Here is a 67,263-nt window from a genome sequence, read left to right as displayed (position 1 = left end):
AAAAATGCTCAATATCACTAATTATTAGAGAAATGAAAATCAAAACTACAATGAGGTGCCACCTCACAGCAGTCAGAATGGCCACCATTAATTAATAAGTCTACAAATAGCAAATGCTGGAGAGGGTGTGGAGAAAAGGGAACCCTCCTGCACTGTTGGTGGGAATGTAAATTGGTACAACCACTATGGAAAACAGTATGGAGATTCCTCAGGAAACTAAATATTGAACTACCACGCGATACAGCAATCCCACGCCTAGGCATATCTAGACAAAACTTTCATTCGAGAAGATACATGCACCCCAATGTTCATAGTAGCACAATTCACAATAATCAAGGCATGGATATAAACTAAATGTCCATTGACAGATGAACGGATCAAGAAGATGTGGTACATCTACACAATGGAATACTACTCAGCCATAAAAAGAACAAAATAATGCCAATTGCAGCAACCTGGATGCAACTAGAGATTCTCAACTAAGTGAAGGAACTCAGAAAGAAAAAGACATATACCATAGGTACCACTCATATGTGGAATCTAAAATATGCCACAAATAAACCTATCTACAGAACAAAAACAGACTCACAGACATGGAGAACAGACTTGTGGCTGCTGGGGTGGGGAGAGTTGGATGGACTGGAAGTTTGGGGTTAGTAGATTCAAACTATGACATTTAGAATGGGTAAGCCGTGAGGTTCTGCTGTACAGCACAGGGAACTATATCCAATTACTTGTGACAGAACATGATGGAAGATAATATGAGAAAAAGAATGTATAACTCTGTATGACTGGGTCACTTTGCTGTAGAGCAGGAATTGACAGAGCATTGTTAATCAACTATGCTTTAATAAAAAAAAATTTTTTTAAAGCACCCATTCTCAGCCCTGATTGTCCCTGAGAATCACCTGGGGAGTTTTAAAATCCCTGAATTCCAGAAACTATTCCTCAAACCCATTTAATCCGGACTTCTGGAGATGAGAGCCAGAGATGAGTAGTTTCCTATACTCAGAACCTGGTCATAACTTACAATGGAAAAGAATCTGCAGAAGTTATATGTACAAATACGTGTGTATACGTGTGTGTGTATCAATCATGTTGCTGTACACCTGAAACTAACACATTGGACATTGACTATACTTTAATTAAAAAATAAAGTCAAAATTAAAAAATAAAAACTAAAAAAATAAAATAAATGCTCCCCAGGTGATTCCGACGCAGCCAAGGCTGAGAATCGGAGAGCGGAGGTATCATTACACGTTCACAGGGTATGTGACAGAACCAAAGGGCCCCACAGCAGCATTGACCTGTGCACTGTATCTAGTCTTAACACGGGCCTATTAGGTTTTCTGAGTCCCATTTTACAGCTAAGGAAACTGAGTCTTGGAGAGGCCGACCCGGGTTCGAATGCTGTCCATCAAGTACATGCCCCACCCCCACCTTTGCTCTGTGCTGTCAGCCAGTGAGGGTTTGGTATGAGGGGCACAGGAGGGAGAGGGAAGAAGCCAGAGGCCAGGACGCTCATTAGGAAGTAAGTGTAGGCACCTAGATGAGAGGCAAGAACGTTGGGGTTAAACAAGTGCCGGGATCACCTGTGAGCCAGACCCAGCAGCTGAGCAATGGCATCCTCCTGTGGTCTGAGTCCCAGAACCAAGGCGAGGTCTGTCCGGCTGCGCTGAAGATCCTGCTCCCCCAGCAGTTTTAGAAATTACAGCACAGGAGTTCCTGCTGTGACTCAGCAGGTTAAGGACTGGATGTTGTCTCTCTGAGGATGTGGGTTTGATTCCTGGCCTCTCTCAGTGGGTTAAGGATGGGGCGATGCCACAAGCTGCAGCACAGTTCACAGATGCGGCTCAGATATGGCGTTGCTGTGGCTGTGGTGCAGGCTGGCAGCTGCAGTTCCAGTTCAACCCCTAGCCTATGGGAACTTCCATATGCCCAGGTGTGGCCTTTAGAAAGAAAAAAAGAAAGAAAGAAAAGAAAGAAAGAAAAAAGAAAGAAAGAAAAAAAAGAAAGAAATTACGGCACTGCAGCAGTGGCAGACTCAGCCTCAGCCACAGCCTCCTTTCACCAGATCGGCCCCTCTCTCTCCTAAGCACGGCGGGCTCTCACCAGGCAAAAGGCATCAAACTCATCAAATGCATTCTCCCTCAGGTCCTTTCAGGAGATCTATAATCTACGGTTTTATAGGTAGTGGATGTAAAAACACGGTTTAAAGATATAATCTTCAGCTTGACAAGGTGTCTTTTGAAAAGTAAATTAATGACAGAATGAGAAGCAATAAGGGGAGGCTTTTCTCTTTTTTTCTGCTTTGACACAGAGGAAGATCTAAAGAGTTCAGCACTCAATGAATCTCTTCTGAACTACATGCCTTCAGGGTGAAGAAAATGGAAGGAGAGAGAGAAAGGGTAGGCTTAAAAAACCACAGTGCAGAAGAGAGAGAGATGGCAGAGGGGAGCCGTCAGGTGCCACCAGAGGAAGGGTATGTGACACAGATTAGCAGAGGGATGCTTCTCCCATGAAATCGGTGAGCGCTCTGGGCTAGGTGCTGGGGAGCCAGAAATGGGTCAGACACAAGTCTGCTCTGATGGAGGAGGCCTGTGAAGGAGGCCCTAGGTCCCAAATTAGCAGGAAGGCCAACCTGGGGAGCAGGAGGCATCCCGGATAGGATAGGAGGCAATGGCCTCTAGGAAATGAGCAGAGGTGGGGTACGGGCTGGACATGGCACAGGAAACTGCCTGTGCAGAGTTGCAGAGCTGGAAAACCACGACAGAAGGGGGAGGAGGGCAGTTAAGCGCTCGGCTCCCGGCGGGGATGGGGGGCGATGCTGGTCCCCCTCAGGCTGGGGACAGCTGGGTTTGGACCTTTGGTTTGACCATCGCCTTTCCTGAGAGCAGAAGTCCCTTCCCAGCCACATCCCTGCTCTCCCAGGGAGCTCCCAGTGGTTCGGCATTCCACAGCCCTTGCTATAAAGCTCAACTTTTAACTTGGATTCACGAAGTTCACTCTGGTCTGATGTCAAGGTACGCCTCCATTTTTATTTCCCTTTGCAGACTTTATGAACCAACATACTAAAAATCTGTTGTCCCTAACAGGACAACAAAGCCTTATATGCCTAGCCCTCAGCTCTCTCTGATGTCATTTCCTTCCATCTGCTCCCCCATAGCCATGCTGCTCCAGCCATGGAAGTCTTTTTGCTGTTTCTCACACATGCCAGGCTCCCCCATGCCTCAGGACCTTTGCACCTGCTTTCTTCTCCACCTGAAATTCTCATCCTCTAAATGAGCTCAGCCAAGACTTACACCCTTGCTTTACTCACATCTCTGCTCAAACCATACCCCTCCAACAACCTTACCCTCATTTATTTTTCTCATAGGCATTTATTTTTCTCATATAATCACTATCTGAGGTTATAGAATTTTTTTCTTGGTGTACCTCCCCCCATTTATATGCATGTTTTTTCATGGCTGGAGCTCCAGTACCCAGAACAGTATTTGACCTTAGTAGAAGATTCAATAAATATTTGTTGTATGAATGAGCTATTTCCAACTTCATTCCTCAAATGGGTGAGGCAATGTGTCCCCTCCAGGCTTTTGTACCTAGTCTCCTAAGAAGCATCCCCACCTGGCAGCCCCCATCCCACCCAGATTTTCACCAGGACCATACAGGGTATAGATTAGGTGTCCATTCACCCAGAAAGCCAACTCTGACCCCTTGTGCTACCCCATACCTTCTCAGATGCCACTCCCTCCTGTGGCTCCATATTCCAGCAATTTCCATATCCTCTCACTGTAGCCAACTCACTCTGTCACTGCAGTCTGCCCCAGCCAGTGACACCTTGCAAGGGCAAATGGGGACTTTTGAAACCTCAGTACCCAGCATTGTGCTCAGGCACCTAGGAGCTTCCCAGCAAAAGACTGGAGGCTATTCTCTCTCCTGGTCTGTGCTAGAGGCAAAGGCTCTGACACAGCCTGGGCAGGTAGCAGGTAGGAGTGGGTGAGAGAAATCCACGTGGAAGACATTTGCACAGCACTCCCAGGTCCTGCAACCTTCCTGGTACACCAGAGGGGAGTCCACGCCCCTTTAGAGGCTGCCTACATTTAAAGAGAGCCACCTTTTCCACCTTAGCGAAGGAAAGCCCATCAAATCGAGTTAAAAAATCCTGCATTCCCCACCTCCCCTCAGGAGAGATAAAGGAAAATGTGTTTCCCTTCTATATTAACAGCTTAAAATGTGAGATAAATCCTCCCATCCTAACCTGTTTTTAACAAATGGACTTTGCTGTCCAGTGGCAGGATACATGTCTGATGGATCTATTTATCCATTCTATTTCTTTAGAGATAGCTGCTAAGAAGTTTTATCTATTATTTGTCTCCCTCCCCCATGCCCATTTTCCTAACCAGGCAGGTGGAGCAAGCAGTTGATGGATGGATGGTGTTTGGGATAAAAGGGGCCAGAATCAGATAGTTTTCAGGATCAGAACAAACTGGCTTATTAACAAGGAAGCCCCTCGGGCAGGAGGGGATGGGGAAAGGAGGAGTGGGTACCAGACAATGGCCAGTGATGGATGAAGGAGCACCTGGGGTTGCAAGGTGTAGACGCAAGATAACTGGTGGCCGCGGCCTCTGATAACAGCAGTGCTGGGGCTCCGGAGCAGCCTCCTGAACAGAGGTGAATGTCAGACCAGCCACTTGACTTCTTTTGACAATCCTCCAAGAATCCCCCGCTGCAAAGGCAAGTCCTGTTTCCTCTCCTCTTCCTTTCTGTAAAATGCAATCTCCATGCTCAACAAGAGACAGCTGCCAGGCAGGGCTGGTCCAGCATCCAAGAATAGGAAGGCACCTGAGTGTTGCCAAGTGCCAGGCACGCTGGGGTGAGAGCAGTCCCTCTGCATATACCACATCATTCCAGCTTCACACTTGTGCTATTGGGACTAATCTATATTCTGATGAGAACACTGAGGCACAGAGAGGATGAGGGACATGATCAAGGCTGCTGAACTAGGAAGTGGGACATGGGGTCTGACCCCTTGTCTGTCTGCCTTAAAGCCTTCTAAACGGCTTTGCTTCTCCGCTTCTGAGATGCCAGACCAGGGACCTTTCTGTGCTTTCTATGCAAGCGGGCACGTGGGCAGGCACCTGCCAGATGGTGAAAGTGCATTCTCTTTGGTTGTGATGGGAAGTTGGGGGGCCCAGTGGCTGCATACCCGGACTGAGACAGTTCTGCCACTTTCGAGCTGTGTGGTCTTAGGCAAATCGCTCAGTCTCTCCGAGGCTCCGTCTCATCACCTGTCAATGGCAGATAATAAATCCTTCCTCTTGTAGGCATTGAGAGGATTAAGCTGGATTAGGTATGTGAAAGTTCTTTGTAACTGGTAATGCCCTCTGCAAATATTAGTTATTATGCTAGTACATTTTCTCCTAATAACCCAGAGCTTGGGATATAAAAGCCTTCCATGTCCTTTATTAAGACATCTCCTAGGAGCTAAGCTATTTTATGTCTTTCTTGTTCTCCTGCGTTATAATGGGGTTTAGTACCAAAATATATTCAACCAGTTTAAAGCGGTTTTAAACAACTTAAAAAATAAACAAATAACACACAAACCATCATTCTTTTCGATGTTTTGAGAATCCCCAGAAGCAACGATGCCAAGGATACCATGAAGTGCAGACTGTCCCGGGCACTCCTCTGAGCACGGTCAATTCGCATCCTCCCACACCCCAAGAGGACGCTGCTGTCACCATCCCCATCTGGAAGATGAGGAAACAGGCACGGAGGGTATAAGGCATGTGGAAGGCAGGCAAAGCCACAGGGCCAGGCAGGGCCACAGCTGCAGCAGCATGGCACCAGGGCACACACTCCCAAGCATGGTGCCACTTCACTGCTTGTCACCTGTGTTTCCCACTCTGCCGGAGAGCCTGAGCTCCTCCCCTCACCCCAAGGAACTATAGCAAGCCCACCTGAGTTTCTGAATCCCTCACCCCGCAATACTGGAATGAACAGTCCAGAAAGACAACTCAAAGAGGAAGACACCATACAGAAAAATCTGATTTCCTGACAGTAGTCAATAAACAAAGCCGTTCAAAGATGTAAAGTGTGCTATTCCAGTGTGTGCTGCTGTCAGGGGTTCCTTGGGCATACTAGGTTTAAAGGGAACCTACAAATGAGAAAATGAGATGAAGGCAGAACGTTAGAAGACATTTTTTTCCTAAGTTTTTTCCTTTATTTGTATCCTATTTCTGCCATACACTGGGCAGGCTTTTTGTCTCTTTTTTTTTTTTTTTTTTGGTCTTTTTAGTGCCGCATCCGTGGCATGTGGAGGTTCCCAGGCTAGGGGTCTAATCAGAGCTGTAGCCACCAGTCTATGCCAGAGCCACAGCAATGCAGAATCTGAGCTGCATCTTCGAGCTACACCACAGCTCACGGCAACGCTGGATCCTTAACTCACTGAGCGAGGCCAGGGATCAAACCCACAACTTCATGGTTCCTAGTCGGATTCGTTTCTGCTGAGCCACAACGGGAACTCCTGGGCAGGCTTTTTTTTTGGCCTCCCCAAGGCATATGGAGTTCCCGGACCAGGGATCAGATCTGAGCCACATCTGTAAGCTACACCACGGCTGCACCAATGCTTTCACTCACTGTGCCAGACCAGGGATCGAACCAGCATCCTGGAGCTGCAGAGACGCCCATGATTACCAACCCTCTGCGCCACAGCAGGAACTCCTGGGCAGGCTGTTTAATCCTCTTGAGTCTTGGCTTCTTCCTCAACCTGGAAATGTACTCCTCGGGTTTACCTCATTGACAATGACAGTTTTCTCTTCCGATCCTCTGAGAGTTTCCTTGGAGATTTCCGGTGGTCCCTAGGGGGTGTCGGCAACTTCCCTAACAAGTACTTTCAGCCCCTACCTGCCATCAGTTATTTCTCTGCCTCTTTTGCTTCACTCTTCTTTTGCACACTGCCCACCCAGCTGGCTCAAGGCATCACCCCCGGTCAGTGCTGTGTGTTTGTCCCATCTCAGGGTTACCCCAAATTTCATGATGCTCCCATCCTGTATTCCCAATTCTCTGAAGTTTCTCTCCGGCCTGGGATGGGTCTGCCTTCGGCCCCCTTCACATTCCTTGTCATTAGCTCATTAATTCAGGCAACAATGATTTACTGTTGCCTCTTTGTACTGGGTACCTGGGATATGTGAGGGCAGTAGACAGACACTATATTTGCCTTCAGGGATACGATATTTGAGAAGGAATAGGAGACGATAAACAAGTAAATAGTAATTCAGTAGACCCTGGAAACATTGGCAAATAGACATACCGTCCTGAAGGACATCCTCAAAAAGTATCTGTAAAACAAAATATTTGCCCATCAAGATGCTAATCACAAAGGTCCCCAAGGAGACCTGGCCAGTGTCCCAAGGGCTTTCTGCTCCAGCCCCATTCTCTCCAGAGGGCTTTTTATCCAAGCGCCTGGGAAGAGGCCAGAGGTCTCGCCTTTAAAACAAAGATGGCATTTCTCTCTGGATTCTCTGCCAGCCGATACTCCTCCTCCCGGGCCCAGCATCCCCTCTTGATTTTCACGGCCATCACATCCTTAGTAAAAATCACGTTTCCCTTTGAAGCTTTCCTTACACGTCACCTGATAATTGTATTAATATCTCCCTCATCAAATTCAAATCAGATTAAGTGAGATAATGCAGGTTGAACGACTTCATAAACTGAGAAGCAGTCTATAATTGGCAGCTATTATTATTGTTACTATTGTTAAAACAGTTATAATGCTGATCATTCCCACAGAAGTCAAGTTATTACCCCAAGGTCACTCAGGGAGGAAGTACAGACACAGAGCTCCTGGCCCAGACATCAAGTGCATGGCGGAGCTCCCAGCTCTTGGATGCAAAACCCGCCGCCATCCAGGTATCCTGTCCTATGTTCAAGCTTCCAGGATCACCGCCAAACTGCACTGCCTGTCCCGTGCCCCATGGATAGTGCAGCTCCTTCACCAGTACGCCAGTGCAAGTTACACTTGCCAAGGTTTTCCAAAAGCACAGTTTGCATTTATTTCGTCTAATTCTTACATTATGTCTCAGCCTCCTCCTAAATGCATTTGTTTGCAAAAAGAGCCACGAGGGGAAGTTCAGCCCACAAATAAGAATATAATTATTACACAGTTTAGCAGTGCCTGGGCGTCACCCGGGTATTCACCGGTGCTCTGCAATTCAATTGTCTCTCCTTTAAGACCGTATTTAATAGGATAAACAATTTCTGCTAAATGCAATAAACGTGAACCTGGACTGTCATCTCCATAATCAACTCAAATTTCCCATTAGAAGTAGTGGCTGTGATTGAGAATCAGAATTTAATTTGGCGGCGCTGGCTTTGACGTGCCTGTGTCGGCTGCACAGGAGCCTCCCATCAACCAAAGATAGAGCTGCTCTTCCCCTTCTCTGGGGAAACTTAAAAGAAGACAGATTATAACGCAAGAAAATTATACGGCCTCGGTATAATGAAAGAGATAAAACATGATTGGATTAGCCTGTTGAAATAACAGCAGACAGCAAAGCAATAATATTAAGCCAAACAAGGGCCTGGACCCATCAGCTCAACTGCAGGGGACCTGGGGGTGCAGGAAGACGGTCAGAGTCGCCACGTTTGCCACAGCAACCCCTGAGCAAGAAGCATCAGCTCCTTCTGTGGTTGCTCTAGTGGCTCAATTCCAAAGACCTGGGTGGCCAGACTGGTGGGTATTGGTGACCCATGCTTCTGTGTCATGGATGGTTCCGGGTCTGGGGTCCTAGCACCTAGCCCAGCAGCAAACTTAAAGCAGATGATGTGGCTGAAAACAAATTGGTTGAACATGCATAGGATGGGGTTCCTGTCATGGCTCAGTGGAAACGAATCTGACTAGTACCCATGAGGATGCAGGTTCGATCCCTGGCCTCACTTAGTGGGTTAAGGATCTGGTGTTGCTGTGAGCTGTGATGTAAGCAGGCAGCTACAGCTCCGATTGTACCCCTAGACGGAGAATCTCCATATGCTGCGGATGCGGCCCTAAAAAGACAAATGACAAAAAGAAAAAGAAAAAGAATAGAATGAACCAATATGCCTTCAACTGTTTTTCTCCCCCACCAATGTGATTTCAACATATCCATGTGAAGTTATGCAACCAGACAAAGACAAAGAAAATATTGAGGGATGTTTTGAGGAGATGGAAGGAATGAAAATAAAGCTTAAACCATCACCTGACTCAATCTAAAAATAAAAATGTTTTGGTGTTTAGTAACATAAAGACCAACTGCCTTCCTACCTCTTCTTCAAGCACCTCCCTCCCCCAAAGGAGATTTACACAAAAGCATGAGAGCAAAGTAGGATGTACAGAGGTAGGGAAGATTTGCCCATTGCCCCACAGCCATCAGATTGAACGTCTCCTGATACGTTTCCTCTTCCAGCCACTACAACCTTTTTTTTTTTTTTTCTTTCTTTTTAAACTACCTCTCATTCAGTGATCAGTTTCCATGGCTCTTTTCTCCACCTCGGTGTCTTTTCTGGGCACCCACTCATGTCATAACAATTCAGCTCTGCCCCAGAACTGTTTCTGACACACATGACCACTCCCTTCCTGTGCTCAGTATCAAAAGGAGTTGAGGAAGCAGGACTCGCTCTCTTCATCATGCAGTTGGTGGGGACTGTCAATCACACACACACAACACACACCCATACACATGCAGCACCTACTTCTACATTTTATTTCATAAAAAATTCTTTGTTGGAGTTTCCGTTGTGGCTCAGCAGAAATGAGCCTGACTAGTATCCATGAGGATGCCGGTTTGGTCCCTGGCCCCATTCAGTGGGTTAAGGATCTGGCCTTGTTGTGAGCTGTGGTGTAGGCCACAGATGGGGCTTGGATCCTGCATTGCTGTGGCTGTGGTGTAGGCTGGCAGCTGCAGCTCTGATTCAACCCCTAGCTTGGGAACTTCCACATGCTGCACCTGCACTCCTAAAACATAAAAAATAATAATAAAATAAATTATTTGTTAATCAAGTGCCCATTTATTAAGAGGAAGGGAGTATCCTAATTAAGCGTTTAAAACTCTGGAGTCCAAGTGCCCAAGTTCACAGCCCCGCTCCCCAACTCCCTAACTGCATCACCTTGGACAAGTCACTTAACTGTCCTAAGCTGGTTCCCCTGCTGTTTCATGGGGCTAAGACAGCATCCACCTTATAAGACTGTCATGAGGATGGAATGAATTCATGCACTGAACACTGTAGCTGGCATGTACCTAATCATTCAACAAATATGAACTACCATGGACACTGAATGAGCCAGTGTGCCCCTCCAGAGAGAAACAGAAATAAAATTGAAGAGGTAAGCAAAGTGAATATTACTAAGATGCTTAAGCCCTTCAGGAGACTATAATGAGTATTTAACTTGCTGTTTGTCCAAATCCATGTGCATTTTACAAATACCATCTTTATTTCAAATCTGAATGGCACAGCCCTCCCACCCCTGGGCCAGGCCCAGGAGGGAGCTGGTGTGGAGGTGAGCTGGCCTGGGTTCCTAAGGGCTCAGAGCTCTCACTGTGTGCAGCGCACAGTAGCATCACCCGCTAGAAGCTCTCCCTTCCTTAACAGTTAAGTGTTTCTGAAGCAGGACCCAAGCAGGGGCTGCCCCCATTTTGAGGAGGTGGATTGTTGCACTGCCTTCGTCTTGTTTTACGTCCTCCAGAACACGGAGACCAGTCTGACCAGCAATTCCACTTCCCATCAATGGGGACATCTATAAGAAAGAAGGTCAATGAATATAAATTAGCCCTTATTACACTCCAGGGCCCTGCAGGAGGAGTGAGGTGTATAAACCTTAAGGCTTTGGGAGTTTGAATCGCTGATCTCCCAATTCCAATCAACTGTCCTTCTTTCAGGCCACTGGCTCACCATGCTCCCTTCTACCACAGGGCCTTTGCACACACTGTTCTCCTGGCCCGAAAGACTCTTCCCTGGTCTGTTCATCTGGTCGAGCCTATTCACCCTTCAGATCTCAGTTTAAGTGTTCTTCCAGAGGGGAAACCCTTCCTGACCCCTAACTCCCTATCAATACTTCATATTTTAAGCTCTCAGCGCTTTTTGTAGTAATTACCGCTAAAACTTTAAATGTATTTCTGGGATCTCTGCCTGAGAAAGGCAACCATTTCACCCAATTGTGACTTTCTCTGTGCTACTTGATAAATACCCACTAGAGCAAAAAAGAAAAAAAAAAATGTATTTCTGGGACAATTCAAATGATGTTGATCTTTCTACAGCAATCCCCACAACAGGAATTCTATTTGATTGGCTCACCACTGAACCCCAGCCCCCAAACTGGCCCGCAGGAGTCCCTGAGTCAATATTAGTTGAATTGATGAATAGTTTCCAGCCCAGACTTCCCAGCAATGGGAACGCTGATGCATTTCCTTCTTCTCCATGTATAAAGTGGGAGCGATGTTATCTACTGTGATTGTTGTGTGTTTTAAATGAGGTAATAACACTAGGCTCTCTCCTCCCTGACATTTGCCTTTCCCGTGAGGATTTATGGCTGTTGATGAGACTGGCAAATAATCAATCACACCCACCATGAGAGCTCATGTGTCTGGCTGAGCCTCTAACTTGCAGTGTCGCTCTGGGCACATTACTTAATACCTTTGGGCCTCCTTATACTAACGTCAGTCATCTGGCGTGGGAGGCTGACAAGGGCTCCTCCAGCCAGTGGAAACCCTGTGACTGTGCCATTACGCTCTTACAGGGCAGGTCCCTTTGGGGGCCTGGTTGGGATGCAAGAGGAAGTGAAGGCATCCCTGAGCACTTCTCTGAGGAGGGGAGAGGTGCAGGCATCCAGAGCAAAGGCTATAGATTCAGACCCACTTGGACCTGAACCTGCGGCCCTGTACCTACTCACTGTGTGACCACTGGGCACGTTAGTTAGCCACCCACTGAACCTCAGTTTCTTCATCTATAAAATGGAGGTGTCCACAGCATCTACTGCAGGATGTTGTTGTGAGGATTAAAGGATTTAATATATGTAAAATATAAAAGAGTTCCATTTATTTTGCTCTAAAATAAACTAACTGATATTTATTTTGCTCTTATAATGCATTAGGCATCTTCCTAAATGCTTCATGTGTCTCAGGAGAAACTCAAGACAATTCTATGAGGTAGTGAATATCATCACCTCCATTTTACAGATGAGAAAACTGAGGCACAAAGAGGTCAAGTAATTTGCTCAAGGTCACAGTTATGAAATGATGGAGATGGAATCTGAACCCCTGCTGAGTCCAAGCCCACAGCAAGTTCCCTAGTACACAGTACATAGCAGAATGCTTAATAGATGTTTGGTGTTTTTATTGGGTATGCCATTTCCTTTTTTAATGGTATCCCCAGGAAAGTCACAGAAAGGAAAAGAAAGGGGAGGAGTGTGGGGATATTAAGAATTCTTAGATAATAAATTGGCTAAAGAATCTGAGAGCTGGCAGAAATCTTTATGATATAATCTAGTCTTTCAGTGATCATTTCAACAGCAGCAACTGTGTGGGACCCGGAGGACCCAGAGGGAAATGGGACATGAGCCCTACTCACAGACACAGGGACGCAGACACACACAACCCAGAACAGAGTGTGCCAAGAGCTACAATGGATACATGTTCAAAGACTATGGGGTCCTACAGGAGAAATGGAGTGGAGTTTGAAGAATTTTTATAGAAGAAGGGGCATCTGTGTTGGATTTTGAGGGATGAATAGGAGTTCACTAAATAAGAAAAAGAAGATAAACATTCCAGAATGAGCCAAAGAAATGACTCACAGATGCTATGCATTAGTCATCCTGTAACATGAAGCAATCACAATTGGGAAAATAATAAAATATAAAATTAGGAGTCAGGATAGATCTTAAGTTTCATAGTGTCCAGCTCCCTTACCCCACACCCCCGACTTTGCTCTTGCTCTTTTCAATTATTCTCTGGACTACCCTAGACTCCCCTTTGCCAACCAACTCTCAAAGACTCCTTACTTTTCCGATTGGTGACCTCACAGGCTGAGCCTTGGAATCCAGCAGGACAGATGCAGTCACAGCGTGATTCTGAGAAGACAATATAAAAAGAATATGAATCATACCATGTGACACAAAGAGCTCCTGGAGTTTAGCCCTCCCTCCACATCACTGCTTTTCCATGAGGTTAAATAGGGCATTCATTTAGTTGAGTGGTTTGAAATAAGAAGGTTCGGTGCCAAGAATACCCACTCCTGTTGTAAGAGTCCTTTGCTCATAAAGGAATGTTTATTCTACTGCAGGGAATGAGGTGGTGTTGTTGAGGAAAATTAGTCATTAATTGACCTTTGACCTAGACTTATATGTTTTTATATGTTTTACTGAGGTCATGGGGGTCAATGGTCACTGATGCTCAATTCCATCACAAGTAATTGTCTAGCTTCTGCTTGGATACCTCTAGTGATGGGGAACTCATGACCCTCCAATGTCTCATCTTACCTTTGGCCAGTTCTAACACTTTGAAAGTTATTCCTTAGGTTAATCGGTCACATGTCACCCTGTAGCTTCTCTCACCTGGACTCATGAAATCTCTTCACATGGCAGTCCTTTACAGACCAGGCCCCGTGAGCATCCTGGTCTCTGGCTTCATTTACTCCCTCGCCTCCAGTGGGTCTCTGTCTCTAGACCCAAATTTCACATGAGGCAAGGGGGATTTCAGCAACCCTAAATCAAAACCTGGAGTCAGGAGTTCCTGTCATAGCACAGCAGAAATGAATTCAACTAGGAACCATAAAGATGCGAGTTCAATCCCTGGCCTCACTCAGTGGGTTAAGGATCTAGCGCTGCTGTGAGCTGTGGTATAGTTTGCAGACTACGCTTGGATCTGGCATTGCTGCGGCTGGTTGCTGCAGCTCCAATTTGACCCCTAGCCTGGGAACCTCCATGTGCCACAGGTGCGGCCATAAAAAACAAAACAAAACAAAACAAAAACCGAAAACCGAGAAAAAACCTGGAGCCAGTGAACTGACCCACTTCATGCTGGACAGACCCTCACTGATGGGTTCTGGTTCTGAAGGCAGTACTTCCCATCCTTAGGCTGTCGCTTGCTTTGCTCTTCTTCATCCCACCTGAGAAGCCACACCCCCACCCCCTCTATCTCAGCTGGGCAGCTGGACTCTTTCTCCCAGAGAACAGGTCTTTACTCACGTCTTCTCTGGTGAGCTCGCTCCATCCACATGGGTTCTGCTATGGGTCCTGCTATGGGTCCTGCTTGCTCCCTGGGCCAACAACTGCTGTACCAGTGCTCCTGATGCCCTGTATTGGCCTCCTGCTGGACTGAACTCTTCCTCAACCCATCACAACAAGAGCAGAAGATCCCAGGCCTCAGCCTCCCCTAACTTTTCCCTGCCCACTGTGGTGACCCTGGATGTGGGCCTGGAAGTTAGCAATCAAGTTCTACTGGCCCATCCATGCTGCCAACCCATCCCCCAATCTTTTTGCCATTCAAGCTCTGCCCAAGGCATTTCCTTGTGCTCAGCCCAGGGTGGGCCCCTTCTTTGCCCAGGAGAGAGTCTCTGCATCTACCCTCCTCCCTGTTACAGACCACACAGTCGCAGCCTGCTCCTGCCTTCAGCTTAATGCCGCTGTCACCCACGTGTTCCCTATAGTTGGAACCTAGGTATCCTGACAGCCAGAGCAGCCTGTTCTGGTTGTCTGCATTCTGACTTGCTGGGAGATAGACTAACTACCACTGGTACCTTTCGATGCAACTCTTTGGTCAAGCCTACCTCTCCCGCCAGTCTAAAAAGCTCAGCAAAAGCATGGATCCTGTCTGCCAGTGAATTGAGCTATGGAATGGCTGCCCAGATCTCCCTTACAACAGCCGATAGGCTTTTTCCAAAGGTCAGTCTCCACGATTCCCTTCAACTCTTTTGGGCTAAGGCCCCAGGCTTCGTGTTTGTGAAAAGCTCCCTGGTGGATGCAGGAGCTTTGCCATAATCAGCCGCTGAGCATGGGGCTGGGGGCGGGGTAGCATGGGGGTAGCATTTCCTGGGTCTAACCCCATGTCACTGTGCTCCAGGGAGGTGGGGACTTCAGCAGTAGTGAGTCATAACCCCGCTGCAGATTTGAACTAGCCAGAGAGGAGTGACTTTAGCCGACCTGCGGAGGGCCTCTTCTCTACAGTGTCACGTAATCCTCCAGGTTGGGGCAAAAGCATCAATAGTTCTAAAGATCCCAAGTGATTCTCATGCCCAATCTGGGTGGAGAAGCTCATTTTTTAAGGGGGTCCAAATGGCCAGGGAGCCCATATTTTTTCACCTGAGAAAAAGAAGGGAGTTTTATGATAGTCCCTAGAGCCTGCGGCAGAGGACTGGGGATTGACCTAGAAACTCCCCTGGAGATACACTCCCTGACCCTGACCCTGGCCTAGAGGGTGTGTGGATTTGATAATGTGTTCTGGTCTGGAACCAGCCCCTCCAGGGACACCAGCTGCCCAGAAATGGTACCTTTCAGGACAGGGACTCCATTCCCCTGGCAGGGAGCACAGTGGCAGGAGCTGATTTCCTTCTCGAACTCCTCCAGGGCTCGCTTCATGTTCTGCTTCACTGTGCTGGAATAGGCAAAGTCCGTGGCTGTCACCAGCTCATAGAGAGGCTCTGCCTGGGAAGGGATCAAAGGTGTTTACATCGGCAGAAAACACTCATCCCACAGAAGCATAAAGCGAGGCCCCACAGGCACGGGCAGGGTCAGGGCATACAGACCACAGTGGATCCGTATGGAATCGGATGGAGGCCACGGCATGCAGATGGATGCCCCCTCCTCTCTCTTTCCTGCCCACCCAATATCCACAAGCAAGCTCATTCAAGTTCAGATTGCTGAACACCATCTAAGTGCCAGGCATGAAGCATTAAGGAATGAGTAGGATAAAATCCCCACCCTCAAGAAACTTAGAATCTGGAGACAGGGACAAACACACTAACAAATACTTATAGCACAGTGGCTACAGGTCACAGCGGTAACTGTAACGGGCAGAGAGGAGGAGCTGGTTAATCTGTCTTTGGTTGGGGAAGGGAGGTGACTGGTAAGCAGCTCTTTGAAAGCGTTACCGGAACATTGTTGTCTTATCACTCCCTCCTTCAAAGCCTGTGTGAATCCTTCAGGTCACGCAAGAGCCACCATTAGGGAGCCTTCCCCGACCTCCAGTGTGCTCCCTGAACACCTTTCCACCATGAAACGCTCAGAAAATTGTCTACACCACTCATCCGATGCAAATTCTACCTCTCTGCTCCTTGGTGGTTAACCAATGTTTTGTGTTGAAGTCCCTTTTTCTTCTTCCCTAATTAGCTGGTAAGCTCCTGGAGCTTAGATCCATATCCTGCTCTGCTGCTGCGTCTCCTGGGTCCAGCCCCAAGCTTATGGAGAACTGCTAGTAACAGTGGATGAAAGAATGAAAGGGGGATGGGAGGCCTCATTAGGGCCATCGCAGCTGGCCGGAGGCAAAGGTGCGGGGAGCAGGGAGAGCCACATGGGTGGGCAGGGCGGTGTTTCAGAGCAGGAAGCTGCAGATGAATGTGCTGGTGCTCGTGGGCTGGGAAAAACCAGAGGCAAAGTCCAAAGAGGGAGTTAAATAAACGCGGTCAGAGCCTCTTGGCTCTAGTTTCAGCGCCAGGGCCAGGTTCCTCTCCGGATTTTGTTTGTGATCCTGCCCTAATCCAGCCCTGGAGAGTTTAGGGTCTGTCTAAATGCAGGCAATCATGCCTAATAGATGCCTCCAGTGGGAAGAAAATTGCTTCCATTTCTTAATGCATCTGATGCTGACCTTCACTCCAGTGGGCAAAGCATGGCTCCTTGGTGGTCCCATTGTCTAACCGTTTTGTGGTCAATGAATTGATCCAGAGACTGTTTGCAGAACAGTCCAGCCTGCTGGCCACACGTGGGGGGAGGGGGGTGGGGGGGGTTGCTGTACACCTAGGATGAGCTCCTCCAAGGGCCTCCTCTCCCTGCCAGAGTAACTTGAAAGGCTGCCTGTAACTTCCCAGGCATTTTTCCAGCAGTACTGAGATCTGCTCCAGCACATAAAGTCAGTGGCAGAACCGGAGTAAACCATATATATATATTCTGTGTGCCAGGAGCGGTGCTGGCGATTACACATACAATCCCACTTCATCCTCACGAGGGAGCAATCAATAGCCCCATGTCAGGTGAGGTTAAGTAACTTGCACAAAGAACTCATAAAATAGCATTGTCAGGATTTTTAACCCCAAATCGATGTTTTTCCTACTAGTTCATGATGACTGTTGGTAAAAATGCCTTGAGTATTCCCATTTCCAACCCCTATCCTCTATTCCATGACGGTCTGCCTTGGAACTTAGCAGCAACCCCTCAGGATTCCTTCCATAGCTCCCTTTTTAACTGAATATGCGTCATTTGTCCTTTTATTGATTCACTGGTCCTTTTTTTTCCCATCTTTTTCTCTTTTGTCTTCTTCCCTCCCTCCCTCCTCCCCTCCTTTCCTTCCTCCCTCTTTTTTTCTCCTCATCTCTCCCCCAAATACACAATCGAAATGACTCGCATTGATCACTGGGTCCTTACCACACCCGCCCTTGTGAAAATTTTATTTATCAAATTGCTGCACAGAGATGGTGGCTGCTGTCTAATAAACTCCATGCAGTTCTCTGTAAGGGACCCTGGTAATGCCCATTCTTAATGATAAAAAGTACTTATTGCCACAGCTAGCATGTATTAGGTGCCAGCCTAAATTCATATGTTATTCTAACTTAATCTGCATGACAACAAGTCAAGTAAACGTCTGTATCCCCACTTTATAGATGGTAAAGCTGAGGCACAGAAAAGTTAAGTAGATTGGCCAGAGTCAGAGTCAGTAAATGGCAGAGGAAGAAGATTTGAATTGTTGCCATTATGGCTTGTGTCCTTTCTGTATATATTTTTGGACAGGCACATGGACAGGTGTTTACGCCTGATTGCTGGCATAGGAAAAGAACAATTCTGGAGTTCCTGTTGTGGTGCAGCAGAAACGAATCTGACTAGTAACCATGAGGTTGCAGGTTCGATCCCTGGCCTTGCTCAGTGGGTTAAGGATCCAGCATTGCTATGAGCTGTGGTATAGGTCGTAGACATGGCTTGGATCCCACGTTGCTGTGGCTGTGGCAAAGGCCGACAGCTGCAGCTCCTGTTGGACCCCTAGCCTGTGAACCTTCATATGCCGTGGGTGTGGCCCTAAAAGATAAAAAGACCAAAAAAAAAAAAAAAAAGATTTCTTTAGTTGATTCTTGCACGTAGGGTTATTGGATTGAAAGCTATAAATATTCTCAATGTGTTGGATATACACAGTTAAATTCTTTTCCTGTATGTGTTGTACCAATTAATACTCCTTTTTTATTTTATAAAAGTTCCCATTGCCTCACTCCCAATGGCACTTATTACAGATTTTTAATCACTGTCAACTTGATAGGTAAAAAACTATATTGCCTTGTTACTTTAATTTTCATTTTTATTCCTAGAGAAGTTAAAATTTTAGTTTATCATCTGAGTTCTGAGCATTGTCTATTTCCTTCAAGATGTGTTTCTCATAAATTTTATCATTCCTTACACATGAAAGAGTTCATGTGGGGCAAAAGCATTTCGTTGTTGTGATATCTTCCGTTTAATTATATTTATGGTTTCCTTATTTGAAACTTTTTTTTTTTTAAGTGGGAGCCCATAGTCTAAGTGTGACATTATCTTACCAGAGGATGCTACCACAACATCTGTATTTTAAACCTCCTCTTGATCAGAGTGATTTGCTTTAGGAGAATCTTTGAGCAAAAGCTGCTGTAGGAAGGGGTGATGGTCATTGTCACTGTTTACCAAATGTATCAGCTTCTTTCCCTCTGGGCACTTGGCAAGGTTGCATTTCCCCTAACCATCCTTAAGGGCAGGTTTGCCATGTGACTTGTTTTGAGCAGCGAAAGGTGAGCAGAGGGAGCATCCCTTCCAGGTTGAAGCTTTCTGAGGAGCAGGGGGACGTGACTTTTCCCATTCCCTTATCACTGCTGTGGCGGTCTTGAGAGCATGTGACAAGTGAAAAGCCTCCCTTGCCTGAATGACACTAAGAAAAGCCTCCTCCCCAATATACTTTGGACATGTGTGATGAAACAAGAAAATTTTGTTATACTAAGTCACTGAGATCCAGGGGCTGTTTCACCAGGCATAACCTAGGCTTTCCTGACCTCGAGGTAAATGATTCACTACAGTACTTCTTCTACGCTTGGCCACACCAAGCTCTGCACCATGGCTTCTCCATCAGGCTGGATCCCAGATCACAACCTAATCATCCCAACCTACACAGATGTACATCAATGATAGACTTTGTGACTAGGGTTGCCAATCAAATACAGAATGCCTAGTTAAAATTGAATTTCAAATTTAACAACAAATAATTTTTTAGTATAAGTCCTATGAAACATCTGAAAGATGCTCATATTAAAAAATTATACCTTATTTGAACTTCCTGCATTTTCATGTGTGCTAGATCTGGAAATTCTCTCTCTGACTCCTTTAATATCTCAGAATGTCCTGGGGATATTTTCACCCATTGATGATCATCTTACTGGGCCACATGTGTTTTTGTTTCAAGATTTTGTGACATGATGTTTAGGCATTCACCATTACAAAGAATTCTAAGACCAGTAAGATTTTTATTTTTGTAGCATCTATTTGTTCTTTAAAGTCAGAAATTTCACCACAATGTGTTTCAGTACTGTTTTTTTGTTTGTTTTTTGGGTTTTGTTTTGTTTTGTCTTGTTTTGTTTTTTGCTGCACCTGTAGCATATGGAAGTTCCCGGGCCAGGGATCAAATCTGAGTTGCAGCTGCAACCTACCCCACAGCAGTAGCAACGCCAGGTCCTTAACTCACTGTGTCACAGCAGAAATCCCAGTATTGTTTTATCTTGAGTACTTTTGCCTCCTTTTCCATGAGCTGTTCATTTTGCATTACCAGCTCAGGGAAGTTTTCCTTTTTAGGTGATAGATAAATGCATCTTCACTTTTAATTCTATCTCTTTTTGTGAGAAGAAGTCTCTGGGTTTTAGATTTCCACTTCCGTAATCTCCGTCCATCATATTTCCTTTATATCACTGTTTTATTCTCTTTGTCTTTTGCTTCTGCATTATAGGAACATCTTTATAGCACCTTCCATATCACTGACTCAATTTTCTGCAGTGTCGATTCTGTTCTTTAGAGTTTCCAATGTAGGTTTTGAGTCTACTATTGTGCTTTTGGTTTCCTACATTCAGTCATTTCCCTTTTCACCTGATTAGTGTCTAAACATCTCAGCTTCTATTTTTTATTTCATAAATTCCTTATTTTCTTGGATTTTATTAGACTCACAAAGCAAATATATTTGAAATTTTCCCTCTATTTTTAGATGTATGCTATTCTTCTTTATCTTGAATGTGATTTCCATCTTCTGTGTTTAAAATTCTCTTTATGTGTCCATAGCTTTTTCTTACCTCTCCTTTGAACAAAGGGCCATCTCTCTGTATCTAAAGTTCACCCATTAACAATGTGAACAGGCTCATTTATGGTCTTCTTTCCTGCCTACCCTGCTCCTGTAGGAACTGTGTTTTCAGATGTTGATCTTCAAGACTGGTTTATGTACACAAGCCTTGGCCAACAATCTGTGTCTAGGAATTCCTTATTTAGTGGTTTCTGTTCTCCTGGAAAGCAACTGCTATTCCAAATACCTGACAAACCGACTCTGCAGAGAATTACTTTGAGAGCATGTGAAGTCATGCACAGTTCTCTCTTGCCAGAAGGAGTCCATGCCCACAACAGATGTTTCCAACTCAGTTAGAGATATACAGAGGAAGTATGTAAAAACCAACAAACCCACCTCCTCCACTCCTGAAAACATCTCTGATTCTCTAATCTCTTTCACCGTTAAGCCCCCACAGCCCTTCAGAAGACTGTACTGATAATGGGTATGATACATTCCATGGCATCACATACATGTTTTGCCTTCAGTAAAGTGCTACACCTCCAGGTTATCGGCAGCCCTGTTTGAGATGCTTAGCGGGGTAACATGAGTGCTCTCCCCACCAGCTCCACAACCCCACACAAACCCCTACATCTCATATCATACCACCTGCTGCTTGACACTTGACATTCCCAATGCTCAGGCTGGCACATCCAGTCTATTTAGATAGGTAACCAAGGCCAAGGCCATCTATTAATTCAAAGTTTAAAAAATTCACATAAGATATAAGTAAAAAACGAAGACCATGGATCTATTTTCCCATGAACTCTGTGCTCTCCCATGCCTGTCTGTCATACCAACCAATGTCACCAGGCCATCAGCCAATGCAAGATTTCTCTGGAGCTGCCTGCAAGCTAAGGCTGACTTTTTCGCTCCTGTGTGATGCTTGCCCACAAATGTACCCTAAGTGTCACTAGTGAATAAATGGCACAGGAAAAGATTTGAATGGCAGCCTTCTTATTCTTCAGAAACTATGTATTTGACATACAAATAAAGACACTGTGGGGAAATGCCAGGGTCAGAAACTGCAGAGCCTCCCATCAGAGCTCCAGCCCTTTAACTCCTCTCCGTAGAGACAAGAGTGAATCTCTGGAGGGTGGATGCTAGACCATCAATGACTGTACAGACAATGGCAAGAAGAAGACAGTGTAAGATGTGACATGGACACTGTGCTGAAGTCCCCACAGGCAAGGACCTACCACTGCTGATGTGTATGACAGTCCTGTTCTAGCAAATGTCTTTTTAGTTTAAGGTTGCAAAACTGCTGTTGTTTGGGTGACAGGTGGTTGGGATCATTATTTTCCATTTATGAAACCCACAGGAAAGTCTAGAGGAGAGGTAAGAGGTCAGATTCGCAGGTCTGAACCTAATAGATTCCTGAACAGTTATAGATGGATGCCACCTCTGTGACCTTGATTTTTATCCATCATAAAGTGGAGATAAACACACTTAATTTCCAAACTCATGAGGATTAGATGAGTCCTTGGCAGAGTGTCATGAATATAGTAGGTGCCCAAAACATGTTAGAGATTAACCATGATGTATTATGCTGTCCTGTAGGATAGTAATGTGTGTGTGTAGCTCATTCTGCAGCATAGACTGTATTTTTCAAAATCTTTGGACTCTCCTCTGTATTCCTCCAGTTCCTTAGATCCATCACAGGAACTTAGTGACTATTTATTTGTTGGCTGCATTAAGAAATGTTTAAACGGACAAATAACTGAATGAGTGATTCTTTGACGAAATGGAAATACTATTAATGCAAGAAGGCTTGAATTAGAAGTTGATGGTTAGTTTCCTTTAGCAACCAGGGGGCCGAAGTGAGAGGGAGTCAGGGACTGTAGCTGGTGCAGAGCAGTGTATAATAAATGGTTCAATTCAGATATATTTTCCACCATAATGTATGTGCCTCAAGATTAGGGTTTATGTCTTACTGAACTCTCTATTCCATACCTTGCTCAGATAAGAAACTGTGTTCTGAATAGAGAGAAGGATGGGTAGGACAGTTGCATGTACCTTAATTTTGATGATGTCTGGGTTGTACTGCACTGCATCTCCCCATTCCTGCATCAGGTCCGCTGTTGGCAGATCCTTATATGCCAGGGCAGTGATGTATTCACTTGCACCTCCCCGCACAAGGACCACCAAGTCATTCACCATGCTGCTTCTCTTGTTTCTGTCTGGAGTGGACACGGAGACCAGGCATGTCAGGGGATCCATTGTCACACACTGGAATTACTGCAATTCAACTGACAATCTTGCTACCATAACATTTAATCAGCTTTCCCTGGAGATGTGGGTGGACAAGCTACATCTCTGCGATGTGAAAGGGGAAAAAAGGAGCTCACCCAACCATATATGATACAAGCTGGGGACAGGACAAGAAAGCGACATTTGATTTGAGCATCTGGAAGTGCTAGTCATTAAGTGAGTCCATGAAAGATAGTTGATAGATAAATAGATACATACATACACAGGAACAGATTAATAGATCATAGGTAAATAGATTGGTAGGTAGATAGATTGATAGATTATTAATCATTTATGTGTCATTCACTAATCTAATGCTGATCATGTATTAACTCACCTAATCTTCATTATGAAATAAGAACTATATCATCCTGATTTGCCAATAAGAAACCTTAGGCACTAGGGGTAAAGGAATATAACCACGTAGTCCTGCCCAATCTCTAAGCTGTGTTTCTTCTTTGTCTTGGATGACAAAGGTAGGAAAATTGGTAAAGGGTGAGCATGGAAACTAACAGTAATAGAAATTAAATAGTATTTACAATAAAGCAATTATTATTTTGATATTCATGGAGTTTCCCAGAAAGTCCAATCATATCAGTGAGTCATTCTTGTTCTAATTTGTCTATGTGTCCAATGTCAAAGGAGCAGGTCTATAGTGACTACTCTACTCTGAACTTGCAACATCTAAGCATAAGAAAAAGGGAGCCTCGTATACTGCTGGTAGGAGTGTAAATTGGTAAAACCACCTCAGAAAACACTTACCTAGTCTAGCAAAAGGACATACTCTACAATCCAACAATTTTACTCCTGGGTGTATTCCCTGGAGAATCCCTTGGGTACATGTGTACCGGATGATTGTGTAAGAATGTTTACAGGAGAATTGATTTACAATTGCTTGACACAGGAAATAACCCAAATTTAACAGTAGGATGAACAAAGCATTACATTCATACAAAAATATACTCTGCAGCACTGGAAATGAACTAACTACAATTACACACAAAAACATAATATTGAATAAAAAAAAAAAAACAGAACTGAAAAGATTGCACTTCATCCACATAGAGTTCAAAACCAAGCAACTCTAAGCTACACTGGTTAGCAAGACCAGGTGGTAAAACTACCATGAAAAAAGAGTTCCCCTTGTGGCTCAGCGGAAAGGAATGTGACTGGTAACCATGAGGTTGCAGGTTCCATCCCTGGCCTTGTTCAGTAGGTTAAGGATCCAGCGTTGCTGTGGCTGTGGTGTAGGACGGCAGCTGCAGCTCTGATTTGCCCCCTAGCCTGGGAACCTCCATATGCTGTGGGTGCAGCCCTAAAACAAACAAACAACCCCTATCATGAAAAGAGGGACCTGTTTAACACAGAAGTCAGGATGGTGTTAGCCGCAAAGAGGGAGGAGTTGTAATTGACAAGGGTCTTGGGTTGCTAGGCAATGCTCTAAATAGCAGCCTGGATAGGGGAGGGGCTTACCCTACAAATCTTCTTTGAAGGGCACCCTCGTTTTCTGCAAGCCTCCCTGTGTAAGATACATCAGCCAACCCTGTCCCACCAAAATGCACAAACAGTATCCACCAACAGTATCAGTGAAAAGTGTAAGAGACTGTTCTAGACCATCAGTTCAGTTCATTCTGCTGTGGTTTTATTTTGGCTACAAAACTCTTTCTTCACCCATGATCACACATACAGGGACAAGCTTAGTAAGCAGAGCAGATGAAGGAGAGCCTGGGCTGCAGAAGGGGTCAGGGATTGGACCCCTGCCAATTAGTTCTCTTCCAAGTTGCTCTGTTGATTCCCAACCCCCTTGCACAGCCTCCAAGTCCCTGCTCCCATATACCTGGCTTTGTGTCTTGGCTTTAATACCCAGCTCTGGTCTCTCCTGCCATGTGGGCTCTGCTACACGTCTCTGGCTTTGGCTGCTCTTCTAGTCTCCATCTTGCCCACTGTTTCAATTAAGGACTAGCTGCCTCACCTGTCTCCCCTCCTGCCCCCACCTGGCTCCTACCCCCTTCAGCTTAGAGCATCCTACCTCTAGTGAGGCCAACTCCCAGCCCCCAGGGCAAAATTTCATTGTTACATTTTTCTTTTCCTGCCTAAAAACAACTTTGATACTTTACTCCTCAAGTTGCAATTCAAAGGATCCCTGCCCTAGGAAGCTGGTCCTAATGCTCCAGACTGGGTTTGGTGCCTATCACTGCCTTGTCCTTGCTTCTTCAACTTTTTGCCTACTTCAAGTAAATATCACAAAGATAGAAAGACAACCTTAGTCATTTAACAAACCCAGCACCTAGTAGGAGCTAGGTAGATTTTTACTGGATGAGTTATTATTTTAATTGAAATGCCTTGGAATATCCAGTCTTTAGCTTAAAGAGCACCTGGGTCTGAGTTGCTAGAGAGGGAAGAGTGATAAGCAGAGAAGTCATGTGCCCTTGCACTCACCTTTTATCTCATTGAGAATGTCCTTGCACTTGTGCACCGACACCCCCAACTTGATGTAGACCTCTTCTATGGCGACACCAATTTTAAAACCATGTTGGGCACAGGCATGGACATCCTTTAGAGAATAATCTGAAAGAAGCAAGAAAAGCAGCTCATGACCCAGAAGGTAATTTGCCCTGGGCTTCTTCCTGTGATCCCATGACCTAAGCCTTCCTGGATGTCATAGAGGGCCCCACAGGGATTCAGATGTAAATTAATGGGTGACCAGCCTGATGATAAGAAATTCAGGGAGTTCCCATTGTGGCGCAGTGGTTAACGAATCTGACTAGGAACCACGAGGTTGCGGGTTCGATCCCTGGCCTTGCTCAGTGGGTTAACGATCCATCACTGCCGTGAGCTGTGGTGTAGGTCGCAGATGCAGCTCGGATCCCACGTTGCTGTGGCTCTGGAGTAGGCCAGTGGCTACAGCTCTGATTAGACCCCTAGCCTGGGAACCTCCATATGCCGTGGGAAGTGGCCTCAGAGAAGACAAAAAAAAAAAAAAAGAAAGAAATTCAGGCAGCTCCTGGCACCAGGGCAGAGACAGCATTAGAAATCAGCATCAACTTCCCTTTCCATCTTCTTCAAAGACTCTGAGGGTTTTTGCTGCTTTCCAGAGAGAGGAAGTGTTCAGACTTGCTTTCAAAAAGTGTGGCTCCTTAGCAAATCTCTAGGGATTGATCCAGTCTGCAATCTGCGCCCCTGCCCCCTTCCATTGACCTTTCTTTCTCTATTCTTTTATATGGAAGAAAGAGCTTGTTAATTGACAAGTTGAGGTAAGGCTTATGAAGTATCTGGTATAGTGCCTGGCAAAGAGAAGGCACCAAGTTCCCTTATTTCTTCTTTTGGGAACCATTTCCTATCTGTTCCTCCCCAAGGCACCTTCCTGTCCTGGTCTTGCTGAAGTCTTTGGTGTGACTTGGAAACAATTTCTTTCTTTTTTTTTTTTTTTATTTTCCCACTGTACAGCAAGGGGGTCAGGTTATCCTTACATGTATACATTACAATTACATTTTTCCCCCACCCTTTCTTCTGTTGCAACATGAGTATCTAGACAAAGTTCTCAATGCTATTCAGCAGGATCTCCTTGTAAATCTATTCTAAATTGTGTCTGATAAGCCCAAGCTCCCGATCCCTCCCACTCCCTCCCCCTCCCATCAGGCAGCCACAAGTCTCTTCTCCAAGTCCATGATTTTCTTTTCTAAGGAGATGTTCGTTTGTGCTGGATATTAGATTCCAGTTATAAGTGATATCATATGGTATTTGTCTTTGTCTTTCTGGCTCATTTCACTCAGGATGAGATTCTCTAGGTCCATCCATGTTGCTGCAAATGGCATTATGTCATTCTTTTTTATGGCTGAGTAGTATTCCATTGTGTATATATACCACTTCTTCCGAATCCAATCCTCTGTCGATGGACATTTGGGTTGTTTCCATGTCCTGGCTATTGTGAATAGTGCTGCAATGAACATGCGGGTGCACGTGTCTCTTTTAAGTAGAGTTTTGTCCGGATAGATGCCCAAGAGTGGGATTGTGGGGTCATATGGAAGTTCTATGTATAGATTTCTAAGGTATCTCCAAACCGTTCTCCATAGTGGCTGTACCAGTTTACATTCCCACCAACAGTGCAGGAGGGTTCCCTTTTCTCCACACCCCCTCCAGCACTTGTTATTTGTGGATTTATTAATGATGGCCATTCTGACTGGTGTGAGGTGATATCTCATGGTAGTTTTGATTTGCATTTCTCTTATAACCAGCGATGTTGAGCATTTTTTCATGTGTTTGCTGGCCATCTGTATATCTTCTTTGGAGAAATGTCTATTCAGGTCTTTTGCCCATTTTTCCATTGATTGATTGGCTTTTTTGCTGTTGGGTTGTATAAGTTGTTTATATATTCTAGAGATTAAGCCCTTGTCGGTTGCATCATTTGAAACTATGTTCTCCCATTCTGAAAGTTGTCTTTTTGTTTTCTTTTGGGTTTCCTTTGCTGTGCAAAAGCTTTTCAGTTTGATGAGGTCCCATGGGTTTATTTTTTCTCTATTGCTTTGGGAGACTGACCTGAGAAAATATTCATGATGTTGATGTCAGAGAGCGTTTTGCCTGTGTTTTCTTCTAGGAGTTTGATGGTGTCCTGTCGTATATTTAAGTCTTTCAGCCATTTGGAGTTTATTTTTGTGCATGGTGTGAGGGTGTGTTCTAGTTTCATTGCTTTGCATGCAGCTGTCCAGGTTTCCCAGCAATGCTTGCTGAATAGACTTTCTTTTTCCCATTTGATGTTCTTGCCTCCCTTGTCAAAGATTAATTGACCATAGGTGTCAGGGTTTATTTCTGGGTTCTCTATTCTGTTCCATTGGTCTGTCTGTCTGTTTTGATACCAGGACCACACTGTTTGGATGACTGTGGCTTTGTAGTATTTCTTGAAGTCTGGGAGAGTTATGCCTCCTGCTTGGTTTTTGTTCCTCAGGATTGCTTTGGCGATTCTGGGTCTTTTGTGGTTCCATATAAATGTTTGGATTGTTTGTTCTAGTTCTGTGAAAAATGTCCTGGGTAATTTGATAGGGATTGCATTGAATCTGTAGATTGCTTTGGGTAGTATGGCCATTTTTACAATATTGATTTTCCCAATCCAGGAACATGGAATATCTTTCCATTTCTTTACATCTTCTTTGATCTCTTTGATTAAAGTTTTATAGTTCTCGGCATATAGGTCCTTTACCTCCTTGGTCAGGTGTATTCCGAGGTATTTGATTTTGTGAAGTGCAATTTTAAAAGGTATCGTATTTTTGTATTCCTTTTCTAATATTTCATTGCTGGTATAGAGAAATGCAACTGACTTCTGAATGTTAATCTTATATCCTGCTACTTTGCTGAATTTATGAATCAGTTCAAGGAGTTTTGGGGTTGAGTCCTTAGGGTTTTCTATGTATAGTATCATGTCATCTGCATACAGTGACAGTTTTATCTCTTCTCTTCCTATATGGATGCCTTTTATTTCTTTGGTTTGTCTAATTGCTGTGGCTAGGACTTCCAAAACTATGTTGAAGAGCAGTGGTGAGAGTGGGCATCCCTGTCTTGTTCCAGATTGGAGGGAGAAGGCTTTCAGTTTTTCCCCATTGAGGATTATATTTGCTGTGGGTTTATCATAAATGGCTTTGATTATATTCAGTAATGTTCCCTCTATACCCACTTTGGCGAGGGTCTTGATCATGAATGGATGTTGGACTTCGTCAGGTGCTTTTTCTGCGTCTATTGAGATGATCATATGATTTTTGACTTTTTTTTGGTTAATGTGGTGTATGATGCTGATTGATTTGCGTATGTTGAACCATCCTTGTGAACCTGGGATGAACCCAACCTGGTCATTGTGTATAATTTTTTTGATATGTTGTTGGATTCGGTTGGCTAAGATTTTGTTGAGAATTTTTGCATCTATATTCATCAAAGATATTGGGCGATAGTTTTCTTTTTTGGTGGTATCTCTGTCTGGTTTTGGAATGAGGGTGATGGTGGCATCATAGAATGTCTTTGGGAGTATTCCTTCTTCTTCAACCTTTTGAAAGAGTTTAAGGAGGATGGGCACCAATTCCTCTTTATATGTTTGATAAAATTCACCTGTGAAGCCATCTGGTCCTGGACTTTTATTTGTAGGGAGTGATTTTATGACCTCTTCAATTTCATTTCTAGTGATCGGTCTGTTCAGTTGGTCTGTTTCTACTTGATTCAGTTTTGGCAGGCTGTAAGATTCTAGAAAATTGTCCATTTCTTCCAGATTGTCAAACTTGTTGCCATATAGTTGTTCATAGTATGGAAGCAATTTCTGTAGCACCTTGAGGTCAGGGAAAGGAGAATAGGGCAGCTTTGATGTCTGGAAGTGTCAGTGTTGGTATAGATCAGTTTTCCCCAAAGCGTGTTCCTTAAACCTTGCATCCCATGATGATATCTCAAAATTCTTATGACAGCAAGTATAGCAAGAAACCAGGCTTCTGTGGTCAAGCCAGTGTGACAAACCTTATATCAAAAGAGGAGGAGAGGTCACTTGATTTCAGGATGCCTGTGAAACTCTAACAGTGGGATCTATTATATGTTTTCCCAAATTGACTATAGAACCTTCCTGTAGGAAATAGAGTGAGGAACTATGAAAGGTGCTTTTGAAACTTCTGGCAGGGAGGATGGCACCCCTGATCTTGGCAAGGGTACCTGAGGTCACACTGACCTAAATGTACATTCTTTACCATATGTCCTCTTTCAGGTACACTGGACTAACAACCAAGCCCTGTCAACTGCATGACCTTGGGCAGGTCACTTAACCTGACAGGTGCCATGTTGTAGGAAAGAATACTGGACTGGGAAGAAGAAATCACATCTTAGACTTGCAGTTGATCACAAGTGGAAAGGCATGCACATAGAATGGATTGTCAAAGGGGAATGGGAGCTGACTAGGAGTATGGAGACAAGGACAATAAGCTGGAACACTGCTGTGCAAAGTAAGGACCAGCAGTAATGCTATCACCTTAAATCTTGGGAGACAACCAGAATCTTGGGTCTCACTTCAGATTTACTGAATGAAAACCCACCTCTTCCATGGTTTTCAGATAATTCATATTCATATTAAACTCTGAGAAAGGCTGGTTCTGGGGTGAGCATAAAGTGGCAACAGGAAAGAGAGAAAAGATCATTTGCAGGGTAGAGCTGATAGGACTTGCACACAGAGCAGAAGGAAAGAAAAATAACCAAAGCAGACCCTTAGGTTTGTGGCTTGAGCCACTGATTGAATTAAGCCATATTCAGAGATGTGGGTGACAACAGAAAAAAAAAACAACATGTGCCCAAGTTCTCTTTGGGGGCATGTTAAGTTTGGGGTGGTTGTGAGACATTCAAATGGAGAAATCAAGGAGGCATGTCCACATGAGCTCTTGGGTGCACAGAAGAGATGCAGGATAGATCTATACACTGGGAATGATCTGTATGTTGAAGGCATTTAGAGCCAGGAGATTAGATGCTATTGTCTAGAGAAAGTTATAGAAAAGAGGACGGCCCAGACAGGGCTTGCAGAGGGAAACCAACACCACCAGCAAGTTCCAAAAAGGAGGAGGCATCTGCAAAGGAAACTGGGACAGCACAGCCAAGGAGGGAGAATGGAAAGCCAGGTGCATACACTATCAACCCTCCCCCAACAAGGACAAGCCTCTCCCTGTTAACCCACAGTCCCCATGTGCCCCATCAGTAAAGCCGTGGTCCCTTGGGCAGCGTACCTGCTCTCTCCATGGCCTCTTTGTTCATGATGAGTGTGTACTCATAAACACCCCCGAGCACGGCCTCTGTGATGTAGTGGGTCCCAAAATCACGGAAGAGATCTCTGTACTCCCCGTAGCTGTACTCCAGAGGCAGCTGCTTGACCCTCTGAAGGAACTCGTAATGCAGCATGAGGTTTCTGGATTTCAGCTTGTAACGCGCTACCTCAAGGTCAGAGCGCGCGTGCAGAAATGCGCTTTTCTACATGAAATACCAACGAGGGAAAACCAGACCTTTAAAGTTAGGAAGCTGGAACGAGAGGATGAACTTTCCAAATACCATCCGACATTCTTAGCCGGGGGTCATCAGTCATGACTCCTTTAGGAGACTCAAGGGAAGACGGCCTCTACGACCAGCCTTCATTTCTCATAAATATCCCGATGTCCTTTTCCACTTGGAAGCAGGTGCTCTTGACTCCCTTCCTTATAGTAGCAAGTAAGGAGCGAGAAGGAAGGAAGCAGAAGCAAACATGGCAGGGTGTAACAGGTGCCCATGGACTGCTCTCAGGGGAGACGGGGTTTGCGACCTTCAAAAGCAACTAAGTACTTGGATGATGCTTTTTTAAAAACTGGAAAAAGGCCACTCGAGGAAGAGTAAAAGGGATGCTTTAGGAAAGCTGGATATTACAGTGCTCAGCAAGGGTCAGCAAACCATAGCCTGCACACAGAAGCCAGCGCCTGGTTTTGTAAATCAAGTGTCACTGCAATGCAGCCACAGCCACTTGTTAACGTGTTGTCCATAGCTGCTGTCACCCTGCAATGGCAGAGCCGAGGGGTTGTTATAGAGGCCCTACAGCCTTGAAAAGGCTGACATATTTACTATCCAGCCCTTTATAGAAAAAGTTCAGTGACCTCTAGTGTGTGGAAGAGACTGAGAGATGCTGATGCTGGATGAAGGGCAAGGATCCAGGAATGTTTATGTAAGCTGAGCTGAGAGGTGTCTACAGTGCGATGCAGGTTGAGAAAAAGGTGAAATGGTGGGAAATACACATTCTCCCCTCCCTTCCCCTCCATCTGAAAACTCTCACCAGCTTGACCTGTCAGCTCTCTATGCCCACCTGTCAGCTCTGCCCCTGGTCCTGTGCTCCCTTTTCCTGGTCCTGCCCCTGACTCATGACCTCCTCCCTCATCTTTCCAGCCTTAGCAGTCACCAGGTGCTCTGTTCATGATTTTTCTAAATATTTTAGGGTTCCTCTTCTGTTTGAGTTATAATAAAGCTTCGCCACTGATCTCCCTCTAGTTCCCCTCAGTGTTTCAATCAGAGTTGACATCCTAAAACTCAGATGGTATTATTATGGTGCCTCTCCAGGTTTAAATTAAACCCCTGCACTGGCTCCCTATTGTCCCCAACCTGGAGAAGCACCTCAGGTGATATTCTAGAGAGGGATTTCAGTTGACTATTTGGAATAGAAGTCAAATTGGTAAGGACTGAAAATTCTCCAGAGATGATTTAGTTCTGGTAAAGCTATGCTTTTCAGCTTAACGAAAACCAAGGGGAAAGCTTACTAAAAAATGAGTAAGTAGCTATAGAAGTGGCCTCCCTAAAAAGTACGCTGATGTAAGACCAAGCTTTTCAGAGTTCCTGTTGTGGCGCAGTGGGTTAAGAACCTAACACAGTCTCCATGAGGATGCAGGTTCAATCTTTGGCCTTGCTCAGTGGATTAAGGATCCAGCTTTGCTGTAAACTACAGTGTAGGTCACAGATGTGGCTCAAATGTGGTGTTGCTGTGGCTGTGGTGTAGGCCCCAGCTGCAACTCCAATTCAAACCCCAGCCTGAGAACTTCCATATGCCATGGGTGCAGCCATGAAAAAAAAAAAAAAAAGACTAAGCTTTTCAAGATAGCAAATGTAATAAGTTGCCTGAACTAGTAGCCATACAGAATGCAAACACATCTGTGGACATGAAAATTCAAATGAATACAGAGAAATGGAAGAGCAACCAAAGGGTACTTACCGTGTGAGAGAATCGCTTGGTTCTGCTAATAAAAAGTTTGCCTTTATCACTTGTTCTACTGATGCCAAATTCAAACATTCCAGATATTTTAAAACCAAAGCTGAAACTAGACTTGCTAATCGCTGCAGTTGTGACATTTTGTTCGAAATCTGAGTATGATTCATATTCTGTCAGTGCAAAGTCATATTTTCCTTGGGTCTGAAGGAAGAAAAAAGAAAATGTTCCTTATGTCCTTTGACTCACATCCATTCAATTCAGGTCAAGAGATGCTCATCATACTCTTACTACGTTTTCTTTTTTGGCTGCATCTGTGGCATACAGAAGTTCCCAGGCTAAGGGTCGAATTGGAGCTGCAGCTATGACCTACAGCACAGCTACAGCAACACCAGATTCGAGCCACATCTGTGACTTATGCCGCAGCTTGTGGCAAGGATACTTAAGCCACTGAGGGAGACCATGGATTGAACCCCCATCCTCATGGACACTATGTTGGGTTCTTAACTCACTCAGCCACAATGGGAACTCCTATACTCTTGTTATCTTTCAAGCACTGGACTAAATGCTCTGGACTCCAAATCTCAGAGGCAAACAATGTCTCTACCTCCAGAACTCTTGATCCACTAGAAGAAATGTGTCCAATACTGGGGGGGGGGCTGATGCTCAGAGGTGGGTGCTTGATATGGGTTTCCACTGGCTGAAATGTAGAAGAACCTTCTGGGTTGTGGACTTGGTATAGGCAAAAGCGTGGTGGTAGGAAGGGGCAGGGTATGGTCCAGAAACCATGGGGATGCTAGTTCGGTTGTATGAGAAGGTACAAAAATAAATCAACTATAAATAGAAAAAAATAAAAATCTTAAAAAGAGAGAAAAGAGAGAGCAGGAAAGATACACGAGTGAGAGGAGGACAAAGGGGCTGCAAGAGAGTGTGTTGGTGTCCAGATGCTGAGGCTTTGGGATGACCTGCTGATGTTGACTTAATCCAAAAATGAGCCCACAGAGGAAGCAGCTGAGGATCAGGAAGTCCATGACAAGCAGTTGGGTTGGAAGGGATGAACTTGGGGTCAGAAAGACAAGCCAATGAGGAGGAGCCCAGTGATGGCAGATGTGGGATTAGTCAAAGGCAGTGCAGGGGGGGATGTGGTGGCAGGGCAGCAAAGTGCCTTTGAAAACTTAGAGGAGCTGTTGCTCCAAAATCAGTGCTCATTGTGCTGTGCACACGAACTGACTAGGGGCACTGCCTGGGTGGTCCTGGAGTGACCAGTCTCATATCATCTCCACCCCCATGCCTTCAGCTTCCGATTCTTGCAGTTCCCATAATACTTCAGCTTCCAAGGGAGGAAAGAGATGTGATTCTAGCATGGCCTGTGGGAAGGCACCTGAGGTGGAATGCAGATTTTCTCACTGGGTAACCTTTGGCTTAACCGCCCTGTGCCTCAGTTTCTTCATGTGCAAAATGGACATAATAATGACCTTAAAGGGCATAATGCTTTTCCATTTTTATAGAGATAAAAAGTTGCAGCACAGAGAATAACTTTTGTTTTGCTGGAGGTTTACAGGAACATCGTGACCTGACCTATGCGGACAGCTGCGAGAACAAAGGATTCCAAAACCAAGAAGTTTGGAACAAGCAACCAAGCCCCTCCTTCACCTTGCCTGTAAAAGTGCTTTGCTAAAAACCTTCGGGGAGCTCAGGGCTTTGGGGGACGGAGACACCTGTCTCCTTGTGTGGCCCCTCAATAAAACTTTCTCTGCTCCAGACTCCAAAGTTTCAGTATTGTTTGGCCTCATCTTGCCTCAGGCACACAAATTTGTATTGGCTAACAGAACAATGCCTGGTTCTAACAAGCAAGGACTTGGTAATAACAAGATTTAACACTTGCTGAGGACTCCTTGTTAGACCAGGTACTGTGAGAGCTAAGCATTCACACATGTCATCTCATTAATCCTCTCCCTGCAGTAGAACATTTATAAATCCAAATCTAAAGATAGGAAAATGAAGGTTCAGAACATCTAACATGCTATGCAAGGTAAGCTACAGAGGCATCTGTGAGACTTGGAATGCCTAGCTACCCTGTTAGGGCTGGTTCCTGTGTGACAGGCACAGTGAGGCCAAACAAATAGAAACTTAGTAGTTTGAAGTAGAGAAAGGTTTATTGCAGGGCCATGCAAGGAGACAGGTGAATCAGCGCCCCCTCCCTAACCCCAAACTTTCAAAGGGTTTCAGCAAAGCATTTTTAAAATATGATACTGTTTATATGTGGAATCTTTCAAAAAAGGGATGCAAATGAAGTTATTTGCAAAACAGAAGAGACTCACAGACTTTGAAAACAAACTTATGGTTACCAAAGGGTACAGGTGTTGGGGGGGAAGGGATGGAATGGGGGTTTTGCACACTGAGGTATATGGTGATTGGCCAACAGTGACCTGCTGTATAACACAGAGAACTCTACCCCATATTCTGTGATAATCTCCGTAGGAAAAGAATCTGAAAGAGATGCATATGTGTGTATGTATAACTGAATCACTCTTTTGTACAGCAGCAATTATTCCAACATTGTAAAGCAACTATACTTCAATGAAACTTTTGTTGTTGTTGTCTTTTGTTCTTTTAGGGCCACACCTGTGGCATATGGAGGTTCCCAGGTTAGGGGTCCAATTGGAGCTGTTGCTGCCAGCCTATGCCACAGCCATAGCAACGCCAGATCCAAGCTGCGTCTGTGACCTACACCACAGCTCACAGCAACACCAGATCCTTAACCCACTGAGTGAGGCCAGGGATCAAACCCGCAACTTCATGGTTCCTAGTTGGATTCATTCCCACTATGCCACAATGGGAACACCCAATGAAACTTTTAAAGATGATAGAAAAAGAAAAGAGCCAGATAAGGGAGGCATGTGGCAGGGCATATCATCGGCTTGTGCACAGTTTTCTGGTTGGCTGATGGTGAGGTAACAGGGCAGTGTCACAGGGGTTGACAGGAGCAGCTCTCAGGCTCCAGGAGGCCTGGGGGCTATGTGCTAATGGGCATCACGTAGTTAACATCTTCTATTTGGACGAGGGTTTTCACATTTGTGAACCAACTCAGGAAATGGGCATGGGATACTTTACAGATCCTAAAGCAGAGAATATGGGGGAGGGGTCTATCCCAGGAAGGCCCCCTAGGGTCCTGCTTGGGTTACAGTGCTTCTATCTTCATGATATTATTGTTAGCATAATTATGCTACTGCAACTCTGCATTGCCTTTACTGGACACATCAGCCTCACCACTGGGTCTGCAGTGGGGAGGGGGAAGGGCCCTCCTGGAACAAAGGGAAGGCAACATGTAGCATCAACACCTGTATGCGCATGCACAGTTCTGTAACAGTGTAACAAAACCTGAATCCATGGGTGCAAGCGTATCTATAACTGTCCACTCAGAAATTATAGAATGTATGTTACCTTATAAGGGGGTCAAAACGGACCAAAGTGTAAAAGAAAAAATAGTGGAAGATATATAAGACAGCGCCCTGCTGCATTTGGGGGCTCAGCCTTTGTAAATGAATCCACTAAACCATTGCCGGCACGAATAAACACTGCTTCCTGGCAAAAAGGCCTCGGTGTCCTGTCTCCCTGTATATAAGTCCTGCAACATGTCCCAAGGGAGGCCCGATTTTAGACATGAAGAATTGAAGCTCAGAGAGAAAAGCAGTGTGTCCTAGCTCTCCCGCAGGCTGCCTGATCCCTGCTATTGACTCCTGAGCCAGTGCTCTTGCCATTGCCCCTCGCTGGCTTCCGGGCTGGCACGTACCTGTGGGTTGAAGTTTTCCACATTGTGTGGTTTCCGAAACCTCGTGTTGAGTATGTAATGGGGGGAGCATGCACCGGCGTAATACCTGTGATCGAGAACTGGGCCCTCCAAGTTGTTCGTGAACAAATTTATCCTGCAGGGAAGGCACAGAGAAGGGGACGAGGTGAGGGTGTAATCCTGACAGACCGACGAAAGGACACCAAAATTCCTTGGCACATCACCCAAGACCCTTGATATCTGGTTGAAACCACTTTCTTTCTTTCTTTTTTTGCTTTTGCTTTTTAGGGCCGCACACTCCGCCCCCCTGGCATATGGAGGTTCCCAGACTAGGGGTCCAATCAGAGCTATAGCTGCCGGCCTACGCCAGAGCCACAGCAACGCGGGATCCGAGCCCTGTCTGTAACCTACACCACAGCTCACAGCAATGATGGATCCTTAACCCACTGAGAGAGGCCAGGGATCGAACCCGCAACCTCATGGTTCCTAGTCAGATTCGTTTCTGCTGCGCCATGATGGGAACTCCTGAAAGCAGGTTTCTAGCTTCATCTCTGGCACCTCCCAGCCACAACCACAAACCCAGTGTCCCCCTACTCAGAGGTGTTCTCACTTCAGTGTGCTTTTCTCCTTCTCTTCTGCGTAAGGGCTGTTCCCTATGCCTACATGTCCTTCCAGCCACTCACTGTTTTACCTCATACTTATCTTCCAAGGCTGGGCTCTGTTGTGGCCTGCTGTGGGAAGCCTTTGCTCACTCTTGCATCACACCCATATTAGACCTTGGGCTTGCCCCATTCATGCATTTATTCTTCTGTACTACCGCAGTTGCCTTACAAGAATGGTCTAGCCTAACAGGTAAGAAACTGGCCTCTGGAGCCAGACACCTCGGGTCAAAGCCTCGTTCTGCCATGTCCGGATTATGTAACCGTGGACATACCAGTTGACCTCTCAGTATCTCGGTCTCCTCATCTGTAAAATGGGAATAAGGAAAATCTTATTTCATGGAGCAGTGGTGAGAAACACACATGTCCATATCTGTTAATTGCTTAGAACGCTGCTTAGTCTGCGATAGAGTCTTGTTGCCATTTACGTATCTGTTGTCTCCCCTAGACTGTATGCTCCTTGGGGATGGTGGGTCTCCTCTGGATTTCTGTGCAATCCTGCTCACAAGATACTAAATTTATTCCCATTTACTGAGGGTCTTACTGGAGACAGACACAGTCACCGGTGGCTCACTGCCTCACCTTACATAGTGTCCCCAAAGCCCTGTGTATAGATATCATTAGTATCACCTAGAAAGGGTGAAAAGCCAGTCTCTAATTTGACGTGATTTCTCAGTGCCTCCTAGGGCAGGCCTTTATTCCTGAGCTGCTTTGACAACTAGACAGTGCTGGGGTTTTTTGGGTTGTTTTTGTTAAAAGGAGCTCTTATCTCCTTTCAGCTTCTGCCTGTTGGCCTGTTCTCTTCCTACCAGAATTGTCTTAGGCCCTCTTTCCTGTGACAGAGTTTTGTGTAGCATAATAATGTACATTCATTTATGTTCTTTAACACTGTAGACAGTTGACACATACTGGCTCCTTGAATCCACAGGTATTATGATTATCATGCCCATTTAACAGATGAGGACAGTGAGGCACAGGGAGGGAAACCAATCTGCCAAAGGATTCAGTGCCAGCTGCTGGTGGGGCTGGGAATCAAAGTCTGAGCATCTGACTTAAGAACAGAGTCTCTTTCTTCCCACCACATAGGCTGCCGCACACATATTAGTTTATTACTTGGCATGAACACAGTTGGTCCTCACAGAACCGGTGTAAAGGGTATTCCTGACTTCCATCCCAAATGACGACACTGAATCACTGTATAGGTAAGAGCCTCACTCAGGGTCCCGTGGTCTGTGCACCATCCTTTTGCCCCTCCTGCCTCTGCTGCTGGTTCTGAATGTCCACTCTGTCATCGTCTTCACCGTGTGAACCCTGGGAACTCCCTTAACCTTCCAGGGCTTAGCATCGCTAACTTCTAAGGTGGTCCAGAGAGGAAGTCATCCCCATTCAGGGAGTCTGTGTCCCTCGTGACAACCTTTCAGGAAGGAGATCTGATTTCTGTGTGGGAAGAAGGGAACCCCATGCAGGGCCACTCTCCTCCCCCATCCCATGTCACACACGTGATTTGTGAGGCAGGCAAGGGGAGGCTCTCACTCTTCCCCTGGAGGCTGAGAGGCTGCCGAGTGTGACAGGAAAGCAGCTGAGCACCGGGCCAATTTGGCCTCTTCTGACTTTGTCCCTTCATCTTGCCAGAGCATTTAGCCAACTTGGAGACCCCCCAGAAGCTTGACTCACTGACTCGGTGCAGAGCCATGCTGGAAATCCACTCCTTCCCTGCCTTATTACTTACCAGCCTCTCCTGGCCAGGCCCTCTGCTGGGATGTCAGGAGAGAGAAACATAAAACCTCCCTTACTGCTGTCAAAGGTAATGCTTAGAAAGTACCTGACACAGTCACAGAACTGCTGTCAAAGAAACATTCCCCCCCCACACACACAGCTCTGCTCTCTGGGCTCCAGACCCAGCCCTCCCTGCATCTGTGTCCATCCATGGCACCTGTCCCGTGTCTATCCATGGCACATGCTCATGAGCTCCCAGAACTGTCCTCAGAAAAGAGCCATAGAGCTTATCTTCCAGCCCTTTTTCAGAAAGGAAAAGCAGAGCCACTCTGCTTCTATCCCTTCCCTTCCTCTCTCTTCTCCAGAATTACCTGCTTTCATAACCTAGCAGGACCCTACTGGGCCTTCCCCGGGGCTGGCCCTTCCCCCATATCCTATGCTGAGTTAGCTCCTCTTTGAAGTATATAACATGTATCTTTTGGAGATTTACAGGAACATCCTGACCTGACCTCTGTGGAGAGCTACAAGAACAAAGAACTTCTCCACCAGGAAGTTTGCAACAACCAACCATGCCCCTCTCTCACTTTGCCTTTAAAAATGCTTTGCAATTTTGGTTCAGGGAATTGGGGATATCTTGGGGGCAAAAGCCACAGGTCTCCTTGCATGGTCCTACAGTAAACCTTTATCTGCTCCAAACTGCGACATTTTGGTTTGTTTTGGCCTCCCTGTGCACTGGGGACTCCGACTTGAACTAACACCCTTCCAGCTTCACAACAGAAAGACAGTAACTTACCCACTGGCCAGGTTGCCAATGGCCCAGTATTGGTCCATTTCCTGCTGACACTTTTTATAAATCCTTTTACAGTTCGCCTCATCCGACTGATCTCCACAGTCATTGTCACCATTGCAAAGAAGTCTACGGTTGATGCACCTCCCTGGGATGGAGAAAGGGTGTCACCCACAGTCCTGAGGCCAGTAAGAGGGGGATTGGGGGTATGAGACCCTCTGTGTGCCAGGCACTTGCTTGGGCCTTTAAGGCTCTGTTTCCATTAGTCCTCATGTATTTCAGGGTGGGTGGGTAATAGAATTGACACTTCCTTTCCCACCAAAGGCCAATGTGTATTTCTGAAAGCACTTGTGGGGTGGGGAAGGGAAAGTGCCTGCTAGCTAGGAGTCACGTGGTCAGACCGGAAGGAAGGCTGGATGCTCCTGCTTGGGGCTGGCAAGAGGAGGTAGGTTTGATGGATTCTGCAAGGAGTATTAGCTGTGGAACCTTCCGTGCATTACCTGACCCCCTGCCTCAATCTACTCATCTAAAAAAAGACATCATTGTACCTACACCCTAGGGTGGCTGGGGATTTAAGTGAACGAATGAAACAGTACTGACTCATAGTAAGTACTGGGTATGTATTGTTATAACTATTACTGGTGTTTTGATAGCCCAGATGTACACTGATGGTAAGTATTGGCAGGAGGATTAGAGCCTAAAGCTTTCTCATCATAACTCTCCCACAAACTAAACCACACTGCCTTCAAAACCAGAGCCATCTGGACTATTTTTAGGTAGTAAAAATACGTGGACTATATGTTTAAAATTATTCGCAGCACCTCTGCTTCCTTTTAATCCTTTTCCCCCATTGACCTGACTTCTCTCATTTGTATATTCTTGGGGAACAAAGCCTGTAAGACAGGTGACTTTCCTTAGATGTGTCTGGTCATTTTGAACCAATGTTCTTAAGGTATTAAAGGCAGAAGAGTAACAATCTGGTCTTCAAATGTTTCTTACAAGGCATTTAAATTAAAACCTTGCCGAATAATCATTATGGCTTTGGTCAGAATCATGGAACACTGGTCATAATGAGTCCATGGACACACTGTAAAAGTCCTTCATATTTATTGCATGGAGTTTTGCATTTGCAATAAGCCCTAGAAATTACTCTTAGAATCCCTAATTCTTTCTGGAAAGATCCCTAAGCCCAATCCACATGGTTACAGTGAAAGTAGAGAGTTGCAACTCCCATCTAGATAATTTAGATCAAAATACTCTTATTTTTGCTAGAGCCTTGGAGAAACAGAGAGGCATACATGTTTGCCTGAATTAGCTAGAGAATGAGTTGAAAAGACAAGTGTTTACTTAGTTTTGCAGCTGGTGATTGATTATTCATTTGTGTGCACCTTCCTTCCCTCTGTCTGCCCATCCAGCTGTCCTTTTATTCTTTCCTTTAATCAAAAAAATTTTACCTGGAGTTCCCATTGTGGCTCAGCGGGTTACGAATGAGTATCCATGAGGATGTGGGTTAGCTCCTTGGTCTTGCTCAGTGGGTTAAGTATCTGGCGTTGCTGTGGCTGTGGCAAAGGCTGGCAGCTGCAGCTCTGATTCGACCCCTAGCCTATGAACTTCCATATGCTGCAGGTGCGGCTAAAATAAGCAAAAAAAAAAAAAAAAGTTTTACTGAATTAACAGGTTATGCTGAATCTGGTGATACAGAAATGCACAAGACAGAGACTATCTCACCCAAGACATTTCAGAGATAAATGAATACATACTATATTTAACTGTTGTAGGCTTTGCTACATTGTATTTAGCCCCAAACCTGCAAGAAAACCAGCAGAGCTCAAAGTCTGCAAAGATCTTGCATATCAAATGAGAATAAGATGTGACTCAGGATTTCTGGTTCTGGTACACGTACTTTGGTGTCCTTAATGTCAGTGAATGTAATGGGAACCCTCAAATTCTGAACTGTAGCTCCTCTACTTACCCGCTGTATAATCTTGGGCAGATAACTTCTCCAAGTCTCAATTTCTCAATTTGTAAAATGGAGATACTATTAACATCTACTCTATTGTTTTTTTTTTTTTAATGAAATAATACATGCAAACGAAGGTCAAGGAGGACAAGGAGGCCTCCTAGCCTGGCTCTTGGCCCTGATCTTGAGCTCTAGGCAATGGCCAGTCTTCCATCATCATGGGTCTCCAACATCACTTGACATCTTTTCCTTCCCACTCCCTTCATACCTGTCTGTGCACACACAAAGCCTTCACATCGCACTTGACTTCGGCATGGTCTGTTGGAAACACAGTCTTCAACTTCCTTGTCAGAGAAGTGGCACGGTTCCCCATGGAACTGAGAGGGCCGGAGCAAGGAGGCATGTCTGTACTGCAACAGAGAGGAGCAAGGTAAGCCAGGAGCAGAGCCTCAGGCACGTGGGGAGCTGAGGGAGACACTTAAGGATCTATATTGCAATTGCCTGTTTGCCTATTTCAACTAGACTGAGAGCTCTCTGAGGCCAGGGACTTTATCTTCGATCTCTGCATCCACAGTGATCAGTAAAGATGCACGGAATGTGGGGAAATCATGGGCTTTGGAGTCCAAAGGTAGTAAATGAGTTGATGTAGCTAGTTCAATAACCCAAAACCACAGTCTCTCAGCTTGATTACTCCAATGTGTTGATTCAAGTATTATCATTTACAGAGTTCCCCTTGTGGTCCCTGTGAGGATGCAGGTTCAATCCTTGGCCTTGCTCAGTGGGTTAAGGATCTGGCAGTGCTGCTAAGCTGTAGCATAGGTTGCAGATGTGTCTCGGATCTGGCATTGATGTGGCTGTGGTGTAGGCCAGCAGCTGCAGCTATGATTCCACCCCTGGCCCCGGGGAACTTCGATATGCTCCGGGTATAGCTCTAAAAAGAAAAAAAAGTATTCTCACATACTAAGTAGCTTATAATGCAAAAGCATGCACTTTGGAGCCACACTTGACTCTAGCACTTTCTAGTTCTGTGATATTGAGTAAATTCCTCAGGCACTGTGATTTCAATTTACGAATCTATAAAATGAGGATAGTAAACTACCTAAATGCACAGTTATGGAGTTTCAATTATATGTGTGGTCTCATTATGTGGTCTGGTATACAGCTAAGTACTCGTTTTCTTGTGCTTATCTTTCTTTTTAATTGTGAATAATTTTTAGCAGCCACTATTTCTCTATTTCGACCTTTATGTTTATTCCAGAAATATTGACTGCATTTCCAAAATATTGATTGAGCCACCCAATGCTGAAGAAGATAGGTGTCCTTTATCCTTGTCTGTGCTGGAGCATAATCACAGCCTCTCGGCTGCCCACAGTGGGGTGGCAGATGGTGGCAGTGGTGATGCTGGTAAACACCAGGCAGTGACGACACAGTGTGAGGGGTACTGGGACAGGGGAAGGACAAAGTGCTCCATCAACTCAGAGGGAAACCCAGTGCAGACTTAGAAGAAAGGGCAGTGACATCTAAACTGAGCCCCTACGGATGAGGAGAAATATCAGGCAAACATGGAGAGCTGGTGTGAGGAGGGGAGAGAAGGGAAATCCGCAGGGAGGGAATTGTGCCAAGGCCAAGCATCTAGAGAGTGTGTGCCTTGCTCCAGGAAAGAAAGAGAAATTCATCCCAGGTGGAATAAAGAGTGACAGAGAGGAGTTCCCATGTGGTGCAGTGGAAATGAATCCTACTAGGAACCACGAGGTTGCGGGTTTAATCCCTGGCCTCGCTCAGTGGTCAGGATCCAGCACTGCCCTGAGCTATGGGGTAGGTCACAGACACGGCTTGGATCCCGTGTTGCTGTGCCTATGGCTAGGCTGGCAGCTGTAGTTCCAATTGGACCCCTAGCCTGGGAACCTCCACACGCCGAGAGTGTGGCCCTAAAACACACACACACACACACACACACACACAAAAGTGAAGGAGAGAGAATGGGGGGATGTGTAGCCCAGAGCTGGTAAGGCAGGGCTTCTTGGGCCTAAGACTGGATTTCTTAGTTCATTATGGGGCAAAGAGAAACCACTGCAAAGGAAGTGATCAGACTTGGGTGGCTTCCAAATGCTAGTTTGGTGCCCCCCTCAGGGGGAAAACCACGATAGTAGCACCTTTGCAGATTGACATGTTAACCAGCCACAGGTATTACTTGCATGGTATCTGGAGATCTAGAATAGAAACAGACAAACATCCACTCATGCTCCTTTGCATTTACTGAGAGTCTTTCTTCCTGGAAAGCAGAGGCTGGCAGGACAGGGATACGGTCTGCAAAGAAGACGCTGGACAAGTGGTCCCAGGCACCAGAGACAAGATGGGTTAGAGGAGTGTGGAGATAATGGGAGGAAGACGTCTCCCAATTTCAGTGGAAAGGTTGACAAACTCCCAGCCACTGACCCTGCAGACGGCAGTGATACCCACTGAGGGAAAGAATGCAGCAAAGTCTGAGTGGAAAGCTCCAGCTGGGTGAGTGGGTGGATGGACAGATAACCCACGCTGAGTCTTCCTGGTTTATGGTGCAGATGAAGCAATTACCCAGATAACTGGATCGATGTTGATAATGTCAGCAATAAATCCTGCCTGGGGACTGAATGGTCCTGCTTGGCTCTCCAACGTTGATCCAATTAAGCATTAAGCATATAATTGTCCTGGGCCTACTTCCATTGCCTCTTTAGGGTACTAGCCCATGGTTGGTTTGGATTCCCAAGGAGCTGGAGAAATGGGAACCATTCTCTTTTTATGACACTTAAAACTGTTCAGCCGTTCGTAGAGCTGGATCCTGGGTCAGCCTTCTCATGACAAGGGAGCACGAAGAACAAATACTGCAGAGATTGTGTATTTTGTTTGGGAGAATGCTAGACAAGAAGCCAGGGGCCTGATTTCAAGGTCTGCATTTGCTATTAGATGACCCTGAGGAATCACTTGCCTGCTCTGGGTTTCTCTTTACCCACCTGCCTAACAGAGGTGTAACCATTATCCTCCCTTCCTTAGATGTCAGGAAATATAATGAGACCAAACAACATATATTTATGGAGCACCCCTCCCCTTATAAGCCAGGCATTGGCCTATACACTAAAGAAACAGACTTGAAGAAAAGATGGTTTTTTTTTGTTGTTGCTGCTGTTCGTTTTGTTTTGTTTTATTTTGTTTTTTCATCTTTTTAGGGCTGCACCTGCAGCATATGGAGCTTCCCAGGCTAGGGGTCAAATCAGAGCCACTGGCCTGCACCACAGCTCATGGCAACACTGGATCCTTAACCCACTGAGCAAGGCCAGAGATCAAACCTGCATCCTCAGGGATACTAGTCGGGTTCGTTTCTGCTGAGCCACAGCAGGAACTCTTATTGTGCCAATTTTAGAGATTAAAATAGTTGGGTCACTGTCTACTCAAGAGCACCTCATACAGTGGCAAAGGTTGGGCACTGCAAAACTCCAGTGGGGTGTACTCACATACATTACCATCATTTTTTACTATATTATTCTTTTCAGGTGAGATATCACCATTTAAAGCTTTTTTTTTTTTTTTTTTTTTTTCCTTTTTAGGGCTACTCCTGTGGTATATGGAAGTTCCCAGGTTAGGGGTCAAATTAGAGCTGCAGCTGCTGGCCTACACCACAGTCACAGCCATAGCCATACCGGATCCAAGCCACATCTGTAACCTATACTGCAGCTAGCAGTAACGCCGGGTCCTTAACCCACTGAGAGAGGCCAGGGATCAAACCCATGTCCTTAGGGATACCACTTGGGTTAATCACTGAGCCACGATGGGCACTCCTGAATAAGTTTTGAAGCACTCACAGTTTAATGGAAAGGCACATGATAAAAGGAAAGCAAGTGATGAATGCTGGGATACAGGAGGAGTAAGGAACAATTGCAGTTCATAAAAGGGTGTCTACCTAAGGGCAAGTGAGAAGTCAGGGAAACGTTCTCAAAAGGGCCTCTCAACAAAGTTTCAGATTATGAGTAGGTGTCAGCTGGTGAAAGAGGTGGGAAGGTTACTCCAGCATGAGAAAGAAGCATGAATAAAGGCAGAGCAAGAGTGTGAAATAGAGAAATACATGAGTGTGGGACTTTCTGTGGAGATGTTGGCCAGGTCTGGGGCATGGGGGGCCTTGAATACCAGGACTCTAGACTTGATCCTAAGGATTGTGCATTGACTGAATGATTTCAAGTTGGGGAAAGACCAACCACACTTCTGTTTTCAAGAGCTTCCCTGGTTGCACCATGAAAGATGGATTAAAAGAAAAAGGTTGGAAGCAAGAAGCCCAAATAGGAAGCTACTAAAGGGAGCCAGGACAGACAAGCCTCAAAGAAAGAGTCTGATTGCTCTTTGGAAGCACAGAGGAATAGAATCCATTAGTTAAATCAGCCAACATTTATCAAGGTCCTGGTATGATCTAGGCACTGTCAGTAGTGTCGAAGCCAATCTTGCTGAAGATGAGGGCTCCTGGAAGCCGAGAGGTCTCCCAGGTCCTGCGTACCTACCCTTTTCTTCTGACAGGGATCACACGTGGTCCAGGAGGACCAGCTGGACAGTTCACAATCAATAGGCGTCAAGGTGACATCCACACTCCGTGTCTGTCTACTCTTGCCAAGGCTCTCGTTGACTGCATTTGACTCCAGAGAGTGTGGCCTCTCACCTCTAAAAGGTCATCATCGAGAAGAGAGTCAAGTGTTAGAAGGGAATCAGGCATACATCCAACCACCAATCGGCCCAGTCAATAAATAACATATTTGCTCACTTATGCGAGGCTATTAGTTTATCATTCAAATGTGGGTTAATTCATCCAACAAATATCTACTGAACACCCAGCAAGTGCCTGACATTATGGTTTGCTATGGTCAAAAGAGTACTGAACTCTGATCAGAAGACAGTCCATCAGCAGCTGGGTAGTGTGGTCTGGTGTCTCAGCTTGGGTGAGCTTCACTTTTCTTACCTAGAATAAGATCCTATCTACCTCATAAGGCTATATCTAGGATTAAGTAAGAAAATATGCGTGAAAATAGTTTATAAATGGTAAAGTGCTCTAGATATGCAGGGATTACAACCACAGCTAGATGTATGACCTCAAGCAATACCCTCGACATCTCTGGGTTTCTGCTTTATCCTCTGGAAAATGAGAGGTTTGAAGTAGGTTGTATTTAAAGTGTCCTTTCACATTATGAGTCTATGAAACTTTTTCGGAGAACACACCGCATTCAGAATACTGTGCTACAGAGAATACAGAGAAATACAAGACACAGGTCTTGCCTTCTGGAACTCAAGTTTGTCCTTGGATAGGAAAAGAGAAACATGCCTTAAGTTCTTCTGGACTTTATCTAGTAGGCCAGGGTTTTAAGCAGGACCAATGTGGCTGCAAAGTGAAGGCTGGATGGAGGTGGGGAGAGCCCAGGGCAGGAAAGGCAGGTAGGAGACTCATGCTGTGGTACTGATAGGGTTGGAGGAGGATGGTTACATGGGTGGTTGTGGGGGTCCCAGTGGGGGACCATGGATGGAGAGGGGGGCCTGGGGAGCTTTGGGAGATCACTGTGGGCTAGTGATTGCTCAGAAGGGCCATCAGAATGAGGCAGGCTTGCTTGACTAGTGGAGGCACGAAATATGCTTCAGGTTATTGGGTGGGAGATGGGGTAAGGCCTGCATTCAGGTTCAGATCACAGGCAGGAGTTTAAGGGCCACCCATCTGCTGATTTGAATAAGCACCATGACAGTCTTAGTTTGCTTATAGGGTCAAATACTCTCTTACCAGATACCAAGGAGGAGCTACTACTCAAGAAAGAGGAAGAGGCAGTCTTTTCCCATCCCTATTTCCCCTGGATTATAAAACTGTAGCCCCACCTAATCCTCGAGGCAGAGCCTTCTTGCCTGCCCACTTGTATCTCTCACAAGCATCTTTTTTTTTTTGTCTTTTTTCTTTTTTTTAGGGCCACGCCCATGGCATATGGAGGTTCCCAGGCTAGGGGTCGAATCAGAGCTGTTGCTGCTGGCTTATGCCACAGCCACAGCAACACCAGATCCAAGCAGTGTCTGCAATCTACACCACAGCTCATGGCAACGCCAGATCCTTAATCCACTGAGCATGGCCAGGGGTCGAACCCCCAACCTCATGGTTACTAGTCTGTTGTTTTTTTTTTTGTCTTTTGTCTTTTGTCTGTTGTTGTTGTAGTTGCTATTTCTTGGGCCGCTCCCGCGGCATATGGAGATTCCCAGGCTAGGGGTTGAATCGGAGCTGTAGCCACCGGCCTACACCAGAGCCACAGCAATGCGGGATCCGAGCCGTGTCTGCAACCTACACCACAGCTCACGGCAACGCCGGATCGTTAACCCACTGAGCAAGGGCAGGGACCGAACCCGCAACCTCATGGTTCCTAGTCGGATTCGTTAACCACTGCGCCACCACGGGAACTCCACTAGTCTGGTTTTTTTAACCACCAAGCCATGATGGGAACTCCACAAGCATCTTAATAAATCTATTTCTTGCCTATCATTTTGTCTCTCGCTGAATTCCTTCTCTGCTGAGGCACAAAGAATCTAAGCCTCAGTAAGTTCAGACATTGGCTGAGTGATTCTCATTTTAAAAACCGTGGGTTCAAGTTCCAGTCTGGGTCTTGGCTGAGTTCAAGTCCTGACCTGTGGGTTAAAGTCCCAGTCTGGGTTCTGCTTGGGTTCAAGTCATAAGTGCTGTCAGTTTCAGTACCAATGAGTGATGTGAGCCTGAGCTACTGCAGTGTTTAGGGGCAAGAGAATGGGGAAGACAGGCTTACGAGACCTTTCTCAGGTGGAATGGGTAGACAGTGATGAGTAATTGGATGGGAGTGTGGGTTAGAAAGAGGAAAGGAGTTAGGTTGTTGCTGGTTTCTAGTTTGAGTGTGTGGGTGAGTGGGGGACACAGGAGCGAAGAAACTTGTCCAGGAAGATGTAGTTGGGGCATGTTGAGTTCCAGGTGCCTGTGGGACACTTCTGCAAAGACATTCAATAAATAGTTCCTAGGTGGTTTGGGAACTACAGGAGAGAGATACGAACTGGAGATACACATCTAATTGTGAAAAGCTATGGGAGAGGATAGGATTGGTCTTGAGGGGCGCTGGCCAAGGATAAGCCCCTGGGGAACCTCAGCACCACCAGCAGACCAGGAGTGCCTGGCGCCTGCCAGGCCAGGGCCAGGAATACTTAGAGGTAAGTGGGAGATGGGGTGAGGCCAGTGCAGGGGGATGGGCGAGCAGATGATAGCACAACAGCAATCCAGCAACATGAGACCTGAATTCTGTCTACCAGATAGGGCAACAATTTTTGTTGTGTTGCTGGCACTCGCGGGACATTGAATAAAAGAGGGACTAAATGGGCATGTTATTTAATCTGCCTATGCCTCTGGTTACCCCATGTGTAATATGATGGCATATTATAATTTCTATTTTTCTTCTAACTGACAGAGAGTATAGCTGTAACGGTCTTTGTAATTTGTGTTTCTTTTAAAGACTAAAAAGGGAGAAGAAAAGAGAAAGAGAATGACGATTTGTTGAGTGCCCAGGGCGTGTCAGGCCCTGTGTGAGATGTTTAACCCCTGCCATCTCATCTGGTCCTGCCAGCAATGCTAGAAGACAGCGATGGAGCAATGCCACCTGGACAGACGAGGCAAATGACCGACAGTCATGCAGCTGGTATTTGGTGCTGCCGGGGTCTGAGCCGGGGTCTCTTCGACGCTAGTGTCTGTATTGTGTCCATTGTGCCATGCTGCCTGGCGGGGAACCAGGACAGCCTGCAGTCGCCCATCTCCTCGCAGGAACTCTTGCATCTTTGTGTCTAAGATTGAGTCATTAGGGAGAGCGGCACATAGTTTCCATCATCTCCCATATATAGTACCTCACTCCAGACAAGGTCATTACCAATACATTCTCACTTGGCAAAAGTCCTAAAAAGAGGATAATATTAACTACAGTGAAATCCATCTCCAGGACCACCCCAGAGACCAGCAAAAATCAATTGCCTAGTAAAGTTGGATCTTTAACAAAAGGTCAGAGACTCTACTGGAAACCACCGGTGGATACTTTAAAGTGGTTACTTGAGGGGGGATGCTGCACACTGGTGGGGGGGGGGGGGCGTCAGAATGTGCTCTTATCTACTCATTTGCCCAGGTCTGACAAAACAATACTGTCTGTGATTTGGCTTCTCCTGAGTATGTATTTGACAGCTCTGCAGGGTATCCTCTTCTTGCTTCCACTAAAAAACAGTTACATTGTGTTCTTAGCAACTACCCACCCAATGCACCGGGAGACTGAGTAGATAAGTAATGTGCACACACGCTATATTAAGGGTTGCAATTATTTTCTTCTCCAAGATTTCAGAGCCTGTTAATGGGCAAGATGGTCGCTTGTAGAAGGAACTTGGTAAAAAGTAGTTATAACCACCAGATCTCTCATTTTTGCACCCAATTTTCATTAGGTGGCAATATAATGAAGTCATCAGCTAAATAAATAGTATGTTTGTAAATTACATTGGCTAAGATGTGTGTGGTTTATTAGTACTGTAAAATGCAAATCTGGAAGCAAGGCTAGCATTAAATCGCATCTTTAATTCCTGGGACTAGAACGGACCCGACAGAGAACAGGGGCGGTCGGGCCTCTGTGTATGGTTATTATGACATGTGCCTTCATGCTGTGAAGTTACAGAAATAAACCCAATAGATGTTCTAACTAAGTGACTTGACTTCTATCATTCAAAATCCTCGGTATGTTTTTAATGTTGAAAATCTAAACATGTCCAGGGAAGTACAGAAAACAAAATAATAAATACTCATGTACACACAACTCAGGGCTGGCAATTGTTCGTTAACATTTTGGAACACTTCCTTCAAGTTTTTTTTAAGTAAAAAATAACCTTATAAATTTGACATCTATGTTTTTCTCACCAGCTCCAGTTCCATTTTCCTCTCCTTTGTTTTTTTGCCTTTTTTTTTTTTTGGTCTTTTTAGGGCCATATGGAGGTTCCCAGGATAGGGGTCAAATCGCAGCTGTGGCCGCCAGCCTTACGCCATAGCCACAACCACAAAAACGCCAGATCCGAGCCACATCTGTGACCTACACCATGGCTCACGGCAATGCCAGATCCTTAACCTGCTGAGCAAAGCCAGGGATTGAACCTGCGTCCTGATGGATGCTACAGATTCCTTTCCACTGAGCCATGACAGGAACTCCTTCCTCTCCTCTTCTTCAGAGGATACTGTCATGAATTTTGTGTATATCCTTCCAGTCTTTTAAATGTTTTACATATTTTCATACGGACACACTAGTTAGCATTGCTTTTATGTGCTTTACTCATACTGGACATAGTATTCTGTAACTTGCTTTTGTCAATCTACATTGTTTTCCTGGCCTATCTCTTTTGATTCATAAAGAGATCCTGGAGTTCCCAGATGGCTTAGTGGATTAAGGATCCAGCGTGGTCACATAAAGAGATCTTGTTCCTTCCTTTCATCTAGATGTTGCATTCTAAGACACACATTGCATGCAATTTGTTCTTTTTCTTTTTGAAGGATATTCATATTTTCTCAGTATTTTGCCACTGCAAATAATGCTACAGCAAACACCCTTCCACAAGTCCTTGGCACGTATCCTTCTATGTAAGGATAGGCACGGATGTACCTACCATTCCTTGAGTTGCATGGAATGCTGTTGCCAGCATAAGGACATATTTCACTGGGGCCCTGGCTCCCACTCTTTCTAACAGGAGTCTCTGATCAAAATAAAGATGGATCCACTGTGGACAGCAGGATTAGGTCAGCAGTAAATTGCAAGCCATCCGCTTAGAGAGACCGGGTGCATCAATATATTTTGGCTTTCTGTAGAAATGCCCTGTCACGACAACTTTCTTGTTACACACTATTTGTTAGGTAGCTGCATCCTCTTTGCAAATAGCATCCTTCCTCTTTGCTGGAAGGGGCAGCTTCTGGGTAGCAGATTTTCAATTTCTCTTCTCTCTGCCATTCACTGCTGCGGACGTAAAATTTAAAGCAACATCTCAAGGCAACAAAGGTGTGGTCCAGAGATAGAGAAATGGCCCAGGAGTTAGCAAGGCAGATCCACAATGCAGATGGAGAGGGGAAAATGCATTAGAGAGAGGCAGAAAGATGCAGAGACATACAGGGGCTCTGGAACCAGGGGAAAAAAAAAACTGGATTTGAATCCATATTCTGTTATGTATTAAATGAAGAGACTTGGGATAGTTACATTTTCTCTCCAAATCTCAGTTTCTCTCTCTGTAAACTATAAACAACAGCACTTAACCTCAAAGAGCTGTGAGGACTGGACCTAGTATATCTAAGTGCCTGGCACAGAGTGGCAATAAACAAACATAGGTCTTATGATGAGATGGGTATTTCATCTGACTTGGTCAAAAGCTCAACTAAAAATGGAAATCTTACTTAGCTTATATGAAGGGAGTTTCAGCAGTTTTCTGCTGCAGAAGTGAAGGCTAGTCTTCCACTTCTGCAATCCATTTGGATGAAATTCAAATCATGCCATGTTCAGCACCGCCCCATGGGAATCCTGGGTAGAGGCCAGAGCATTAACCTTGATTCAGATATGGGTTTGAGACTCACAAAATGTGAATGAATCTCTTCTCTCTGAGGACCCATATGCCCTTTCACATCGTATGAGTAGGGATAACACCCATCTCCTGACATTGGATTGAGAATTAAGCAAGGTTTCCCGACCTGTTGTCTACACTCACCCACCGACACCTCCACTCCCTACCTCGGAGTGAAATTCCTAATTATAAAAGTGACCGTGTCCATCCTTTGCTTAAAACCCTTCAATGTCTCCTCATTGCCTAGAGGATAAGGTTCAAGCTCCTTAGCAGGTGTATCAGTGCCCTCTCAGCTCCTCCCACAATCTGATTCCTACTTCTACTCTCTCCTGTCTCTGGAAGTTCCCCATCTTGACCTAGATATGCAGCTTCAGGAACAAGCGAGGCGCTCTCATTTCCATGTCCCTGTCTCTGCTGCTTCCTCGGCCAGAATACCCTTCACCCTTTGGCCATTTGGCAAACACCAATTCCTATGTAAAGATTCAGCTTGACCATCATCTCTTCCGGAAGCCTTTCCAGACACCATCCCTGGTAAAGCTGATCACTTCCTCTCCTGTTTCCTGCCCGTTCCTGTATCATCTCTTACAACAGTACATAGTCTGTGCTCACGTGTTGCTTTTCTCCAGGAGAACAGGCACCTCTTGTGTCCTATTCGTCTCTGTATCCTCAGAGCCTGACCAGGGGCCTCACACAGGGGTTCATGTGTGGGTAGGATTGCTACGATCCCTTTAAACCCTCCTTTCAGACACATTTCCTTGGATTCCAATGGTCACAGAGCACGCACAAGGAAAGTCTTGGCAGCTTCGTTCTTCTCAGGGCCAGGTGGAGATTCTTGATAATTGTAATTAGTCATTGAGTTCCCAATGGGTAGGGAATACTCATTTCCCTGGTCCAGGGGTGGTGCCCAATGGGGTGGAGGGCTCAGCAAAGCCCAATGGGTACAATGAGTACTAGATGCTCCTCCCATCAGAGGCAGTGCTCACCCAGCTTTTATGGAATGAGTAAGAGAAACAGCCTCAACTAGTCCTTCTTCCCACTAGGAGCCTAGGACAGATGATAGCACCATTCTCTCATGGCAGCAGCTTTTCCCAATTGCTATGTCACTAGTGCATCTTTCATTGGATCCCAAGTTTGAACTTTTACTCAAATTAATTTTGAGTTTTCAACTCCGATATTTTCTTTAGATTTTTGCCTCCGATTAACACCAATACCAAAATAATGATGAAATGTATCAGTGAGCTTAACTGCCAGGAACATCTGAAATGCCTCTGTGTGTGTGTGTGTGTGTGTGTGAGAGAGAGAGAGAGAGAGAGAGAGCAAGAGAGAGAGAGAGCAAGAGAGAGAGAGAGCAAGAGCGAGAGCGAGAGAGAGAGCGAGCGAGAGAGAGAGAGAGAGAGAGAGAGAGAGAGAGAGAGCGCCTGAGAACAAAGAGTTTAGGCTGATGAACAAGTGGGTCATTCTCATATTAATATCATTGCTATGAATTGGCTTTTTTTCTCCATACATAACAAATCATTTGCATAAAGAATCACACCGAAGCTTTGTTCAGAATACAGAACAAGTATCCTATTCTTCTCAGCATGACAAAATACATTTAAACATGTCAGTGTCCTATAGGAACTTTTGTTGAAGTCAGTCGCTGGGTGCCACAATAACCTGAGGAGTTGGTGATATCATTTTATCAGATGCATGCAAATTGCATCAAGAGATGCTCGTTATTCAAAAGGCATGTGACAAGGAGAGGGCCAGAATTATGTGGCCTCATATTCCCTGTCCTATTATTGATGAGGGGATCACTTGGAACTGCCACCTACCTGGAGCCAGGTAAACTGAGACATCCCAGGGCAGCACAGAGAAGAAACAGCTTTACCGGCATCCTCCAAGCCCACGTCCCAGATGTCTTCATTTTTTTCTATGCGACAGGAGATCTGACTGAGGCTCATGGATCCATGAAGAACCTGCACAGGGAATGCTACCGTCAGCTTCCGTCCCCAGAGAGCAAACAGTTTGGCAGAGTAAACAAAACCACCAGTGATCAGAAATGCCTTATTAGACTTTGCACAGACAGAAAACTTATCAGTTACTCCAGAAAGCAATGAGAATGACGGAAAGCTCTATCACAATTTTTTTGTTTTTGTTTTCTAAAAAATAACATTTTCTTCTCTTTTCCTTTTTTTTTTTTGATGGAAAGGTCTGTCATAATAATTTTTTTTATTTTGGTCTTTTAAAGATAATGCTTTCTTTTCTTTCTTTTCCCACCCCCCCCCCCACCCTGCAGCATATAGAAGTTCCCTGGCCAGGGATGGGATTCCAGGATGGGACCTATGCCACAGCTGCAGCAACTCCAGATCCTTCATCCAGTGCAACAGGCTGGGGATCCAACCTCTGTCCCAGCACTCCATAGAGGTGTTTCCCCACGTCAGGAACTCTGCAGCTTATCTTGCATTCATGTGTAACAGAGTTTTGAGTGAGCAGCTGAAAGGATGGGCAGTTAGTGAGGTAGTAAGGATTGTGGGCTCCAGGTCTAGACTGCCTAGGTTCAAATCCTTTCTCTACCACTTGCCAGCTTTGGGACCTCAGGCAAGTCACTTTACCTCTATGCCTCAGCCTCCTCACTTGGCAAGTGCTGACCATCAAATGATGCACATAAGCAGAGTGCTTAGAACAGGCTCCTTTGGGCACTGAGACATGTGCTATTATTACTAAGCAGAATGCAGGGTCTGGAGTCAGACAGGCCAGGCTCTGAATAAGTTTGCTCCTTCTAGCTCTGTGATTTTGAGTAAGTCAGTTAGATGCTAAGAGTTCTAGAGCCTGTTGACCTGAGATCGAATTCTCTCTGTATCTTTAACCAGCTGTGTGATCCAGGGCAAATTATTAACCTCTCTGGGCCTGAGTTTCTTTGTCTACAAAATAGAGATAATAAAAGTACCACCCCACCTCAGAGGGCTGTCATGAAAATTAGATAAATCTAAATATTTGAAACAATTTGAACAGTACCTGCCATATACTATGTGGTCTTTCTGTAAGTGAGCTATATTTTATTGACTGTTTTTGATTCTGTTTCCTCCTATGTAAAATCGAGAGGGCTATGCCTCCCTAATTCTCAGGGTCAGGAAGGTCAGATAAGATAGTTAAGTGTGACAATGTTTCACAAATAGGCATCATAAAAATGATAACTGTAAGAGATCACTTTACCAAAATGTGTTGTTATTATTATATACCTTATGTAGGACTTTATTATATTTAGGGAGCAATAGATGGCTGCCCTGACCTTGTTGAGAAGTGAAATATAATAGACGATTGGTACCAGATAGATGTAACATTTGTCTCCAGCATTTGCTGATAAATCCTGAGAGCCACAGTGATAGCAGCACATGAAAAATAGCTCAATAAATACCTTTGCCCTTCACCTTTCACCTCTCCCATGTTAAAGGTTATAGGACTTTTCTCTGGGGCTGAGCATAGCAAAGGCAGGAGCACTCACGTAGGGTGAGTCAACATTGTTTTAGTTGAGCTTGGAAGAGTGATTCCCCTTCATCTTTTCATTATTCTGAAGAGCATGCCAATTGCTATCTTGTTTCTGTGTGGCTGCACCATGGAACTGCAAGAAAGAAAAATGTGATTCTAGGGTCTCTTGAAGTGGTAAATCCCAGCAGATGTTCACCCTGATAACTCTAGAAACGATTCCCAGATTGCCTATGACCAGATGTGGGGTGGCTGTCTTCACATTTTTCAGTTCCATCGTGGACACAGAGTGTCAGCCCCCACTCCCAGCCTGGAGATGTTATCCACCCTGCCTGTGGTGAGAAGCACAGGAGTCTGGTGGGAAAGAGGCATGGTGCCAACTCACAGACAAATGCCCCAGGCTCTCAAATGCACCCTCATCACTGACTCCTTAGAATCAACAAGGTAAAGTACAAATTGCATGAATCTGGCATTTACAAAACCAATCTGCAGCCCATAAAGAGCTGGAGGAACATGGCCAATGACTGCCCGGTCTCTGTTGATCTTGCAGGTGTAGGTGAGGGCTCTTGGAGGGGAGAGGCAGTAGGTGACTTGAGGGTGGGCTGGTAGGAAGACCACTGACTGGATCTGATTTCCTTGAACAAGCCGCCTAATTACCCTGAGACTATTTTTCATCTGCAAAGTGGGGACCATAACTCATGAATCTACGTCATAAGGTTGTTTTGAAGTTTGACTATATAAAACATTAAGCCCTTCCCTTACCTCCTGACACAGGTTGCAAGTGTCTGCAGAAGAAGCTGGGCTGGAGGGGAGAGTGCAAATGAGGAAGAGTAGCAAGGGGATTGGATGAAAAGCCACATAGGGCAGAAGACCCTTCACATTAATTGTGCCCAGAACACAGAACACAGCTCTGCTCTCAGACCATTCTGTGCGCGCTCCAGTTATCACTATCCTAAGCTCAAGGCACCATCTCATCGTTGTCCCAAAGGATGCAGTGACCTGAACTTTGACACAATTGATTGTGGTAGTTAATCATTTGTAAACAAGCAGAAAATTGCTTTTCAAGAAAGATCCACGTCCTCTCATGCATGCCTGCATTTAAGAGAAGCCACATCCTTACAAGATCGGGTTCTTTTTCTACCTCCTAAACCTGAAGGATTCATGGAGGAAGCCACAAATTTCAGCGAGGAGAGATACATGAATGAACCGTATGCTCACTCACCTCTTCATTTTTTGTGCACGCTGTTCCCTCTGCCCAGAATATGTACCATGTGGCTAAATATGACTCATTACTTACATTTAATTTTTTTTCTTTTGTTTTTTTAGGGATGCACCTGAGGCATATATGTACGTTCCCAGGTTATGGGTCGAATTGGAGATGTACCTGTCAGCCTATGCCACAGCAATGCCAAATCCCAGCTGCATCTGCGACCTATACCACAACTCACAGCAACACCGGATGTTTAACCCACTGAGTGAGGCCAGTGATTGAAGCTGAGTCCTCATAGATACTTGCAGTGAGCCACAACGGGAACTCCTCATTTCATAATAATGTCTCTTTCTCAAGAAAGCCTTACAGTTGACTCTCCTAAAGTTGATTCCAGGTTCCAGTGGGACTCCTGGAATTCCAACCTCATAGCGCCCCCTGGTGGTGTCAGGTGCCACTCACTCGAGATCATGCTGGGAGGACTGCAGCCCCAGGCTGTGGTGCAAATATACATATTTTTTCATGGACGGTTCTTAGCAATTTAACAGTTTTACTCATAGATTATCTTGTTTGATCTTGACAACAAAAACATCTTCTATGCCTCTGAGATGAGGTTCCACAATTGGTGCCATAGTTGCTAAGTAGAAAATCTACGACTAGATTCAAGTTTTTTTTTTCTTACTCTTAGTCTTCTTTTTGTAATTCCAAATCTTTAGCCTCCTCTTCGGAAGTTCCAGGGCTGATAAAGATATAGCACAATTATTACATCTCACCATTTTTTGGATATAGCTTTCTCTGACCAGGAAAGAGCTTTTTTAAACAGTCATGTGTCTTCAGGCTTTTAAATTATATGTAGGAATTTATAACTTTAGTTCTACGGATCTACTCACAGCGTTGTTTTTCCAGACTTTGCTAACTAGTTTTCTAGCCTCCAGTTCCACAATCAATGCCACAAATTCCATGTTTTTGTTAGAGCAACACTCTACTCCTGGTACCTATTTTTATAGTAGTTAGCTTTTGCTGCATAACAAATAAGCCTCAAACTTAGTAGCTTAAAACAAGTCATTAATTAGCTTGAACTTCTTTGGGTCATCAAGTAAGTCTGAGTTAAACTGGGTGGTTTTGCTGGTCTTGCTTGTGTTCACCTATGCAACTTTAGCCAGTTAGTGGGTTGGCAGGGAGCTGGCTGATACAGAACGGCCTTACTCACCTGCTAGAGGATTCATTCTGTTCATCTGTAGGTGCTGGCTGTTGGCCACAGTGATGGGGTAACACATGTCTCCAAAAAGACTAAGGCGTTTGTGTGGTGATCTCATAGTTCCAAAGAGCTGCGAGAAAGCAGAGGCTCCAACACACAAGCTCCAGTGCACAAGTGCTTTTAGAGACTCTGATTGCAGTTGGTGTCTTACTGTCCCATCAGCCAAAGAAATGGCCAAACCCACTTCAAGAGATGAGACATAGATAATACCTGATGATAGCAGGAAAAACAGGGTCATTTTGCAAAGGAATGTGCCTACAAGGTGGGAAGGAATTTGTGGACATTTTGCAATTTACTCCAGACATGCGGAACCACTGAAAAGCCAGTGTGCTTCTCCATTTCTCTTTTCTTCTGTCCTCCTGACTTAAAAGCATGTGCTGAGATAACAGTGTCTTACGATGGAAGAAGCCTATACCCCTGACTCACTGATTGAGGAGAGTCCCTGAAGACACACAAACCATTTGACGAGTAAGAATTAAACTTTAGTTGTGCTAGTCCACTGAGATTTTGCAGTCTCTGTTACTGCAGCAACAGCTACCTTATCCTGACTAAGCTACTCTTCTGTTACATACAAAATTTGGTGTGTATGTGCATTTTTCTGGGGGAAAAAGTCCATGGTTCTCCTCCGATTCTCAAAAGGATCTGAGATTCAAAAAAAAAAAAAGTAAAAAACAAAAGGGAAGAGTTCCCTCAAGAGATAGAATTTTTTCAGCTCACAAAATTATCTGTGGTCCCTTTGAAGGTAGTGTGGAATAGTTTGAAGTGTATAAGACATCAAACAGACCTAGACTGCCCTTTCATTTCTCTCATTTATTAGTTTATATCCTGGACAAATCTCTTAAGCTGTGAGAGCACTGGTTTCCCTAGTTTCAAATGTAAGCTTGTTGAAACAATGCTTCAGTAATCATTTATTGAGAGCCACTAGATGTCAGGCACAAGACTAGTGCCTGGATACAGAGATGAGTATGCAATAGACCTTCCCTGGAAGAGCTGACACCCTGGTGAGAGTGACAGGTATAGTAATATATCAGGGCAGTACATTGTGATGAGTACAATGATGGAGATAGGCATAACATGGTTTGGATGTAGCCAAACTGTGTTCATGTGTGTGTGTGTGTGTGTGTGCGCGCGCGTGCATGTGAGGACACGTGTGTGCACATGTGGTTACTGAGAAAGGTTGAGCAATGCTTGAGCTGGCCCTTAAGGGCTGAGGAGGAAATAGCAAACCAGGAACCAAAGGCTCATGTCAGTACAGGGAGGAGCCAGAAAAATCAAGATGCAAGGGTGAGAAATCGCACAGGGTTTGCAGGGAACCTAAGCCATTTAGTGTTGCCAGACTCTAGAGTTCAGCTTGAAGAGTGGAAAGAAAAGAAACTGGAGAGGCAGGCAGGAGTTGGATCATGTGGGACCTGATGGGCAGGGCTAATGATATGGATTTTATCCTAAGTGCAAGGGGGAGCTCTTGATGGGTTTTAGGAGGGATGGATGGGGGCAGCTTTCTTTGTGAGAGAGATTACTCTGGCTGCAGTGTAGAGAATGGATTAGAGGGAGGCAAATTGGAGCAGAGAGACCAGTTAGGAGGTTGTTATAACAGTCCACTGAGAGATGATGAGGGCCTGAATTAGGGCAGTGGTGGTGCAGAAGGAGAGGAGGGCATAAATGCAGTATCTGTCGCCTGTCACTGAGAGAAGCAAATAACATACTCTTTGGGAAGGGCTTTGTAAACTATGCAGTTCTGCACAAAGGTAGGATTATTATGACTGAGATTACAGCTCCCTGTTAAGGACGGTGTATTAAGTCCCCCAGGGCTGAGTTTGGCAGCTGTTTTGAGCAGCCCCGCTCCATACAGCACACTTTTCCTTCTTGGTCACTCAGTCTTGTGGATTGAAGCACCGAGGCTTGTCTGCTTTAAGGTGAGTTCCTAGTCTTCTGGGCTCACTTTCCCTGGATCCTGGAGGGGAAGCGTTATGTTCCTCCTGTTGTTCCAGAGTCCTAATCAGTGTCTGGGAGTCTGTCATCTCCAAGGTTGCCACTGTAGGGTTTTCCTTGAGTCCTGGGGAAACGGATTCATTTTATTTTATTTTATTTTATTTTATTTTATTTTATTTTATTTTATTTTATTTTATTTTATTTTATTTTATTGTCTTTTTAGGGATGCACCCATGGCATATGGAAGTTCCCAGGCTAGGAGCTGAACTGGAGCTTCAGCTGCTGGCCTACACCACAGTCACATCAATGTGGGATTCAAGCCACTTCTGCGAACTACACTGCAGCTCACGGCAATGCTGGATCCTTAACCCACTGATAGAGGCCAGGAATCGAACCTGCATTCTTGTGGATACTAGTTGGGTTCATTACCACTGAGTCACAACAGGAACTCCTAAGGAGCCAACCTTATTTAAAAGAGCCCTTAGCAGACTGCTATGATCACTGCATCACCAGAGGTGGGATACACATCGGACCTCCTCATCCATGGTAGGGATGCTATCAGCAGGATGGTGAAAAATTGGCCAGAAAGAAGGGTGTGTGTGGGGAGGTGAGTGGGCAGTGAGATCTTGGGAGGACTAATTGGAAGAACAATAATGCACAGGAGAAAAGGAAGTGACTCTGTTTTGAACTAGAAAAATGAGAGGTAAAAGCCAGAAAAGTGAATGAAGAGTCTCATCTTTTTGTGACAAACAGAAGAGCTGTTCACAGATTCCCCACTCCTTGCTGGGAGACATTTGGGTGCATTTCCCAGTGCTCCCACAATTCTATGTGGCCCTATGACTAAAGTTATGTGGCACACAGGGAGAAGTGATGTGTACCATTTAACCCTCCCTCGTGCCACCCCATACTCTCTCTTTTCCTTCATCTACCTGCTGAATGTGAACACCCAGGGTGACTCCGGAAGCCAGTGTTGCAAAGGGCAGAACATCTTGCAGCCTTGATTCCTGTATGACTTCGTGGAGCAGAGCTCTGGCCAACCCTATTGACTAGTGTATACCTGAGTAAGAAATAAACTTCTGTTGTGTTGAGCTGCTGAGATTATTTACAACAGAATGCTACTCAGCATAAAAAGAATGAAATTTTGCCATTTGCAGCAACATGGATGGACTTAGACGGTATTACACCAAGAGAAACAAGCCAGACAGAGAAAGACAAAATACTATATGATATCACTTATATGTGGAATTTTAAAAATGCAATAGACTAGTGAATATAACAAAAAAAAGCAGACTCAGATATAGAGAACAAACTCATGGTTAAGAGTGGAGCAATATAAGAGTGGGGGCAATGGAAGGCATAAACTGTTGGGTGTAAGATAGGATCAAGGATGTATTATACAATACCAGGAATATAGATAATAGTATGTAATAACGGAAAATGGAAAGTAACCTTTAAAACTTGTATAAAATATTTTTAAATTTAAATTTAAAAATAAAGGGAGACGGGATTAAGATGGTGGAACAGAAGGACTGGAGCTCACCTTCTCTCATAAAAACAACAGAATTAAAACCAAATGCTGAACAACCTTCAATCAAATGGTCTGTAAACTTTTAAAAACATATCCTACTCCAGAAGACAAAGAGGAGGCCACATCAACATGGTATGAGGGGTGATTATGCACTATAAGCAACCCCATATTCACCAGGTGGGAAGCCCACAGAGTAAAGAAAGCCCAAAAAGTAAATGTATTGGAGTTCCCGTCGTGGCGCAGTGGTTAACGAATCCGACTAGGAACCATGAGGTTGCGGGTTCGATCCCTGCGCTTGCTCAGTGGGTTAACGATCCGGTGTTGCTGTGAGCTGTGGTGTAGGTTGCAGACGCGGCTCGGATCCTGCGTTGCTGTGGCTCTGGCACAGGCCAGTGGCCGCAGCTCCGATTCGACCCCTAGCCTGGGAACCTCCATATGCCGCGGGAGCAGCCCAAGAAATAGCAAAAAGACAAAAAAAAAAAAAAGTAAATGTATCACAGAGACTCACCTACAGCAGTGAGAGTTCTGAGTCCTAGATCAGGTCCACTCACCTGGGGATCTAGGATTGGGAGAAAGAGCCCCTGGAGAATCTGGCATTGAAGGCTAGTGGGGCTTGTGTGCAGGAGCTCCACAGGCCTGGGGAAATGGAGACCCCATTCTTGAAAGGTGCACACAGGCTTTCATGTGTACTGGGTCCCAGGGCAAAGCAGAGGCTCCACAGGAATCTGGGTCAGACCTGACTGCAGTTCTTGGAGGATCTCCTGGGAAAACAGGGGGTGACTATGGCTTGTGGGGGAAAGACATTGGAGGCAAAGGTCTTGGGAATATTCATCAGCATGTGTTCCTCTAGAGGTGGCCATTTGGGGAAAATCTGGCCCCACCCATCAGCACTGAGATAATCCAAGTAGGATTACAGCCACACCCATCAGTAAACAGGCTGCCTAAAGGCCCCCACCCCAGGCACACAGCTACCTCTAGTCTCACACAGAAACAAAGCTCCATCTACCAGAGGGATAGGAATCAGCCCCATCTACCATTGGGCAGGCACCATTCTCTCCCTTTAAGAAGTCTACAGCAAGCCTCCATATCAACTTTAGCCACAAGGGTGGCAGACATCAGAAGTAAGAGAAGCTAAAATTCTATTGTCTGCAAAAAGGATACCATACCAAAAGCCTATAAAAATAAAAAGGTAGAGAACTATAACTGAGATAAGGGAATAAGAAAAAAACCTAGAAAAACAGCTAAGTGATCTGGAGATTATCAGCCTCCAGGAAAAAGACTTCAGCATCATCTGCTGAAGATGACGCAAGACATTGGAAATAAACGGGAGGCAAAGATGGATAATTTAGAGAAAAAAATGAGCAAATAAATACAAGATCTAAAACTTAAGCAAGCAGAGAAGCAAAATACAATAACTGAAATAAAAATTTCATTAGAAGCAACCGATAGCAGAATATAGGAGGCAGAAGAATGAATAAGCAAGGTAGAGGACAGACTAGTGGAAATCATGGACATGGAAGAGAAAAGAGAAAAAGATGGAAAAGAAATCAATACAATCTAAGAGAACTCTGGGACAATGTTAAATGCACCAACATCCATATTATAGGGGTGCCAGAAGGAGAAGAGAGAAATAAAGGGACAGAAAAAATATTCCAAGAGATAACAGCCAAAAATTTCCCTAACATGGGAAAGGAACCACTCATTCAAATCCAGGAAGCACAACAGTACCATATAAAATAAACCCAAGGAGGAACACCCCGAGACACATAGTAATCAAACTGATCAAAATTAAAGACAGAGAAAATACTGAAAGCAGCTAGGGAAAAGAAACAAATAACATACAAAGGAACTCTGATAAGGTTATTGGCAGATTTTTCAGCAGAAACTCCACAGGCCAGAAGGGAGCGGCACTATATACTTGACGTGATGAAATGAAAAAACTTCCAACCAAGATTACTTTACCCAGAAAGGCTCTCATTCAGATTTGAAGGAGAAATCAAAAACTTTACAGACAAGCAAAAGCTATGAGAATTCAGCAACACTAAACCAGCTTTACCACAGATACTAAAGGAACTTCTCTAAGTAGAAAAGAAAAGGCCACAACTAGAAACGAAATACCACGAATGACAAGGCTCACCAGTAAAGGCAGATATACAGTAAAGGTAGGAAAACATCCATGCACAAATATGGTACCAAAATCAGAAATCATGAGGAGGGTACAAATGCAGGACACTGGAGAGGCACCTACAATTAAGAGACCAACAACTTAAAACAATCATACACACACAAGCACACACACACACATACATATACACACATACACACACATTCCTATATCAAAACTTAAGTGTAACTATAAAACAAAAATCTACAATTAATACACACAAAAATAAGAAAAATAAACTTAAATACAACACTAATGATAGTCTTCAAACCACAAGAGGAGAGAACAAGAGAAGGGGGAAAAAAAGAGCAACAAAAATTCAAAACAGTTAATAAAATGGCAATAAAAACATACATATCAATAACCTTAAATGTAAATGGATTAAATGCCCCAACCAAAAGACATAGACTGGCTGAATGGATACAAAAACAAGACCTATATATATGCTGTCTTCAAGAGACCCACTTCACCTCTAGGGACACATACAAATTGAAAGTGAGGGGATGGAAAAAAAATATTCCATGCAAACGGGAATCAAAAGAAAGCTGGAGTAGCAATACTCATGTCAGACAAAATAGACCTTAAAATGAAGAATATTTTAAGAGACAAAAAAGGGCATTACATAATGATCAAAGGATCATTCCAAGAAGAAGATATAACAATTGTAAATATATATGCACCCAATATAGGACAAATTGACAATAACACAATAATAGTGGGAGACTTGTGGACAGCAATGGACAGATCGTCCAGACAGAAAATCAATAAGGAAACACAGGCCCTAAATGCAGCATTAGACCAGATGGACTTAATAGATATTTATAGGACATTCCATCCAAAAGCAACAGAATACACATTCTTCTCAAGTGCACATGGAACATTCTTTAAGATTGATCACATCCTGGGCTACAAATCAAGCCTCAGTGACTTTAAGAAAATTGAAATCATATCGAGCATCTTTTCCAACCACAATGCTATAGGCCTGGAAATCAACAACAAGAAAAAAAACAGCAAAAAACACAAACGCATGGAGATCTAACAACATGCCACTAAACAACCAATGGATCACTGAAGAAATCAAAAAGGAAATTAAAAAATACCTGGAAGCAAATGACAACAAAGATCTGACATTCCAAAACCTATGAGATGCAGCAAAGGCAGTTCTAAGAAGGAAGTTTATAGCAATACAAGCCCACCTCACAAAGCAAGAAAAAGCTCAAATAAACATCTAACTTTACATCTTAAGCCTCCAGAGAGAGCAGAACAGACAAGACCTAAAGTTAGCAGAAGGAAAGAAATCACAAAGATCAGAGCAGAAATCAATGAAATAGAAATGAAGAAAACCATAGAAAAGATCAATGAAATGAAAAGCTGGTTCTTTGAAAAGATCAACAAAATTGATAAACCCTTAGCCAGACTTATCAAGAAAAAAAGAGAGGACTCAAATCAATAAAATTAGAAATGAAAAAGGAGAAGTTACAGCGGACATCACAGAAAGGCACAGGGCCATATGAGACTGCTACATGCAACTATATGCCGATAAAATGGAAAACCTAGAGGAAATGGACAAATTCTTAGAAAAGTACAATCTTCTAAGACTAAACCAAGATGAAATAGCAAAGATGAATGGACCAATCACAAGAACTGAAATTGAAACTGTGATTAAAAAACTTCCAACAACCAAAATCCAGGACCAGATGGCTTCACAGGCGAATTTATCAAACATTTAGAGAAGAGCTAACCTATCCTTCTGAAACTATTCCAAAAAAAATCTTAGAGGAAGGGACACTCCCAAAATCATTCTATGAGACCACCATCACCCTGATACCAAAACCAGACAAAGATACCACAGAAAAAGAAAATTACAGGCCAATTTCACTGATGAACATAGACGCAAAAATCCTCAACAAAATACTAGCAAACCTCATCCAAAAATGCATTAAAAGGATTGTACATCATGTTCCAGTGGGATTTATCCCAGGGATGCAAGGATTCTTCAACATCCACAATCAATCAATGTGAAACACCACACTAACAAACTGAAGAATAAAAACCATATGATCCTCTCAATAAATGCAGAAAAAAGCCTTTGACAAAATCCAACACCCATTTCTGATAAAAACCCTTCCAAAAGTGGGCATAGACAGAACCTATCTCAACATAATAAAGGCCATATATGACAAACCCACAGCTAACATCATTCTCAATGGTGAAAAGCTGAAAGAATCCCCACTGAGATCAGGAACAAGACAAGGACGTCTGCTCTCGCCACTACTATTAAACATAGTTTTGGAAGTCCTAGCCACAGCAATCAGAGAAGAAAAAAATAAATAAAAGGAAATCAAATTGGAAAGGAAGATGTAAAACTATCCCTATTTGCAGATGACATGATACTATACCTAGAGAATCCTAAAGATTCTACCAGAAAACTGTTAAGAGCTCATCCATGAATTTGGCAAATCACGGGATACAAAATTAATACACAGAAATCAACTGCATTTCTATATACTAACAATGAAAGATCAGAAAGAGAAGTTAGGGAAACAATCCCATTTACGATCACATCAAAAAGAATAAAATACTTAGGAATAAACGTACCGAAAGAGACAAAAGACTTGTATTCTGAAAACTATAAGACGCTGATGAAAGAAATCAAAGATGACACCAACAGATGGAAAGACATACCTTGTTCTTGGATTGGAAGAATCAATATTGTCAAAATGACTATATGACCCAAGGCAATCTATAGATTCAATGAAATCCCTATCAAATTACCAAGGATATTTTTCACCAAACTAGAACAAAATATTTTAAAGTTTGTTTGGAAGCACAAAAGACCCAGAATAGCCAAAGTCATCCTGAGAAAGAAAAATGGAGCTGGAGGACTCAGGCTCCCTGACTTCAGACTATACTAGAAAGCTATAGTCATCCACTGGCACAAAGACAGAAATATAGATCAGTGGAACAGGATAGAAACCCCAGAATTAAACCCACATACCTACAGCCAACTAATCTATGACAAAAGAGGCAAGTATTTACAACGGAGAAAAGACAGCCTGTTCAATAAGTGGTGCTGAGAAAAGCGGACAGCCACATGTAAAAGAATGAAAATAGAACGCTTCCTAACACCATACACAAAAATCAACTCAAAACGGATTAAAGACCTAAATATAAGACAAGAGAGTATAAAACTCTTAGAGGAAAACAGGTCGAACACTCTCTGATATAACCCACAGCAATATCTTCTCAGATTCACCTCTTAAAGATGATAAAAACAAAAATAAACAAATGGGACTTGAAAGTTTCTGCACAGCAAAAGAAACCCTAAACAAAATGAAAAGACAACCCACAGAATGGGAGAAAATATTTGCAAATGAAGCAACTGACAAGGGATTAATCTCCAAAATTTATAAACACCTTCTGAAGATCAATATTTAAAAAACAAATAACCCCATTAAAAAATGGGAAGAAGATCTAAACAGACATTTCTCCAAAGAAGACATACAGATGGCCAAAAAACACATGAAAAGATGTTCAACATCACTCATTATTAGAGAAATGCAAATCAAAACCACTATGAGGTACCACCTTATACTGGCCAGAATGGCCATCACCAAAGTCTACAAATAATAAGTGCGGGAGAGGGTGTGGAGAAAAGGGAACCCTCTT

At 44.6% G+C, this 67,263-nt stretch overlaps 1 protein-coding gene across 1 annotated transcript; it reads right to left on the bottom strand.

The window, feature by feature from the left end:
• Positions 1-10,035: 10,035 nt before the first annotated feature.
• C8B (complement C8 beta chain) lies at positions 10,036-53,986 on the bottom strand. The gene is given in 13 exon segments (XM_047792370.1): positions 10,036-10,724; positions 10,726-10,771; positions 13,031-13,099; positions 15,517-15,670; positions 22,563-22,726; positions 25,236-25,364; positions 30,527-30,767; positions 32,521-32,718; positions 36,308-36,440; positions 39,473-39,614; positions 41,695-41,836; positions 45,950-46,106; positions 53,858-53,986. Coding segments are annotated over 13 exon segments (1,797 nt in total). The 5' UTR covers positions 53,950-53,986; the 3' UTR covers positions 10,036-10,594.
• Between the last annotated feature and the right edge of the window lie 13,277 nt (positions 53,987-67,263).

The sequence above is a fragment of the Phacochoerus africanus genome, chromosome 8, assembly GCF_016906955.1.
Source record: "Phacochoerus africanus isolate WHEZ1 chromosome 8, ROS_Pafr_v1, whole genome shotgun sequence".
Classification (NCBI taxonomy): Eukaryota; Metazoa; Chordata; class Mammalia; order Artiodactyla; family Suidae; genus Phacochoerus; species Phacochoerus africanus.
Note: the sequence above shows the minus strand (reverse complement) of the source record. Positions and strands in the feature narration are given on the sequence as shown.